The sequence below is a fragment of the Terrapene carolina genome, unplaced genomic scaffold (assembly GCF_002925995.2).
Source record: "Terrapene carolina triunguis isolate 2854851 unplaced genomic scaffold, T_m_triunguis-2.0 Scaffold66, whole genome shotgun sequence".
NCBI classification, from domain to species: domain Eukaryota; kingdom Metazoa; phylum Chordata; order Testudines; family Emydidae; genus Terrapene; species Terrapene triunguis.
In genome coordinates, this window is record NW_020664417.1 from 15,268,655 (window position 1) to 15,328,394 (window position 59,740).

At 42.2% G+C, this 59,740-nt stretch overlaps 2 protein-coding genes across 2 annotated transcripts in view; one reads left to right on the forward strand and one right to left on the reverse strand.

Annotated features, from left to right (window-relative positions):
- Window positions 1–369: 369 nt before the first annotated feature.
- SETD7 (SET domain containing 7, histone lysine methyltransferase) lies at window positions 370–26,105 on the reverse strand. Its single transcript, XM_024198545.2, has 8 exons — window positions 25,976–26,105; window positions 18,423–18,552; window positions 11,620–11,821; window positions 8,895–9,084; window positions 7,220–7,301; window positions 5,876–5,993; window positions 5,535–5,692; window positions 370–1,464 (listed from the first exon to the last, which is right to left on the reverse strand). Exons 1-8 carry the CDS (start codon window positions 26,013–26,015, stop codon window positions 1,284–1,286), a joined length of 1,101 nt encoding a protein of 366 aa, XP_024054313.1. The 5' UTR covers window positions 26,016–26,105; the 3' UTR covers window positions 370–1,283.
- Window positions 26,106–59,311: 33,206 nt separating this feature from the next.
- Window positions 59,312–59,740, forward strand: part of MGST2 (microsomal glutathione S-transferase 2) — a 19,879-nt gene continuing 19,450 nt past the window's right edge. The window contains exon 1 of the mRNA XM_026647835.2: window positions 59,312–59,398. Coding sequence (XP_026503620.1) covers window positions 59,341–59,398 — 58 coding nt within the window. The 5' untranslated portion in view covers window positions 59,312–59,340. The remainder of the gene's footprint in view (window positions 59,399–59,740) is intronic.

The window sequence follows — 59,740 nt, forward strand, 5'->3', positions numbered from 1 at the left end:
GGGAGGGGTTGGATAAGGGGCAGGGGCCGGGCCACGCTTGGCTGTTTGGGGAGGCACAGCCTCCCCTAACTGGCCCTCCATACAATTTCTGAAACCCGATGTGGCCCTCAGGCCAAAAAGTTTGCCCGCCCCTGCTCTATACTAATCCAGGACTACCTTCTGCCTGCAGTTGCATACACTTCTACTGACTTCAAAAGAGAAATATGCTTTCAAAGGCAGGATTCAGCCTTAAGAATTAGTAACTCTGATAAGTGAGACAGAAAGAAATCCCCCAGACACCATCCAATGCTCCCCCCCCCGAACATAGGTGCTGGAAGTAAGGGTGCTGGGGGTGCTCCAGCACCCCCTGGCTTGAAGTGGTTTCTGTCAGATAGATGGTTTAGTTTGGTTTAATGGCTCTCAGCACCCCCACTATACAAAACAATTCCAGCACCCCTGTTCCTGAATGTCAATCTTAAAAATAATGAAGATAAACCCCACTTTCTCCTCTTTGAACATCTTCATGCAAATACATGTTAATTCATGTGCAATAATCATAATTAAACAAACTGTGTGTCCCAGCCCCAAAGGCCAAACAAGTTTTTGTTTTGGACATGAACATCACTAAAACTATTTATATAAACGCCACAGAGATCTATACAGGGCACTCTCTCTCAAGTACACAAACCTTTTTCACTTGTTAGAAAGGTTTTCTCCTGCAAGAGAGGATTTGTAGAAAGAACAACGCTCAGATAAGAGGATGAGGGAATTAAAAACCCAGCCTCCTATACACCAATAAATTAATTGCTCTATTGCAAGATTAAGATCAAAGGTTTAAAAAGGCAAATTACACTACTATTCGAGAATATCAAAATATTATCATCATCATCACAAATGGCATGTATGTAAAATGCAGCTGCACAGTAATGCCTAGGCCGTAGAAATAGTAACACTGAAGTCTGCTGACTAAAAGTGAATGATCTTTTCATTTTCTGTCTAATCTTTTGGCATCTTTGCCTATGATGCAGAATTAGATAAAAGCTACTAAAAATATCACGCTGCCTTGTATAGAATATTTAATAATTCTTTCAGATAAGACTGGTGCAACACTAGCTAATTTTAAATCTGCTATGAATAATGCAGTCAAACCTAGTTAGTATGCAAGAAACTTATTTCTAACACTGAATGAGAGGTTATGATGCAACAGCATGAACAAATCCCTGGTTGTCCAGTTTTTAGTATAAAGGTAGTGCATAGATCCAAGTTTCTATTTCAGTTCGCTGAACTGAGCATTTGCCTGCATTTCACTTCTGCTGGGCAGCCTGGAAGGCTTTCAGTTCCACCTGGTACCATTCTGGTGCTTCTGGCCCATTCTGCCCGATGGGATTATGATCATATCCATAAGCCACTGTTAGTTCTTCATCCTTCTCCACAGCCCTGATGGTGCGTATACACTTGATTGGCCCAAAACGAGGATGAACAAACCTAAACAATGAGGAGTATGCATTGTAAATTTTAGCCCTTTAGTAAACTATATTTTTTTTTACTAAACCTTCAAATGTAAATTCACGATCCCCTGCCACACAGACTCTTTTTTAAAACCCCTCTAATTAATATTTAAGCCATCAAATCAGACTTGTGTCTCAAAGAGTTGTTTGGCACTTAGCAATATTTATGAAACTTTGATTTACATGAATCTTAAGAATTTGTTCAAGGAGTTATTGCTTTGAACTTCAAGACTTACTCTGGTGTAAGATTTAAAAAAGGCTTCAAATACTGTGTCATGTTACATCAAAAAAACAACTCTGAAACTATGACTTGGGTATTCTCAATATTTCCTGTAAGATGTTTATGGTATCAAAAAAGTAGTCACTGATTTGTGCAGGACTTACAACTACCTTCATAATAGGACAACAATGAATATTATTTGCAACAGGGGAAGTCAATCATCCATGTTTATCTAGTACAGTTTATTTACTAAATGTTTTACAAGAGCACACTTCTGCTCATCTTCCCCAGGGACTTGCTGTAAGCAAGGCAGTTTTTTATCTGCAAGTGTCCGACCCAGCTGTAGGTAACAAAAGAGTACTATAACTTTGGGAAAAAAAAAAAAGTTTTTTCATTTTTTGTGGATTTTGTTAAACTTCAGTTTGACAGCACTTTGTATAGAAGATTTCACTGTTTCCCACGAACAGTTGACATTACCCCAAACTATTTTAACTCTGTCAATTTTTTTTTAAAAGTGCCCCCCCCTTTAATATAATGCAGAAGTTTGAAAAGAACCAAAGGTCTTGGGCTCAAAATCAGGCAAAAGAGAGCCAAGCAAGCAGCACTATTGCTTATTCATTGTTCAAGTGAAAACAAATATTGATTGGATGTGCAGAATTCACTCAAGAGAAATGAAAGAGTACAATCATGAGTTTTTTAATTTGCCCTTCCTATATGTACTCCTTTTTGTCTAGGTAGGTTGAGTCGATGAATTCAAAATATTACTAAATTAACACAGTCTAAGGGTGATCATCTAGTCCAGGGGTTCTCAACAAATTTTTTGGTGGCTTCAGACTGCGGCCACCAACTCTTTGGTGGCCGCTGTTATAATTTTAACTAAAATTCCTAATTAAGTTTAAGAAAGACAAATAAATATGCACATATACATGTCCAAATGATTGCAATTTATTTATGTTGGGATTTTTTGCAGACTAATAAAAATAATGTACACTTGTCTCTATTCTTTACTAGACCTAAACAGAACAGAAACACAAATAAGGTGCTTTGCACTGTGTCTTTTTTGTTGTTGTTTATTTTGCTTTTTTGGTTGCTTTTTTAAAGACTTGCTAGCTAGTAAGTCTGCTGCTGTGAAAAGTGATATTAACAAACATACAAATATCACTTTTCACAGCAGCAGATTTACTCAGCCCTGGCATGCCCAGGAACAAATCAAGCCCTGTATAGGGAAGTGGGTAGGGAGGCAGTGGGGGCTAGAGGCAATGGGGAGAATGGATGGGGGGCTGAGGGAGGCAGTGGGGGTCAGAGGGGAATGGATGGGGGTGAGCCCAGAGCCGGAGCCTCCTGCCCACCATCCCAGGGAAGGTGAGGAACTCACTAGAAACCTGCTCCTCCAGCATGTGTCTCTCGGGGGCGGGGAGGGGAAGGACCCAACCCCTGCTGGTGGCCTCAGGGGAGGAGTCACTGCTTTGCCCCCCGCCCCCATCACTGCCCAGGAGGCTGTGGCCACAAGAAAAGCTCCTGGCGGCCACATTTGAGAAATGCTGATCTAGTCTGACCTCCTGTTCAACAGAGGCCATAGAACCTCCCCAAAATAATTCCTATTTGAGCTAGAATGTATCTTATAGAAAAAAATCCAATATTTATTTAAAGATTGCCAGTGATGGAGAAACCCCCCACTTAAGTTGTTCCACTGGTTAATTACCCCCATTGTTAACATTTTGTGCCTTATTTCCAGTCTGAACTTGCCTAGCTTCAACTTCCAGCCATCGGCTCATTTATACCTTTGTCTGCTAGGCTAATGAGCCCTCTTATCAAATTTCTGTTCCCCAGACTGTGATCAAGTCACCTCTTAACCTTCTCTTTGTTAAGCTAAATCAACTGAGCTCCTTGAGTCTAATCACTATCTGGCATCTTTTCTAATCCTTTGATCATTCTCAGTGCTCTTCTCTGAATCCTCGCCAATTTAACAACATAATTACATATATTTTCAGCCAAACGCACAAAGGTCTTACACTCAACATTTCTCTATTTGTCTTTAATGATTTTTGCACACCACTTCTGATTGCTGCACATGATACATGTTCCAAAACGTCAGAGAATCTTCTAGGAATAAATGGCCAGAACCCTATTGATGTTGAGGAAAAAATGGGAGATACATGAAGCCCCTGCTAGCTCTTCAGCACAGTAAAGCCTCAAGTGCCTCTGCAATGGTCTATAGATTAAAAAAAAAAAAAAAAAAAAAAAAAAAAAAACACACCACTTTTGATGGCACCCATTAACACCTGCTAGCACAGGTGAGGGCAAGCCATTTTAAGCCGGCCCTTGAGCTCCTGCTGGGGAGCGGGGTCTGGGGCTGCTCCACATGGCTCCCCGAAGCTGCAGAATGGCCCGCCTCCAGCTCCGATGTGCTCCAATGGGCACTGCAGGGGCGGTGCCTGCAGACGAGGCAGTATGCAGAGCTGCCTGGCCACACCTCTGCGTAGGAGCTGGAGAAGGGACATGCCACTGCTTCTGGGAGCCACTTGAGGTAAATGCCACCCGGAGCCTGCACCCCTGAGCCTCTCCCGACACCCCAACCTCCTCCTCCAGCCCTGATCCCCCTCCCGCCCTCTGAACCCCTCGATCCCAGCCTGGAGTACCCTCCTACACCCTGAACTCCTCATCCCCAGTCCCACCCCAGAGCCCTCACTCCTCCCCGCACCCCACTCCTCTGCCCACCCTGGATCCCCCTCCCTCGCCCCCAAACACAGCCCTCACCGTCTCCCACACCCCAACCCCAATTTTGTGAGCATTCATGGCCCACCATTCAATTTCTATTCCCAGATGTGGCCCTCAGGCCAAAAAGTTTGCCCACCCCGTGCTAGCATAACAATACTCCTATTTTATCTCTGCCTATTCTCGCAATAGCATTTAAAATGTTGGAACCCTGAATAACTTATCTCAGATAGAAAGGGGGGGGGGGGAGAGAAGAGAGTGGAGGAATGTGGGGGAAGAATGGGGGACCTTGTTGTGGGTGGAGGGGAGAGTATGGGTCACCCAGAACCCCTGCCATGTGGGAGGAAGGAGGACCCTGGAATGGATGGCACAAAACCTCTGGTGAGGGAGACTAGGGACCCTGACATGGGAGAAAAAGGGAATGGGGGCCATAGAGAGTCACTGGTACTGTATTTGGAGGAGGAAGTTGCGAGGAATCCCTGGAAACAGAGGGGGAATGGGAGGGTGACACACAGGGAGCTTGTGGGGGGGAAGTGGAAGGATACAAGGAGCCCTGGTATGTGAAATAAGTTTGGTCTGTACAAGCTACAAAACATATGCCCCCCCCCCCCACCATATTGTTTTAAAATATGTACCTCCTTACACATGTTTGTAGATGTCAAACAGGTTTTCAGCTGCTGGAGAGTACTAGAAAAATTCTTATTTTTGAGGCTTCATGTTCCAAAATGATGCACTGTAAAGCATACAGTGTCAAATGCTAGGAGTGAGGCAGACATGGCCCTATCCTTGGACAGCTAAGATTTACGTTTCAGCCAAGGATGCTGTATTTTGTGTATTTGAGCATCAATGGTCAGACACAAACGCATAACAAACATGCAATATCATTCTAAGCCTGAACCTGCCCTCAAAGTTTAGAGCTGTTGAGCACCTGCAATGCCCACTTGGTGTAAGTCTCAGCTCCAGTACACAGAGACTGCATGTGAACCTGAAGGAAGACTCTTGGATCCAGAGAGTACATCCGGCCATCTCAAAACATTGTACAAGCACAGTGCACTTCAGTGCAGCAGTCTCACCTCTGCAACGTTTGGTCTGAAAGACAGGCTAATACTTACGGGTCATAGATGCAATTAGGAGTGAAGGAGTGGTTGGCCTTATGCCCCAGCGAGGCACAATACTTGGCAGCATGGTTGTAAGGCTCCGGCACATCTATGACTGTTTCATCATCCAGGGCTATTGTGTTTTCATTGAGGGCCCAGTCTCTGCTGTCCACCTGATTTGCAAGGTAAAAACCGAGCATGTCTGGTCACCTTTTATTTGTTTTCAAAAGTTCCAGTGAGCACACTCAGATCAACTCACAGGGAAAAAAAAAAAAAAAAAAACTCTTACAAGAAAACAGTTTTAAAAAAAAAAGCAATGAAAATTCAGACTGGTTCCCTTCCGCCCCCAGCCTTACCTCCGGGTGTGTAATTCGCACTCCATTGTAAAAGGACATAACCGTGCGCGATCCTGCTGCTATTTTAGAAAATAATCCTTCGCCAGCACTGGAAATGAGAGATGCATCAACATATACCCTAGAAAATAAAAAGAAAGGGTAGCAATTGGATATTTTCTCATTATCACATTTGCAATTCTCTACACAGTATTACTACAGCTACTGGTGCAGAGGTTAGTAGTTCATGCCCTTTAGAAAATGCAAAGGCAAAAGAACCCAAAACCTAATAACATTTTATTAGTAGAGAAACAAAAGGACTTTTCTTAGGACATAATCCTTAGGAAAAAGAAATTACTTACAATTACATTTTATTGTTCAGATGATGACCATTTTCCAATCTCCCCCTAATGATGGTTAAACATGCAGGGACCTCCAATCCTCACTCCATGACTAGTCCCATTGAAATTCAATGGGACTTCTCATGTGTAAAAGGACTACTCACTTGAGAAAGCATTCTCAGGATCAGGCCCTAGAACTCCACGTTTCTAAACAACAGTCACTAAGAACCTTTTGCTACATCACACATTTAGACATTTGTAATGCCAGAAGAGGAGGATTACCATCAGGTATACGGCAAAACCTTGTCAAATGAATGGGATTAAGGCAGTGAAGACACAAACAGTTCTACATGCTGTACATTGAGAAATATAAAAAGGTGATGTTAGTGACTGACTGGAATCCAGCATTCTGTAGAGAAACATGGCATGTCAACAGTCGAGGTTTGAAATGGACATACTCTTTCCCCAGGGCTTTCTAGTTTATTACATAATAAACCCAATCCTGCTCACTTTATTCTGCTCAACAAGACTACTCAGATGAGCAGAATTTGACCCAACCTGAATCACTATGCTTGACATACGCATCAATTTGAGATTGATTCTGTGTTCTGAAAAAGGGAACAGTGTATTTGTGCCAGATCCTATAAGATGCTGAGCACCCTCAACTCCCCTTGAACTGTATCTTGTAGGTAGGGCCCTTAATGAAGAGTTCTGGACTTCACGGAACGTGACTTTGCAGCTATATTTTTTTAAAGTCACTTTCAAGATGTTACCCAGAAGTATATTATGTCCATGTTCTGTCTACTAGATTGCCAGTTTTTCCATGTAAATCCAAAAGAAACTTCAATTCAATTAAGTCTATGCTCCACATCAGTCAAGTTAAAGGCCCAACCTGGCAAACCCATAGACACCTGACTAGTCCTGCAATTGTTCCTGTGAGTAAGGGTTTGCAGGATCAGGTCCCTAAATGCACAGCAGACCAAGAAGTTTACTGAAAGATTTTAAAGGGGAAAAAGAAAAGTTCTACCTCTCTGACTCGTAAGGATCAGGAAGAAGTGCATTTGTAGAAATGCAAGATGAAGTAGATTTATCAAAACTGTATACTGGGCCTAAAAATAAATCAATACAGGAATTAAATTAATGGACAATATTAAAAGCATTTCTCTCTTTTGTTAGAGGGACACGCATTCAAGACATTCAAAAGCAAATTAAGTCTGAAAGATAATGAGATGAACAAAAGAAGAAACATACTTAAAAAGGATATTATATAGAGCTGCACTGAAAACAAAATACCTGAATCCTCAGCCAGTTACTCCTTCTTGATTTTTCTCTTCCCAGGCAACTGAAAATAGCATATTTTATATACAAGAGCTTAAAAAAAAAAAAAAGAAGAGCATCTCTCTTTGATTATTAAAATTAGGGCCCAGTTTTTTCAAAAATGACTAATGATTTGTGTGCTCAACTTGGACACCTTACATGGGCCTGACTTTGAGGAAGTGCTGAGCATCCACCCTCTGACAATTAAGCCCTTTTAAAGTCTAAATCCTTGCACACTTGTATAATCAACTGTCTGATGCTTATTTTGGGGCAAAATTAAGATGCAGGTGGAAAAGTCAGGGAAAAGCTGAGTATTTGAAAGTTTGATAAAAAGCTGTTGTCCATGGTAACCAAGTTCTAAAAATGGATCTCTTCTTTCAGCTTTTCCACACAGAGTGTAGTTGTATCCTATTTACAAAGCACAAATTGTACCCTCTCAGCTGGAGTTTCTTCTTTTTAATTGTGCTATGCAAAGATTTATCTACAATGTTTAAAAATAAAAGGTCACTGCCGTCCTCTGGCCTGTTTTTCCTTAACGTTTAGGTTCCTATTTCCAGACTGTTTAAGTACATAAATCTTTGGGGCACAAAAGTAACAGTGCTAGGATAGTTCATATTTCTACTAATGATCCTGTCTTGTCCACAATTGGAAAAGTGTCTACAGCAATTAAAGAAACACCCCAAAACACTAAGGGGTCAATTCACCATAGCCCTATACCCTATGTAATCGTTTACCGCAGTACTGAATTGGTGTAAGATACTATCACTCTTACGTTTAGCATTTTATGTCCACAAACTGGTGTAAATGACTACACAAGTTGCAGGGCAATATTGAATCAGATTCTTTCTTATCAAATCAAACTCATTAATCCTGATGTCTATGTCCCACGTTCTCTATTAATGCAATATCTAATGGCACCCAACAGAGCTAGTACTGATTTGTACAAACAAACCCAATAGATAGCAATACAGTTAGGATTGAATCATGACCCTTCCTTGCTTTGTGTTTGTTTGCTCATTTCAACAATATGTCTGTCAACACGAATGGGAAAAAAAGTGAATTTAAAGGAGTGAATAGGATGGGGAAGATTCCACAGAGTGTTCCTCAGCCTTCCCCTCCCACTATAACCTCCCACAGCATTTCTGCATTTTTCAGAACACACACCCACCCCTACCTAACTTATAAAAGTCCTCATGAATGTTCTGTAATAGAAACAATCTGGTGTTCTCCCTAATAATCAATTCCTCCTCACCAGTCAGACCTTACACACCCTCAAGGGGAATATTCAGAGTATGGGAACTGAGGTGAAGAAAGAGGCTGAGACACACAGACCAAAGATGATATATTTTTTGTCAGTGTACAAGCTGCACATCAACTGAACTTACTGCCTGGTACCAATTCAAAGTGTGGCTTTCCCTCCTCTACAGATGTAAGAGTTGCCAGTTTTGCTTCTATCATTTCTCCATCTATGAACCTTCCATAATATGCAGTCTTCTCATCAGGATACACATAGGCTATTTTTTCCCCCGTCATCTCCCCTTCTTCATTCACTTCTCCTACAAGGCTGCCTCCATCCTGAAAGAGTGTCCAAAAGAAAAAAGTTTTTAATTATAATATGTAATAAAGAGCTGGCTATAAAAGTAAAGTGTTGGAGAAGTTCCTTGACGTAATTTACTGATAGGGTTAAAACTAGTTAGTAAGGAATCTATATAGCCTTGATTAAAATAAGACACTTTTATTTCAAACCAAGTGTGTCCACACACAGAGGCACACTGAAACAACAAAAGGTGTGAATTAAAACTCATTTAATTATTTCAGTGCCAGGAGTAATTCCAATCAATAGAATTACACCAGAAAAAAACAAAACAAAAAAACCCGTGTAAGATCTAAATTAGGCCTTCTGTCCAGTAGGTAAGTAGAAACCACAAGGACTCCCCTTCCACTTGAAACAAACATTGAGATTTCAAACAAGTAGGGGTAGCAGAGCTAGGCAGTGGCCCAGGGCACTAAAAACCTAATGCCTCCCGCCTTGTCACATTTTGCAAAAATGGTTCAGTGCGGGAGGAACGGGGGGGGGGGGGGGGGGGGGGGAGAGGAGGAGGAAGTGCTGCTTTGTATTCAGTACAGCTGCTTTATATATTGTTATGTGATGGTACATCAGAGGACTGGAGCTTATAAAGCATTATGGATGTATATTGGAGGTGTGGGAAGTAATTAGGAGTGGAGCTGGAAGGAATGAACAGAGTAAGAACTACAATGGAGATAGTGACAGAAGAAACTAGAGGAAAGGCAATGAATTTGGGGAGAGAGAAAAGGGGACAATGGGGAAAAAGAAAAACATCAAGAAAACTGGAGAGGTAGGGAGAGAGTGGAATACCAAAACCCCAGAGAGTATGCCTTGTCAGTTGCAGACTTTGAATCACCATTTCCAGCATTCAGGTGGAAAGAAGTGTCAGGAGCAATAAATAAGATCAACTCACCTGAACAAAAGGAAAGAAAAACTGAAAAAAACAAGAGACTAAAGAGTTACGTGTAATTATTTCATTTACTACCAATGCTTCCAAACTGCACTTATTTTTCAAAGTTTTCAAGGGAAAAGACCTCCTAGCCACCGCACCTCCTCCATCTCCTGTTGACAGCTCCCAGCAATGTAAGCCCCTTCCCTTTTCAACTCTTCTTTTTTCCGCCCCAACCCCGTCATTTCAGTGTGAGATACTGCTGCTGTGCCAGTGTCAGTCCAGAGCTGCCTACAAGAGTTTACCTACTGAATACCATGGAGCTTAAACGGGTTATAACTCCCAACTGATGGGTATATTTTGCTCCTTCCATCCCCAAAATTACAGCTCATTGATTTTGGGGGAGGCTTCTCCTAGGCTTGGCTTAATCCCTGCTGGCAGCAGGAATGCCATATAGACACACACACTGGATTATGTACCATACCATACTGCCCAACTACAATGGTGAGAGAGCTTCTAAGGCCTAGTCTTCGAGACAAAACTTACTAACTATCTTTAAACATGGCTTAACAATGTTACACGTTTTCTGTCCATACAGGTACGAATAAACCATATTACAGCATGTTTTGACAACAGCTATGTTTAAACAGTTATTTTTGGAGCAAAAATGGCATCTTAAAGATCACTTTTCATCCTATATTCCATCCTGACAATGCTAGCCAGGCTGTTAGAAATGAACTTTCCAGAACTTACAGCAGAGTTCTATCATTAGGAAGTTGAAGGAAAAGTATGTGACCGTCACAGCCACGTGTATTTAATTTTTTGTTTTCACTTGCACTCTGTTCTTTATCACTGATAATTGCTATTGGTATTTCCCTGGCAGCCTCAATTGTAGTTTTAGCTACTACTGTCCAGTCTGTGAATTAGGTAAGCTAGGTTTTTAATTCCTCTAAGAAATACCCAATGGTCACAGCGTTTGAGGGGATCTAAATAACTAAATATGCATACAGATGTAACACAGAAGGAGACTGCCCTTTGCCTAGAGAGAATTCAACCTATTGGGTAGATAATTGTGTACAGAAGTCTTCCACTCCAACACTGCCTTTCATTTTTCACCCCCGAAGTTTTTAGGGCCTTTGGTGGCATTCTACAGACAAATGTGCCATACATGGAAACTTCAGGCCCTACTCAGTACTTACTTAGGCAAAATTTCTACTGACTTGAGTGGCCTCAGCAGGGAGTGCTGAATAGGGCTATTCATGAGTTTAAAAAAAAAAAAAAATAGATTAGATAGAGAGATAGATAGATAGAGAAGGAACACTACTGTACTGTCTATAATTTAGCACATTTTAAAATATTCCCTAGAAGACAAAGATTCCCAAAGAAAAGTCCCAGCATTTACTTAAGAGACAGAAACAGGAAACCCTGGCTCTTTTCTGGAACTAGGTACTTTTTACCCCTAAAGGAGCTGTCATAGGGAATAAACCTTATTCTCTAAGCCAGGTTCATGGAGCCAGGTCTAGCAAAATGTCTTGCAGCAGCTAGAAATAATCTTCCTCCCTAGGCCACATAGCAGTAACATACAGCCATAGCCTATATGGCTCCTGTGCCCTTCTTTTATTCTCCAACAAAGAAAGCAGGAGATCAAGCTTACCGGGTAATATATCCAACACATGCCATGTCGAATATTATCTTTGTACTGCCCTTTGAATATTAGTCGTCCATCAATGTCATATTCCTGGGCAGGTCCATTAAGTTCTCCATCCACATGCGTGCCATGAAGAACCCCTCCATCCTCGTATGTGTAGAGTCCCTGGCCTTGGAGAGCATCATCGACATAATACCCTTCCAGTGTGCTGGTAAGAAAGAGAAAGACAATTGGTGCAGATGTCCCCCCTCTTTTAAACAGAGCTCTTGAGAACTGAACAATATACTCAGTACAACCCTCACCCTCTGCTTAAAATCTGGGCAGCATATTGTATATCATTTTAAAACCCCAAATAAAAAACATTGGAAAAAAAAAAAAAAAAAGCTCATCTCCACTGAATTCTCTAGCTAAATAACACTTATGTTGTACTTTCATTGTACAAGCAGTTTAAAGATGTTAATCATTCCGTTGTATTGATTCCGCATGCTTGAGCCACACTGCTACATTTTATAGATGGGGACACTGAGGAAGAGAGGTGGAGTGATTTATCCAAGGCCAAAGAGGGAATTATTGTTAGAGCAGATTGCTTTTGGATTAGGATTCTCTCCCTTCTAACCCTATGCTCAGACCTTCAGATCCCATCTTTTCAGTGTCATGCAACTCTAAGGCTATGTCTACACTACCCCCTGGATCGATGCTCTGGGAATTGATGCATCAATCAAAGGGTTGATTTAGCTGGTCTAGTGAAGACCCACTAAATTGACTGCAGATTGCTCTCCAGTCGACCCCGTACTCTACCCCAAATGAGAAGAGTAAGGTACGTCCACGGGAGAGGTGTCTCCCATCGACCCAACGTAGTGTGGACCCTGCGGTAAGTCGACCTAAGCTACGTCAACTCCAGCTACGTTATTCACGTAGCTGGAGTTGCGTAGCTTAGGTCGACATACCGCAGCAGTGTAGACATAGTGTAGACCAAGACTTGCGCTACCAACTTACGTCAGTAAAATTACGGGGCTCAGGGTGTGGATACTCCACGCACCTGAGCAACGTAGTTATACCGACCTAACCCCCAGTGTAGACAGCGCTATGTCGACGGGAGAGCTTCTCCCATCAACATAGTTACTGCCTCTCGGGGAGGTGGAGTACCTATACCGATAGGAGAAGCTCTCCTGTCAGCATAGGCTAGCAGCTGCACTGCTGCAGCACTGTAAGTGTAGACAAGCCTAACATACTACCAGTCTGGTGTTAGGTCATGTCAACAGCATATTTAATAGCTCCCTGCACCAGATTTTCCAGAATCACTGTCATTTTGTTTTTAAATTAGGGCTGTCAACTGATTAAAAAAATTAATTGAGATTACTCACATTGTTAAACAATAATAGAATACTATTTATTAAAATATATTTTTGGATGTTTTCTACATTTCAAATATATTGATTTCAATTAGAATACAAAGTGTACAGTGCTCACTTTATATTTATTTTTTATTACAAATATTTGAACTGTAAAAAACAATAGTATTTTTTAATTCACCTAATACAAGTACTGTAGTGCAATCTCTATCATGAAAGTTGAATTTACATATGTAGAATTAAGTACAAAAAATAATTTCATTCAAAACCAAAAAAATATAAAACTTTAGAGCCTACAAGTCCACTCAGTCCTATTTCTCGTTCAACAAATCGCTCAAACAAGTTTGTTTACATTTGCAGGAGATAATGCTGCCCACTTCTTGTTTACAATGTCACACGAAAAGTGAGAACAGGTGTTCACGTGGCACTGTTGTAGCCGGCGTTGCAAGATAGTTTACATGCTAGATGCGCTAAAGATTTGTATGTCCATTCATGCTTCAACCACCATTCCAAAGGACATGCATCCATGCTGATGATGGGTTCTGCTCGATAATAATCCAAAGCAGTGCGGACCGAAGCATGTTCATTTTCATTATCTAAGTCAAATGCCAACAACAGAAGGTTGTTCTATAGTTTCCGCATCAGAGTGCGCAACAGAGGTTCTATAGTTTCCGTATTAGAGTGTTGCTCTTTTAAGACTTCTGAAAGCATGCTCCACACCTCATCCCTTTCAGATTTTGGAAGGCACTTCTGATTCTTAAATCTTGGGTTGAGTGCTGTAGCTATCTTTAGAAATCTCACATTGGTATCTTTGCATTTTGTCAAATCTACAGCAAAAGCGTTCTTAAAATGAACAATATGTGCTGGGTCATCATCTGAGACTGCTATAACATAAAATAGATGGCAGAATTCAGATAAAACAGAGCAGGAGACATACAATTCTCCCCCTAGGAGTTCAGTCACAAATTTAATTAACACATTTTTTTTTAACAAACATCATCAGCATGGAAGCATGTCCTCTGGAATGGTGGCCGAAGCATGAAGGGGTATACGAACGTTTAGCATATCTGGCACATAAGTGCCTTGCAATGCTGGCTACAAAAGTCTCATGCAAATGCCTTTCTCACTTTCTGGTGACATTGTAAATAAGAAGTGGGCAGCAGCATCTCCATAAATGTAAAGAAACTTCTTTGTCTTAGTGATTGGTTGAACGAGAGTAGGACTGAGTGGACTTGAAGGTGCTAAAGTTTTGCATTGTTTTGTTTTTGAGTGGAGTTATGTAACAAACACACACAAACACACAACATTTGTAAGTTGTACTTTCACAATAAAGAGACTGCATTGGAGGTGAATTGAAAAATACTGTTTCTTTTGTTTATCATTTTTACAGTGCAAATATTTGTAATAAAAATTAATAATATAAAGTGAGCAGTGTACACTTTCTCTTATGTGTTGGAATTGAAATCAATATATTTGAAAATGTAGAAAAACATCCAAAATACTTAATAAATGTCAATTGGTATTCTATTGTTTAACAATGCGATTGAAACCACGATTAATCACAATTAATTTTTTTAATCGTGATTAATTTTTTTTGAGTTAATCACATGAGTTAACAGATTAATTGACAGCCCTATTTTTTATATATATATTATATATACAGCTATTATAAAGGAATGTATGTTGTCAAGCAAAACTCATACAGCATTTCGCTAGCGAGTCACTGATTTCACATCACTTTTCTCTTGCAATACCTTTAAAAGTGTAGCAATAATACTCGGGGCTAGAATATGCTGTAATTTGTTTCCCTTTTTAGAAAACAATGCTGAGAGAAACTAACACTTAGGGATTTAAAAAAATTCCTTATAATGTCCCTTTCCTTGCAAGCTAAAATTTTTAAAGAGTGTCTACTTTGCCTCAATATATTTAATTAACACATTAACTGTTAAATTATGTAGACAATATCATTAGACATTAAGTAGTTATCTTAAAATGCAATGACATCTATGGTAAAAGCACAACTGTCCATCTGGGAATATAAGACTCCATGTGTTTCAGAAGACTTCAAATATTTGCTTTATTGTTGTTGGACATGGGCTTCATCAAAGTAACTCTTGAGTTTCTAAAGTTTCCCTTCTTTACTTCTACAGTGTTTTGTCCCCCTGCAAGAAAGATACTTTTGCTGATACAATGCAAAAGCAGGGTGCCCATAACTCAGTATTTCAGATTGCACTAGGACTTCAGCTTTATCCGCAACAGGAAATGAACCTGTTCATTCCAAATGTCAGTTGAGGGAAGGCTAAGGAAAAGCCGTTGTGGACAACCATGGTTTGGCTACTAAAATAAGCTATTTTTCAATAAGGACAGGACATTCAATACAAGCACAGGGGACCAGCTGTTGTCAACCACAGGCCATTTTCCTAGTGTATAAGGTGTTAGTTTCCCCTGCTTGTTTCTAGCACCAGTAAAAATCAGCTTCAGAAATCTTCCTGGTACTGAACATGCAAAGAATGCCTGAATTTTAAGAATGTAAGCTCCTCAGGGGAGGAGTCACCTTCACATTGTGTCAAGCACGTTTTCAGCAGTTCTTATTATAATAAATTAAAATGTTAAAGCCCCAGGTCACTGACATTACAACAGCTCTATAAATCTTAGAAAGATTTGGGGGAGGTTGTTTGTCTCCCCCGCCCCTCATTTTCTCCAACTCAAGTCTCTGGGATTTCTCTTTACAACTTAAAAATGCCAACCTCCCTCCCTTCCTTTCTAGGCTCAGTGATGCCTCAAGCTTTTCCACTTCTAGTAATTCCCATACAAATAGGCTTCAAACTTCCCCTTTTGTAACACTGCTCTCAGAACTTGGTAGAGAAGTGCCAGTTTAGAAAATGTTTCTAGTTCCATGGAGAAGAGCAGTTGTTCGAGGACACCCAACGCTTTTCCGCTCAGAGTGATTATGCCATAGATTTCTCAAAATGCTCTCAGACAAAGGTTAGCGTGAAAGTAAAAGTACCCAATACAGAATGTGGAGCACGCTGGAGTTGAAATTTCATTCTTTGCAAAATAACATGGTCAATTTTCTACAAAATGAAAATTTGATCCAATCTCTCTCACTTCTTTAAATAATCAACAGAGAGAGGACAGCAATGCTGACAATGAGAGGAAAGGTTTACTTCTGCTAAAAAAAACAACACCCTTTGTAATGTTGCATATGGGCCCTATCCAGGGTTTGGTACAACCACCTACTCCTGAACAGTATAGCTACAGTGCAGTTGTCAGCCTTCACTGGCAGGACTGCAATAGAAACTGGCCATGGAGGAAACGTGTCTGAGCTAAGCCAAAAACCATTAACTTGTGCTAAAGCACACAAGAGTATTAGGGGTGGGGAGTTTTGGGAGCCATGACAGGAAGAGAGAGCTCTGATGAATACAGGGAGCAGGAAAATGACAGTTTTGATGAAGCCAGGGGAGCAGAAAATCTGGTGTAATTCCTTGTTTAAGAAAAAAATCCTTAAAGAAACAAATCAAAATGATCAAAAAATCAAAACAACAAAAATTCCTGTCCCTCCCCACCCCTCCACGTATTTAAACCATGAACTTTTGGGTGCAGCATCCTTTTTCGTTAGCTTTCCCAAAGCTATGCAGCAAACTGCAATATCATCAGTTAGGCTGTCCAAAAGTAACTGGCAGCATTTGAGTCAACTCTACTTTATTTAAGCTCAAACCTGTATGGGCCCTATCCACAGTACAGAAAACTGTTTAAAAAATATACTCAGACTATTTTGTTTAATTTTGGTTTGGTAGTTACTGAACATGTACAATAACGGTTTTGTTTTTCAAAGCATTTGATGCTCATGAAAGGTGCTGGGTTGACAGCTCTGAAGAATTACAGAAGAGACAGGGCATAAACACAGGGAAGCTCAGGCTGCCAATGCAACCCTGCCTGCACCCTGCCATTTGGAGGGACCACTTCTCAGAGTAAAAAACAGTTGCTCAATTTCCATATCTAGACAATCTTTGGCCTCTCTGCTGAGACTTCCAACAAGTATTATGTTTACACTGAAGCTTCCGCTGAGAAATCAAACCTCATTTTACATATGCCAGCTGTTAGTAATATTTTTCAGTCACTCCCAACAGGTCTTGAAATGGCCAATTGCTAGCAACAAATAAGGTTTCTCTAGTGAGCATGCCGGCCCATGAAATCCATTTCTGCAGAACTTATTCTTTAGAAAAATCATTTAGAAAAATAAGGTTACAGGCCCTTATGGCTGGGAAAATAAACTTCCCAGTCTCAACTGCATGCAAAACAATGCCATGCTGCATTCCTGAGTTAGCTGACAGGCAGCTCCAATACCTCTGGCTGCTGCTCAGAACTTTGCCAAGCATAAGCAGAATGGAATTGACAAGAATTTGGGGGTCAGTTTCACCACCACTATTCATAGCACCACACAGCTGCAAAAATCAAGAATGATGTCATTTTGTATATCAGCTGCTCCTTCTGAGGAAATTGCTGAGCATCAGCAAAGAGAGGTACTAGTCGGATTTGTGAGGAAAGGGGCAGGAGGAAAGAAATGGCTAGGAACAGTAAAGTAATGGAAACCTTCCACTTTTTACAGATGAGGAAACTAGCCTGATTTTCACAGCATAACTCCCACTGAAGACAGCGGCAATTGTAAGTGCATTTCTGAAAAGAGAGTCAGGTCAAACGATTTTTACAAGATCAAAGAGCTGGGAATGGAAGCCGTATTTAATTCAGTCCAGTGTTTTAACCACTAGACCATACAGTGTCCACTAAACAAGTTTCAGGACTAATTAGATTGTAAGCTCTTCTGTGCAGAGCCCAGGTCTTTCTATATCTTTGTATGGGCCCAGCAATATGGGGCCACAATCCCAAATGGAGCCTCTGGGCACTACCATAATACAAAGAAGCCAGCTGAACCAGCCTGGAAAATAGTTGTCAGCAAGTTTTTAAACCACCATGTATGGAGTTAAAATCATAAGACTTTCTTGAAGTCTTGAATAAATTTAAAGCTTTAATATTAAAACAGGGCCATAGTGACTTGACTTTCATATTAAGGAGCAGTCCCTGGGGTCACTCCATTATTTTCAGAGTTCACAAACAGATGGAGACACTGGCTGTTACTCTAGCCAGCACACAATGAAGAAACTATCCAACTAAAGCTCTCATGGGAAAGCAGCTGGCGGAACTAGGAGCACATATACCCTCCCCCCCCCCACACACACACACAATTAGTTACATACTGGTGTAAACAGGAGAAAAACAAATGGAAGACGAGCAAAGAGCCAGTTCTGAAGAAGTGAGGTTCTTACCCACGAAAGCTTATGCTCCCAATACTTCTGTTAGTCTCAAAGGTGCCACAGGACCCTCTGTTGCTTTTTACAGATTCAGACTAACACGGCTACCCCTCTGATACTTGACACCATGCAAAGAGCCAGTGTTTACCTTCCATCAAAAAAGAAGAACTTGCCACGGCCGTTCTTTTCTCCATGCACGAAGTTTCCTTCAAATCTGTCTGTGGACGAATAGGTGACTGTACAGAACCCATGTGGCAACCCATCATCATCCAGAAGCCCTGAAGCAAAAACAAAAACAAACAAACAAAATAGCAAAGATATTAGAACAGGTGTGCAATCACATATAATCTCCCTTCTATATGTTGTTGCTCCCCAAAACATTTATTTTAACAGAACTACTAGTTAAAATTTTATTTAAAAAAAAAAATGGACCAGAGCTATTCAGGACTATTTGTAGCCAGTTTCTTCATGGCAACAACATATTACAAAAATCTTTGGGGGGGGGGGGGAAGAAGCCAAGATAGAGTACTTGATGGAATAAGACGACACACTTCTCAACTAAGTACTGCCCACACTGTATTGTGTTCAAGTAACTTAACAAAAAGAGCCACTACCTAGAAATATTTCTCCTGCATGACACTGGAATGGATTCAAGACCTAATTCATACAACTGTGTATTTTTTTTTTTTAAAAACATGTACATCTTGAAGAATATGCTTAATACGTACTAGCCCAAAGACAAATCCTACTAGCCAGGGTAGCCAGCCACATTTCTCTCAGCTTGGATAATTAAAGTGCACAGAGTCAGCGTTAGCTTGTAAGCTCTGCAGCAGTGACTGTCTTTTTGTTGTGTGTTTGTACAGTACCTAGCACAACGGGGTCCTAGTCCATGAGTAGGCTCCTAGGCACTGTGGCAATATAAATAAGAATACTACTTTCAGGATGTTAGTGCTGCAGTATTTGGGTTTCAAAAATTGCAGAGGAATGTTTATTCAAAAACAATTGTTTCCACTAGCATTTAAAAACATAAGGTCAGATTCATTCAGCTGCAGGTACCATGGAGAGGCAGTTTTCACCTCCTAGTCAGGGGCTGCAGGGACTGATGTGGAATCTGATGTAGGCTATTACTCACTTTTGTGCTGCCCTAAGTCATGGCCCCTATGGGGTTTGGCATGGACAGAGAATATCCAGGCTCCAATTCTTTTGGGGCCATACCCCACCCCCACCTCCTTGTGACTGCCTGCACCCCATTTCCACACCATCCTCAGCACAACCTGGAATGCCACAAGCCAGGATCTGCTGGGGAAGTAGTGCAGATGTGGCTCTGTGCCTGGCATAGGAGCCTTCTGCAGCAGGAATACTCACAAGTGGTGCATATGCAGTGTTGCCAACTCTCATGATTTTGTCATGAGTCTCATGATAATTATTGTTTTCTTAAAGCGCCAGGTCCTGGAGTCAAGGGGATATGTGATGATTTCAGCCTTCGTTCTTAAAAAAAAACGTAAGTTTCTAGCAGGGCCGCCCACAGGGGGGGGCAAGTGGGACAATTTGCCCCAGGCCCCGCATGGGCCCCCACGAGAGTTTTTTGGGGCCCCTGGAACGGGGTCCTTCACTAGCTCCGGGGGCCCCAGAAAACTCTCATGGGACCCGGCCCCCAGAGCTTCTGCCACTCCAGGTCTTCGGCGGCGGGGGGTCCTTCGGCTCCGGGACCCGCTGCCAAAGTGCCCTGAAGACCCGCGGCGGGGGGTCCTTCTGCCTCGGGACCCGCCGCCGAAGCGCTGGGTCTTCGGCGGCCAAAGACCCCAGGCCCCCTGAATCCTATGGATGGCCCTGGTTTCTAGTCCTTGTGGCTCTGGAGAAAGTTTCAAAATGTGACTCAGTGTACCCTAAAAGCTCAAAAAAGCAGAAGGCATATAAAAAGACCACATCTATTATTTTTACATAATCTCATGATTTTTGCTGAACATGACTCATGATTTTTGAACATTTGGGGATGGCAATACTGACTATGCCAGTCCTATGGACCTTTCACCCCAGACTAGCTCACACAAAGGGGCCATAAGGTAACAAATAATCACGCCCATTGGGAAAAACACATCTATTGGTCTCAGGATTTAGGAAAGAATTTAAAAAATATTTTATTTAAACAAAAAAAAATAAAATTACCTTTTAAGTCAAACCCAAATGGATAGTGTTCCTTGGTACTCTAACATTGGTTTATTTCAGTATTTAACAAACTCCACAATTGCTACAGGGAGAGTGACACAGAGGACTGTCTGTGCCAATTGACAAAAGGCTCACTGTTCTTTCCAAGCAACTCCTGCCGCCGATCTGACAAACTCACTACACCTAATTCAATGTTCGATAGTATTTATCCATAAAAGGTAGCATGTGAGATCTGTACTGAAAGCTTGTAACTTACCAATATTCAATCATTGCAAGATGCATGTACAAGTAATATTTAAAGGAGTGATGTAGCTACATTGAAAATAATGCCCTTATGGAGTGAAAGTGAGTCACTAGGGAATCATATGGCTAGGTACTGGCCCATTCAAGTGGGAGGGAGTTGTCAGACCTCCCTGGCTAGCCAATTATGTAATGTATTGCTCAACTGTCCACCTCTGCACTAAGCCAGGACAGTCCATGGAAAACCAAAGACAAACAACAAAACCACTTTGAAGTAAAAAGGAATGGTAGGCCAGTGAGGGGATTGCCTTGTCTGTGAATAAAGACATGAGATTGATTCAGTATACCACAGGATGGAGAAAGACATTCCACCTCCATTGACTGAGGAGGCACCTTGATGAAAGACTGGGTCCTAGCTCCTTGGGGCTAGCAATGCTTCAAAAGACTGACTTGTGGGGCAAGAATCTACTTTACTAGATAGGAAAGGTTATATTAATAAGTTTAGGCCCTAGTTCACATTTTATTGTATGTAACAATTTGTTTCCACCACTCACACTTATTTTTACATAAATCTCTCTTCTTTCTTAAATAAGTTTCCTTTTTGTTTTACTATAATTGAATTCAAGTGTCTGTGTGATACAGCAGTGGGTTAAGGTCAGACTGTAAACTGGGGTACACTGCTCCTTTGGGAATGAAGGATCTGGTATTTCTGTAAGTATCCAGTGATCAGGGGCTGGATACCACAGGAGGACACTGAAGGGATTCAGGGGCTGAGGTGTAAATAATGTCAAGCTGCAGGGAAAAGGCAGGGCTGGCATAGGCCAGAGGAGAGCTCTTGAGCTGCTGATAGGCTGGCTGTGTTAGCTCTGTAACACCTAGCTGGCACAGGCAAAACTCCATCGTGCTGGAGGCAGGTGGCAACAAGCTGACTCACAGATCTGGGTTCTCCAAGAAGCGCCAGAGAGAGAGTATGGAGTCTAAGTTGGAAAGGAGATGCCCAGGAGAGAATTGCTGTGGGTAGAAGTCCAATTAAGTATGAGCAAGTTTGAAAAAAGCTGAAGTTGACTAAATAGCAGGTTATGTCATCTTCAAGCTGACAGTAGTGAGAAAAGGGGAGTGTGTGAACGGTGAAAAATAAGTTACATTATAAAAATATTTTGATTTTTAATAATCTAAGGTATTACTAGTAAGTAGGAGGGAATGTTTTTAAAACAGGCAAGCATGCTTCTCTCCAAACAAGTGGAAGAAAGGCAAGCTCCTGGCCCATTGGGTGTGGGGGTGAGTATATGGGGGGGGGGGGGGGGATGAATAAGGGTTTGTCTACATGGGAAATTGTTTACTAGTTACACCAGTATAGTTAAAGTGCTATAGTTACACCAGTATAACAGTGTGGACACCCTGATTCCAGAATAAGAGTGGCTTTTTCCTGTTTACAAACTAAACCGGGGGAAAAAACAAAAAAACAAAAAACCACACCTCTTATACCAGAGTAAAAGTGGTCACAAGATGAGCTATATTAGTGTAACTATATGGGTTTAAATTCACAACTTAGTTTACGTTGATTTAACTTTCCCATATAGACAAACTGTAAGAAAGTACAACTAATTCCTGACAGAAGAGCAAGATTGTTACAAAGTACTGAGGAGAAAATATTTACACTTTTCAGGTTAAGCCAAACTGTGCACACTGTACTGCAACAAAATATTTGTTCAGTTTGGTGAAGATGCTACTGGAGTGCAAAAACAAATAAAACTGTCAATGTATGTTTATACAGATTATAAATGCCAGAATTTTTGTGCAGTAGGAGGCATATTCTCCCAATGATTTTAATAGAGACCTGCAGTCTAGTGGCCTCTGTACAAAGTGAGAGCCATGAACTTGAGTTCTAACTTCAGACATGCCATAGAGGGTCCAATTCTTCTCTAACATTACTTTTACATCAGAAGATGCGAGAGGGGAAAAAAAATTAAATCCAGCCTGCCTTAACCCAAGGCAAATCAATTTTAAGCTTAGTTACACTGGTGCAACTTTTCTAATATACACCAGGCCTTATGATTCAGTCCAATTCCTACTGAAGTCAACCACAAAAGTCTCACTGATTACAGTGGGACCAAAATGGAACACTATTTCTCCTCCTCCTCAATTGCCCCTACCCATTTGTAAAAGTGAGAGAGAGTTTTTGCTTCCTTCCCTTATTTGGACATTATCAAGATTCTTGTATCTTCTCTAGATAGTAAACCCTTCAGAGCAGTGAAGCATGTAGCACAATAGACCTCCAGTCTTAATTGAGGCCTTTGTACAAGGCTACAATACAAATAATAATAATAGGGTCAATAAGAGACTAAAACATATGAAGGCCAGCCTGGTGGTCTAGTAGTAGTGGTCTGTATGGTCAGGCAGCAGCAGACCTGGGTATGATCTCATTCCTAGTTCTAGGCCTCAGGTAAGGGCAAAAAGGAAGTCCCTAATGTCACTCAAAAGCAATCCCTCTGCCAACCAATAGTTACCTTCAAAACTCACCTGAGCACACAGAGAAATAAGCCATTTTATGAAACCATAATGTGCAGCTATGATATCAGGAACAGTATCATGATGCCTAGCGCAACTAAAAATAGCCTCCTTACAAATATTTTTTGGCAAGGATATAATACCAAGTCCGTACACAGGTACACGTATAAGCAGAGACGGTCTACACATCACATCCAAAGTATCCATCACTTTAAGAAACCCCTCTATTCCCCCTTGCAATTTAAAGTTCCTATATAATCTATGAGTTTTGCATAGCCCCCATTGCTAAAATATCCAATCACTTATATCTATGTAATAAGACCAGATTCTAGTAGCAGCTGTACAGCAAACACTATTACACATCTACTGCCATGCTGGCAAGACAAACTCAGTAACCTTTTCAATAAGTGACAATGCACACCAGGTCCTTTCTGCCTGCCACAAGATACAAGTAACCTGCCACTGACTGATGCGAGTTAGTTGTATCCTGCCACACACAAATTCCAACACTGTGCTCTTAACCATGATATCTGAGTAGTAAAAGCTGTGACCAGGAATGGGCTCTTTGTTTTCAGCTGGCAAATTTTACTTAAGAGCTTCACAAGGCAAATCCTGACTATATTCCTAAATGCCTAAAAGGGGATGCATGTTGCTGACAGAGATGCCATTTGTGCTAATATAGGAAATTCTGGAATAGCTTTGACATCACAACCTTCTCCTTTTTAAGGTCTGTATCTCAGTCTCAAAACCCTTCTCTGGTCTTAAAATGTGCCCACCAGGTGGTTAGCTTTAGGGAGGCACTGGGGTCCAAGGATAGGGCACTGGACTAGGAGTCAGGAGACCTGGAGTCTATTCCAGCTGTGCTACTGATCTGCTGTGTGACCCTGGGCTTTTCACTGTCTGCCCCAGTTCCACCTTCCACCCTTTGTCTCACTTGTCTCTTTTCACAGTAAGCTCTTCAGGGTAGGGACCATCTCTCCCTATGTATAGTTGTTATTTAGAGACTAGCGCAATGGGGCCCACTGTCATCCGGGCCCTGTGGATGCTCCTGTAATACAAAGAGTATCTCTATTATTTAGTTTAATATATATTAGTTAGTTCTCTCCTGCATCTTCAAGGCAAAATATTGTCAATTTTTATATTGCAGAGAGTGTGTGTATGTGTGTGTGGTGGGGAGGAGAAGGATAGTAATATATTACATTTACATAGTGCCTTTCATGCTGAAGGACCTCAAATAACTTACGAATCACTAGAAATATGGCACACTACTGCTAAAACACAGTCGCCTCTGAAGCAGAAGCAGGCAACTAACTGGTGCACACCATACGACTCAAAAATGGGGAAGATGAGAGTGGAAATGTTGGCTGTGATGGTCTTTAATATGCACATGGAGCTGTTGTTTTATACACTCTCCTCCAAAAACGTGGGCCTGATTCTCTGTTGTCTTGCACTTTGTCTTGTCATTTACACCAATGCAAAATGTGTGCAAATCAGGGTAAGACACTACCCAGAATGCAAGTAACCACACTAGGCACAAGGCTGCAGAGAAGCAAATCCAATTACTTTAAATTAAACACAAACTAGATGCCACATACACTTATTTCTTGTTTCAGGTCAAATGGTGTCAAAACAGAATAACTCCACTGAAGTCCATGCAGATTGACTGGATGTAAACTGTTGTAATACAACAGAGGGTCCTGTGGCACCTTTAAGACTAACAGAAGTTAGTCTTACTTTACTTCTGTTAGTCTTAAAGGTGCCACAGGACCCTCTGTTGCTTTTTACAGATTCAGACTAACACGGCTACCCCTCTGTTGTAATACAGTACCAGACAGAATCTGGTCCTTAATTTGCCATGTAAACTAGGTCCATTCTGGAAAGTCTCCAAGATCTTAACATTTTATAATTATATTTAAATTGAAATGTGTGTACTACCATTGTGATAGTCCATACTATAGAACACAAGGTACTAGAGGCCCAGTCCTTCAAACACTTAAACACGGAAGTAACTGTACTCACTTAGCCCCACTGAGTAGTTACTCGGGTGCTTAACTATTTGAAGGATCAGACCCTAAAGATTTAAAGGGCAGTATTTATTTATGAACAGCAGCGATATATTTAGCTGAATAATAAGTGGCTCCTCTACCCCCCCCCTCAAATAAAAGTATAAATAGGCTAGCAACAAACTAGGCACTAGCCGTTCTTCTCCATGGCTCTGCTAAGTTTTCCAAGGCATCAGATACCAGCTGAAGCCTTCTACCCCACTAGAGCTCTTGCCTCGCTATAAAAAGCTGCTTCGAGCACTTGTTTTAAAAAGTGGTGAAAACAAAAAGCAGCTCCTTACAAAGGAAACACCGCTCCGCAGCTCTTCACGCATGCGGGGGTCCGATGCGGCTCGGCTTGCTGAAGCCGGTAGTGAGACGCGGAGCTGGGCGAGCGCACCGGGCCGGAGGACGGGGCCGCGGGACCCGGGCGGGGAGGAGGCGCGTAGCCCAGGCGTGCCACGTGCTGGCCCCCGCACGCCAAGGCCAGGCTGCAGGAAGGGGGGGGGGCGCTCGCACTGCGCAGACCGGCTCTGCACCCTCCCCCCCCAAACTTCCCCCAGCCCCCACCCCAGGGGATCTGTAAGGCCCAGGGGGCTGCAGCAGGTTCCGGGCCCCGGCTACTACGTGCGCCGCTCGCAGGCTGGGGCGGGCAGAGCCGTGCCTGGGGCGGCCGCTCGGCAGCGCGGGGCTGACAGCGAGTCGCGGTGACCCGGTCTGCCCCCGCCGGACGGGGCTCGGTTACCTTCCACGGTCTCCTCCAGCGTGTCCTCATCGCTGTCCATGGCCGGGGCCGCTGGGTGCCCTGGCGGGGTGTCCGCGCTCTCCCCGCGGCGGGCGGCTCGCCCTGTCTTCCCCTAGAGCCCGCGGAGCAACCGGCTCCGCGCACCCCGGCCGCGGCGTCTGTGCGGGCGCCCGGCTCGGTCCGCTTTGTTATAGAGCAGCTGATCCGCTGACATCACCCAGGCAGGGCCGGGGCCGCTGCCTGACTGACAGCTCCCTGCAGCGCCCGGCCCGCCAGGCAGGCACACCCGCGCCGCGCGCACAGCCCGGCCCACCCGCGACCCCCGCAGCCCGGAGACAGGGCGAAACCCACCCGCACAATGCACGGAGGCAGGCCCCCACCCCCGTCCCCCAGCCAGCGGGGCAGCCAGCAGAATCAGCAACCCCTTATGTTCCACAATGGTAAGTCAAGGCCTCAAATATCAGCAGATTGATTAAAAATCATGAGATTAAAAAAAATCCATTTTAGATTTTTTTTTGTCTTCCAACATTTGAAGCTTTAGGAGACATGGGGCTCACATTTGTGAGTTTCATCAGCAGCCTTATTGTCCAAGGATGGAAACTTACAGAAAAAATGAAAGCTGAGATTCTCATGAATTAACACGATTCCTGTACTCTGGGGCTTAAGAAAAACACCAAATATCACAAATCATGAAAACTGGCAAGATACTGAGTCAGGCACAAACACAGAGAAAATGGCAGATACCCAGTGGTGGACTGGCATGCACACATGGGCAAACTCCCCAAAAGAACACACAAGGCAAGGCTGATTGTCCCAAAGAAAAGGTGTGAATCTGCATTGGGTTCTTTTTGAGGGATGTCCCCAAGTTACTATGAATCCTACATGACAGCAAAGGAATAAAGCAGAACCTGTCTTGCTTTGTAGCCTTTGACCTGCTAGAAAACCTTAACCTGGTAATGCTAAAGAAGAGTTTTCTAGCTCAGGGCTTCTCCAAATTTTTCATTCAATAGATCGCTTCCTAAAGAAATCCTCTTATGGATGCAGGTTTCAGAGTACTAGCTGTGTTAGTCTGTATCAGCAAAAACAACGAGGAGTCCTTGTGACTAGAACCCACTTCATCAGATGCATAGAAGGGAAAATACAGTAGCAGGTATAAATACACAGCACATGAAAAGATGAGAGTTGCCATACCAAGTGAGAGGTCAATCTAACAAGACAATTCAATTAACAGTAGGATACCAAAGGAGGAAACATCACTTTGGTAAGGGTGGTGAGAGTGGCCCATTTCAAACAGTTGACAAGAAGGTGTGAGTAACAGTAGGGGGAAATTAGGTTTTGTAATGACCCATCCACTCTCAGTCTGTATTCAGGCCTAATTTGATGGTGTCCAGTTTGCAAATTAATTCCAGTTCTGCAGTTTCACATTGGAGTCTGTTTTTGAAGTTTTTTTGTTTAAGAATTGCCACTTTTAGGTCTGAAAGCCACTAGCAGTCACCTACAGCCCCCAACTAAAACTTTTCCAGCGCATCATCAAGGATCTACAACCTATCCTGAAAGACGATCCCTCACTCTCACAGACCTTGGGAGACAGACCAGTCCTCACTTACAGACAGCCCCACAACCTGAAGCAAATACTCACCAGCAACTACACACCACACAACAAAAACACCAACCCAGGAACCAAACTCTGCAACAAACCCTGGTGCCAACTCTGTTCGCATATCTATTTAAGGGACACCATCATAGGACCTAACCACATCAGCCACACCATCAGAGGCTCGTTCACCTGCACATCTACCAATGTGATATGTGCCATCATGTGCCAGCAATGCCCCTCTGCCATGTACATTAGCCAAACCGGACAGTCTCTACGCAAAAGAATAAATGGACCCAAATCTGACATCAGGAATTATAACATTCAAAAACCAGTAGGAGAACACTTCAATCTCCCTGGTCACTCAATAACAGACCTAAAAGTGGCAATTCTTAAACAAAAAAACTTGAAAAACAGACTCCAACATGAAACTGCAGAACTGGAATTAATTTGCAAACTGGACACCATCAAATTAGGCCTGAATACAGACTGAGAGTGGATGGGTCATTACAAAACCTAATTTCCCCCATACTAATTTCCCCCTACTGTTACTCACACCTTCTTGTCAACTGTTTGAAATGGGCCACTCTCATTACCACTCCAAAAGTGATTTTTCCTCCCTTGGTATCCTACTGTTAATTGAATTGTCTCATTAGACTGACCTCCCACTTGGTATGGCAACTCCCATCTTTTCATGTGCTGTGTATTTATACCTGCTATAGTATTTTCCACTCCGTGCATCTGATGAAGTGGGTTCTAGCCCACGAAAGCTTATGCCCAAATAAATTTGTTAGTCTCTAAGGTGTCACAAGGACTCCTCATTTTCTCTTATGGATGCATCTCCCTACCCAGCACCTATCCCCCACTCCTTGGTTCTTAGAATCTTGTGTTCTGCAGGCCATCAGGAAGATCTCTGGTGGCCCACAGACGAGTTTGGTTTGGTCTTTTTCACTGGTTCTCTGTTAGGGGAACAGACAAAACAGCTATGGATGATATTCTGGACAGAACTGTAACTACTACAATATTTTAATACTATTTCTCTTACATTTACTTAGTCTCTAATCATTGTTAGAGGTGTTAAATTTAACAGCATGGCAATATAGAGAACACTGTGTTTAAGGGTCAATGTATTGTTTTAGGAAGGGATGTGGAGGCTTCTCGCAGAAAGTTAGTATTGCCTATGCAATAACTCCTCTTCCACAGCAAGAAAAAAAACCCTCAAAGCATGGAACAATGCCAGTCTTATTTGTAAATTCTTGTCATCAGTATCTAGGAGTTGCTTTCTTCTGGACACAGAGTACAAGCTCTTTCCTAGACTTTCAAACATTTAGTAAATAATACAAACTTCAAAACACCACAGTGAAGTAGTTATTATTACCATTTTGTAGACGGCAGCACTGAAGCAAACAGTTAAGGTCAACATTTAAACGTGGGTGCATAAAGGTAGGCATTTATATCCATATATGGTAATTACATAAAGGAGGCCTAATTTTCAGGGTACCCTGAGTTCCTACTCACTGACTTCAATGTGTGTTCAGCACCACAGAAATTCAGGGCACTTTTAATTAGATATCTAACGTTAGTCAACTAATTTTGAAAACTTGGTCTATACCTCCTGCCACCCAGCCTTGTGTTTTGACCAGCCTTTACCTAGCCTGTGTTATGTCAGCTTATGCTACAGGTCACTTTTTGAATATGTACTCATGGTTTGGCTGTTTTCCTACTTTAATCAAGATTAGAAGCCCCCCCCCCCCCGCAAAAAAAAGGGGTGGGGATTTCCTTCAAATCGTTGCATCTGAGTGGTGGAGTATGCCTCCTCTCCAGGTCCTCAGTATCTCCAGGGATTCCCTGCATAGAGGCCCTATGCCTCCACACCAGGTCTGGAACTGACTGCTGCTTTCCCTGATTCCATGTTAGCAGAGTTCCAAGACTTCTTTAGCAGGGGCTTTCCCAACAGAGAGGGAACATTAGGCTTAGCCTGTATTAACTCCTGAGTGGACATCCTATGGTTCTGAGCATTAACAATGCACATCTTTCCTCCCTGGCCCCTCCCCACACAAAAATCCCTGAACCCCCTGAGTGCCCAAGTCTACTTGAGCTGTTTAATGGTGGAGCCAGAAATGGAACTCAGCAATTCCTACCTTGCAGAGCTCAATCCTCTGTTTGCTTTGAGGCAGTGAAAGAGGAGAGCAGATAGTACATTGTGTCACAAATACGATGGTGATAGATGCTATAGAAAAACCTGAATGCCTTAGAGATTGTTCCTGCCAAGACCTTGAATTCATCTCTAGTAAAACATATTCTTTCCTATGGTCTCATGTCATGTATTATTTTATTTGCCTGGCTGTAGCAAAGCTTTTGATCTTGGGGTTCAAAACACAGAGAAACACTACAAATTATTTTATGGAATAAAGTGTGAGGAATGTGTACCTCTAGAGAAGTTGTATTTGATCTGTTAGCCTATCATCTTTCAAGACTCTCAAAAAAGATAACATATTAGAGTTATAAATGTATGGAGAGATTACACCACCAAAAATATTATCTGGTATTTTAAAAACAAGTTTACCCATCCAGCTGCTTAAGTTACAAGCTTTATGGCAGTCATGCTTATGACACATGGTTTATGGAAAACTGCTACTTTGCCAGTTAGAGCTATTACTTCATTTCCCGGCTGGAGGTATGTTCCTATTATGACAAGTTCTCATAAAAAATAAACTGAATAATAGGGAAACAAGGAAACATTTAAACTTTTTTTTCAGTTCTCTAAATGTAGTGCAGCACTTCCACTATAATTAGTATGTGATTATATATAGAGAGAGTGAGAGAATATGTGGTGATGTGGTATAAAAGTTTTATTGACTTAATTTTAGGAGGACTAAACTGCCAACTTGCTCCTATGTATGAGATGACCTCCTAGGATTGGTCCACCAAAACACTGATCGCTCTTCACTCAAATCCCTCTTTCAAGAAAAAAAATATTTTAGGTATCTCCTTACATCATAAAAGAAGCAAGAAAGGGCACAAATCCATTTTTCTCCTTTGCAGGTCACCTTTAAGGTGTTCCCTCTCTCTGCAAAATTCCCATTCCCTCCTAACCAGTGACAGAGATGTCAAGCTTGGATCACTGAGTGATAGTACTGCAGGTAAAGTATCAGTCCAGTCCAGTGTACAATTTGTTAGAGAGGAATCCCAGCAAAAAAAACCCCCTCTTTCAGACTCCATCTGGGACATTAGAAACCTCTGTGGCCAGCCCTGTGCACAAGGATGTAGGGGGATAGGGATGTGCTGTAAGCTTTGGCCAGTGTCAGAGCCAGCAAAAGAAGAAAGCCAAGATTCAAAAGTGGTCTTTTAAAAAATGTCCTTGCTGCTCTTTGCACGGCTGAGAATGAGGATTAATTTCAGTCACCCAGTGAAAGGGAATCATCACCCATTGCCACCAGCTTACAGGAAGATTTCCCAAGAGGTACTTCTATGGATTTGTCATTTCTCTATTGGAAGGCATTTGTGCTCAATAGAATGCTTTGCTTTCAAAAGCCTTATATTATTTGTTGTGCACAATGGTGTTATTCTGCATCACATTGCAAGGTCTGACATTTCATGTTACTGTGAGGCTTTGATTTCAGTTACATAAAGTTTGAGATGAGCCCAAACTGACATAACACGTGAGGCTGGGCTGATATCTAAAAAGACTAGCTCGGCATAAGAGTTCGTCTCTCCTTTTTTCTGAAACATTTTGAAAAATTGTTTATAAAAAGCTAAAAGGGTGCTGGCTATTGAGTTTCAGGTTTCTATTCTCCCACCTGTGTGTGTAGGGTTTCACGTGGTAACACCCAATAGAAGCTTAATTTACTTAATTGGTGCCAAGCACCATCATTTCTGGGATCTTACACTATTTTAAATAATAAATACATATACACTGCTTGCAAGAGGCAGCAGGAATCGGGGCCTATTCCTTATCTGTAATTATGCTTCTTTGAAGGTATCGTCATAGATTCCCACTGCTGAGTTTCCATTTGCTAGTACAGAGAAAATGTCCTAGCTCTGAGTTTTGAGGCAGCAGTTGTTGAGCACAGCTCTGCTTCATCATACACACTGAGCATCCGTCAATAGCTTACCTGTCTAGAACCTTCCCAGTTATTTCCTCCACGTGAGCCAGCTGGGAAACAAACCAGGAAATGCACATACTTTCCAAATGAAAAACAAAACAGCTCCTCCTTGAGGCTGTACAGAAACATATCCATAAAGGTGCCTTAAAAACCAGAACTACCAAATAGTGCAGGGAGGCGGCTGGGTAAACAGTACTCCTGTGACATCATATCACTTTAAAAATCAATCTTTCATACAGCATTGACACTCTTGGGCCACAATCTTGCATTGTGGTTCACATAGATGGGCTGCAGCTTACACACAGAGCCCCACTGAAGCCACTGTGCAGCTGTCCACGAGGGTGGATCACAATCCACGATCAGGGTCTTAAGACTACAGTTTGAAGAGTATCTCAGAATAGAAATGGATACCCAATACTGTCACAAACAACACAATGGCAGCTCATTAGAAAGCGGTAGTGAATAACATGAAAAGTTTAATATCTATATCAGTATCTTTACATGCTCACCTCCTTCATCTCCCTCCTCAAAACCCAACCTCTGGCACAAGTTGTTAAAGAAATCAGGCAATTAATGATAGCTCGATTGAGGAACAGATGGGGGTAGTTGGCACTTGCTTTATCTATTGATAGCAATAAAATATTGCAAGTGTTTTATACACACACAGTCTATATTTGATTGTATCTCTCTAACCCCACCCTTCACACATCAGTTAATTTAAGTTCTTTGGGGGAAGAGATCATGTCTTTAGCACAATGAGACACTGATCCTGACTGGAGCCTCTGGGGGGGCTACCGTAATAAATATTGAACAATAATAATAATTTCTCCAAATAGAGAAGTAGTATGTGTGGTGCAGAGGGGAGAAGATGTTGAATGGCTACTGCACAATGAGCTGAGGGAGCACGGCCTACAGCACCAGTAGACCTTGAAAGATCCTGCTGCTCTAGGATCACTTTCCCTGGAGTGCTGAAATGGACCCAGGCAGACTAAGAAAGAAACAGAAATGTACTGGGGCTGGCTCTGGATAGAGCCAATACAGCATTGCTGGTGTTTCTGTGAAATACAGCAAGTTGTTGGCAGAGCTGGAATGGCAGCAGCTAATGTTTGGTGTCCAGCCCCATGAGGCAGCACCTTCACTGATTGCATTCCAAAAAGAACTGACTGGGAGGATCCTAGAGAGCTCAAGTACTGGAAGTTGTCAGCACCCAACCTTGAAAATGTTGGCCACGCATCCACAGGTTGACATGGTCTCCTATCCCTTCTCTAAAGTAGACTGACTTCCAAAGTGTGGTGTCTTCACACTGGCACCAACCTACTTTCAGTACATGTCTCCAAAGGGTTGTGTAGCTGGCACCAGCCTCCATTCCCTGCTCATGCTAGGGGTTGGCTGACTCCAGGAACAGCTTCTGGTGTTCACTAATCACTCAGAGCTACACAGTCTGACACAGGTCTTCTTCATTCAGTGTCTGACTTCTAACTGATCAGCATTACATGCCAGGCAAGTTGGCTCCCTGGCATTTTTTCTCTCCTTCAATGCACATAAGTCCTCTTTTGCTGCCTGGGTCACGCCCTTTCTGCAAATCCCTGGGCTGCTTTGACATTGCATTAGCTCAAACCTAACATTAATGCAGGCCTCGAATTTGCAGAAAACTAAAGCTACTATTGTGGTATAACAGCACTTGCTACCTTGTTTCAAGCATGGTGGAAAGAACTTGCTTCATTTTGTTAATTATACTTAACAAATTTTCAAAAGGACATTGCCAATGAAGTAGTGTATGGATTTTGCATCTATCCGTGTGCTGTAAGGAGTGTGTTCTCATCTTGGTGCTCAGAGATTTACACACATAATTCCTGTTCATGTTAATGAGTTAATCCATTTGGTAACACACACTGCCAAACTAAGCCCTCCATTCAGGGTGCCTATGTCACGTCAGTGACAAGGAACAGATGTTTACAGACATACTCCTGAACCAATACAGGGCATGCCTTAAATATTCAAAAGGTTGGGACAGATCTTGATTAAAAAAACAGTTGTTTAACCTCTTTTGCTTTGATTTAGACTGGAAGTGTCATGACAGAGAGCAGGAAGGATGTGCTCATAATTAAGGTACAGAATTGTGTGTCAGATGACCTGGATTTATTCCTTGCTGTGTGACATGTCCTTTGGAGTCTTGTGCAGGTCTCTTCAAAAGAGCTCAGCATTGGCCTAACTCTCTTCTTACTAGTATCACTGATTTCAGTTTGAGCAGAAGTAGGCCTGTGCTGACCACTTTTGAAAATCCCACTCCTGCAGTTTCCATTGAAATCTATGCACCCAAACTCACGAGTGCTCAGCGCCTCTGAAAATCAACATACGATTGCTCCATGCCTCAATTTTCCCATCTGTAAAATGCAGATGATATCCCAATTCCTCGCAGGCTACTGTGAAACTAAATTAATGTTTATAAGCACTGAGATCCTTGAATCCATAAATCTTAAGTATTACGAGTAGTTTGGGAATTCCTATTTATGTCTGGGAACAAAGCAGAAGTGCAGAGATACACAATTATTTTAAAATTGATCAGATTTTGTCTATATCAAAAAGATTAATTTCAGTGTTTATTCCATAGTAGTTAGCCCATTCCAATACCCGCCTCTCCGTCATTGGCCAAACCAAAACCCTGTGTCCATGCACTCCCAAACTTTGGGGAAGCGCACAGCCAGATCCAAACTTTGGAACTAAGCTTGACTACACTTCAGGGGAAACTGACAGTATGAGTGTTGCTTATAGAGTCAACCGAGTCATTCTTCACAATATTCCTGGAAAGACTGTGATCAACTGTAATTGCTTATTATGCAGAAAGAGTCACCCATTTCCAAAAGATTACTTTTCATTGCAGTCTGGTGAGATAATCCTCACCTCTTATAACCAGCTCAGTTTTAAGGCGGATTTCCTCCTATCTCAAAGAGACTAAAAGAAACATGGAGGTTGAGAACTGTATATTTCTAAAGTCTAAAATAATTTTGCAAACTTTCTACCTGGCTACAGAAAAGATGCATAAGGTATACAACACAAACATAATAGACTTGAATGCCCTACACCCCAGTTCAGGGAGTGTTATATGCACTCGCTGTGGGGGAAGCTGTACTTTGTGGCAGATTCAATGCCTTGTCCTGTCAAGGGAAGGCTCTTAGACAGTCAGCATTTGGATACCTTGGTGATGGGTACAACATAAGAACCTAGATAAATAAGAACCCTAACTAGAGGTTGCTTGAGAAATACACTGAATCAGTTCATCTCCTTAGTGTTCTGTCCACACTCTCTCCCAGCCAGGGCTACCCTGTGAATACACAGAAGGTGCTCTTCACAGCACCTAACATGAGTAGCTGGCGGGCACCCTGGGTATGTTTGCTGAGGTAGAGGAGGAGGATGCCTTTCCACAGGCAATCCAAACAACTATTCCAGCTAGGGTGACCAGAGGTTCCAATTTTATATGGACAGTCCCGATATTCAGGCTTTGTCTTGTATAGATTCCTATTACCCCACACCCCTAGTCCTGATTTTTCACACTTGCTATCTGGTCACCCTAATTCCAACCCTTGGGATGGAGTAGCTTCTGCAGCCCTTGACCTTTCTATGCGGATGTCAAAAGTTGGTAGATCCACATATTCACACATGCTCCCCTCAGCCCCATCTGAGCACCACAGAACTGAGAGTGGTGCAAAACTTTTGTGCGTGCTTCTGAAATCGTACACCCTTTGTACAACTATCACACTGCAGGGGAAGAGGCGGAAGTTGTTGCAGCCTGCACACAGAATTCGACTGTTTAGCTGCAGTGAGTATTTGTGCCTTACAGTAGTAAGCAGAGTTACTAATTACAGCAGGTCTCCATGCACATGCAGCTTATATAATCATCATACTAGTGCCACAAGCCCCTCCATAATCAAGGCCCTGCCACAATTTTCATTACATTTCATTTCTCATAGGTTAATAACTAAACACATTCTTCCCATAGTGAAATGTAGCAGAGAAAAATCTCAGGAGGAGTGAATTGTGAAGTTTTTCCTTCAAAATTATTAATACTAATTTTCTGTAGGGAGTTAAAAAAGCAAAGCACAGTCTCACTGGGCTTGTATAACTACAAACTGACATTCAGGAAAAGAAATTTCACAGACAGTTGCCTATACCTTTCTGGCAATTCAGTTTAAAAAAAACCAACTATATCATTCACAAACAGGTCACTCAGCATGTTGTCATCACCCGTATCCATAACATTATGATGGTCCCATAGCATAAGATAGTTGGGAATGGATAAGCTATAACATTTTACAATCTGTACTGAGTATGCAGTTTTGAAAATTAGGTAAATAAGCATTTCCTAGGCAGACCGTTTCCATTCCAAATACCAACCAAGCAAACTTATCACTGTCACCTTTGGATTTACTTTCTTTCCCTCTTTTTGTCTATTTAGTACCCTCACTTGTGAGACATCTCACTATAGGCACCAATCCTGCATTTGGATCTCTGAAGGTGAACCCGTACACTCAGATGTAGTCCTCACTGGTTCGGCAACATCCAGCTGCCGTTATGGTCCTTTGGAGCCAGCTATTGTACTGCTGAGCCAGGACTGGAGGAGTCCAAAGAGGGCTTAAAGCCACCTTTATGCACAAGGACACTCTCTCTTCCCCCCAAGTTGCTCTGTGTGCTTCTCATCCGCATCCTCATCAAGGATCAGGACTAAAGTGTTTAAAGAATCAGGCTAAGAAGCATTGGAGATTCCCAAGTTGTGCTTTCTCCAGGGGATGCATATTTTGCACCACTAGAGAAATAATGTAGTCACCATGGAGAGACAACAGAAATGATCATGTGTGTTAAATCTTAATACAGTAGAACCTCAGAATTATGAACTGACTAGTCAGCCACACACCTCATTTAGAACCAGAAGTATGCAATCAGGCATCAGCAGAGACCAAAAAAAACCCCAAAACAAAATACAGTACAGTACTGTGTTAAATGTAAACTACTACAAAAATAAAGGAAAGTTTAAAAAAACATTTGACAAGGTAAGGAAACTGTTTCTGTACTTGTGTAATTTAAATGAAGATGGTTAAAAGCAGCATTTTTCTTCTGCATAGTAAAGTTTCAAAGCTGTATTAAGTCAATGTTCAGTTGTAAACTTTTGAAAAAACAACCAGACGTTTTGTTTAGAGTTACAAACAACCTCCATTCCCGAGATGTTCATAACACTGAGGTTCTACTGTAACTGAATTTAATTTACCCAAAATATCAGTATTTGCCTGAAACGGTTAAACGTGTGTTATGTCCCTGGTGTTACACCACTGTATACAATAATAGCACTAGGCCTGACCTGCAATGGCAGCTAATTAGTTCCTGTCACCAGAGGGCATCAGAGGACAAGCTGATTTTTAGATAGGAACATATGGCTTCTGCTTTTAGTTACACCATAGCTTCCTTTTAGTTACACCAGTAGACTTGTGTCTCCTCTCCCATTGTGTAATGTCATCGACTTCACCTACCAAAGTGAGAGGGGAATAAGGCCCAGTGCTCAAGGATGCTCCTTAAGTGAGTTGGTCATTTGGAGCCAGATCCTTCCATTAGGATGGAGCTGGTTGCTCCCTGCACTGTGCCAGCTCTGCTCTATGGGCTGAAGCCATTACCCCACCTCCTACCTGCCCTCCCTACCTTCTTTTTCCACACCCTGCTTCCTAAAAGCACATAGACCACAGGGACTGTCTGCTATTGTGTGTCACTCCTGTGCAGCTATGCAAGGGAGGGGGAATCTCCTTGCTTGCTCCTCTACAGGGACTACACACAACCAGGCACAAAGGCTTCAGCATAATTCAGGAACATAATTAAACCGTGCTTCAGTCATGCCTACATTGCAAGCCAAAGCGTTGGGAATTATTTTTGTGGTATGCAGGCTCACCAACAACATACTAATAATATTTAGCACTTCTTACCACATGTTCTGAAAGAGCAATACAAAATGGTTAAGTCTCATCACACATACAGGGAAACTGAGACCCAGGGAGTTTTACTTACCCCAGCCACATAGCGAACAGGTAGCCGAGCTGGGAAAATACATCCCCATATGACTTCCCCTCTGTTTGCTTTTGTAGTGTAGGTGAAACCTGTAGGGTACAGTGAGATTAGAGGGCTCTTAAAGTTTCATATGGATTCTCACCACCACTTGGAGTGAGTCGTGGGATTTATTTCTACATTAAATGCAGGCTCAGTTGCTCAGTGTGAGAGGATGTTTTTTTAAGTCTTACTTGACTGAGGTGTACATTTTAAAGTTAGTTTTATTTCCCACATTAATTTTGAGAACAGATCTAGCATAAGAAATCTGCAGTTTGTCTGGTGGTGCAATAACAAAGGCAGACATGTGTCAGTTAAGCAGAGAAAGATACTGTCCATGAAAATAAAACCACCAATCATTTTTATGCATTCCGAACACATTACATTTAAACAGAATGGGGCAGGCCAAGCGACTCTTCATTTTTATCACTCTTGCTTCTTCTTAAAAATAAGTTTTCATTTAACCTTCAAAATTATGACCAATCACAGAAACTACAAATCTCAAATAATAATAAAAAATAATAATAGTAATAGTAAAAAATAAAGCATTTGTTAAAAGAATTAAAAAAAACCCTGACAATTAACCATTTTTTTTAATAAAAAAAACCTAACAATTTGCTTTGCATGCTTATCTCAGAACAAGATCGCCACATATGAGAATTTTAAAACAATTTTTGTTTTAAACTAACTTTGAAAACAATTGTTTTCTAAGGTGCTTGTGAGTATGTATTAGCTCTTTAGGCTCCAACATTGGACACCAAAAATGATGGAATAAGAAGTCAGTAAAGTACAGGTAGGAGTGAGTGAGGAACAGTGAAACATAAGAGTTCCATTTAAATATAGCACATGAAGGTGAGCAACTGAATATTGACAAATGTACAAAATGTACAAGTGCTTATATACAAATGCTAGAAGTATAAATACTAAGATGGGTGAACTAGAATGCCTGGCTTTAAATGAGGATATTGATACAGTAGGCTTTGGGGAAACTTGGTGGAATGCTGATGATCAGTGGGACATAGTAATACTAGAGTACAAAATGTATAGGAATGACAGAGTAGGTCGTGCTGGTGGGGGAGTGGTGCTATATGTGAAAGAAAGCATAGTGTCAACTAAAGTAAAAATCTTAAAATGAATCAAATTGTACCATAAGATCTTTATGGATAGAAATTCCATGCTTGAACAATAAGAGGCTAGTAGTAGGACTATTCTACTGACCACCTGGCCAGGATGGGAACAGCGATTGTGAAATGCTCAGGGAGATTAGAGAGGCTACAAAAGCAGAAAACACAATAATAATGCGGGATTTCAATTATCCTCATATTGACAGGGTATGTGTCACCTCAGGATGGGATGCACAGCTTACATTTCTAGACAGCATTAATGACTGCTTCTTGTAGCAGCTAGTCCTGGAATCAACAAGGGGAGAGGCAATTCTTGATTTAGTCCTAAGTGGCGCACAAGATCTGGTCCAAGAGGTGAATATAGCTGAACCACTCAGTAATAGCGACCATAAATTAAATTTAACATCTTTGTAGGGTGGAAAATGCCAAAGAAACTTACCACAGTTGCAGTTAACTTCAAAAAGGGGAACTATACAAAAATGAGGAAGCTAGTTCAAAATTAAAAGGAACAGTCACAAGGGTGAAATGCCTGCAAACTGCATGGAGACTATTTTAAAACACCATAGAGGCTTAAACTAAATGTATACCCCAAATTAAAAAAAAAAACAGTAAGAGGACCAAGAAAATGCCACCATGGCTTAACAGCAGAGTAAAAGAGGTGGTTAGAGGCAAAAAGGCATCCTTTAAAAATTGGAAATCAGATTTTATTGAGGAAAATGAAAAGTAGCATAAACTTTGGCAAGTCGCATATAAAAGCAGAATAACAAGCCTTGTAGATGGGGTGGGAGGAAGCGGTAGATATGGTATAGCTTGACTTTAGTAAAGCTTTTGATACAGTCTCACATGACCTTCTCAGAAACAAACTAGGGAAATGCAACCTAGATGGAGCTACTATAAGGTGAGTGCATAACTGGTTGGAAAACCATTCCCAGAGAGTGGTTATCAGTGGTTCTCAGTCATGTTGGAAGGGCATAACAAGTGGGGTCCCACAGGGCTCAGTGCTGGATCCAGTTCTGTTCAATATCTTCATCAGTGATTTAGATAATGGCATAGAGAGTACACTTATAAAGTTTGTGGAGAATACAAAGCTGAGAGGGGTTGCATGTGCTTTGGAGTATAGGATTAAAATTCAAAATGATCTAGACAAACTGGAGAAATGGTCTGAAGTAAATAGGATGAAATTCAATAGGGACAAATGCAAAGTACTCTACTTAGGAAGGAACAATCAGTTGCACATATTCAAAATGGTAAATGACTGCCTAGGAAGGCGTACTGCAGAAAGGGATCTGGGGGGTCATAGTGGACCACAAGCTCAATATGTGTCAACAGTGTAACACTGTTGCAAAAATGCGAACATCATTCTGGGATGTATTAGCAGGAGTGTTGTAAGCAAAACATGAGAAGTAATTCTTCCGCTCTACTCTGCGCTGATGAGGCCTCAACTGGAGTATTGTGTCCAGTTCTGGGTGCCACATTTCAGGAAAGAGGTGGACAAATTGGAGAAAGTCCAGAGAAGAGCGACAAAAATTAAAAGTCTAGATTAAAGGTCTAGAAAACATGACCTATGGAGGGAAGATTGAAAAAATTGGGTTTGTTTAATCTGAAAAAGAGAAGACTGAGAGGGGACATAACAGTTTTCAAGTACATAAAAGGTTGTTACAAGGAGTAGGGAGAAGAATTGTTCTTCTTAATCTCTGAGGATAGTACAAGAAGCAATGGGCTTAAATTGCAGCAAGGAAGATTTAGGTTGGACATTAGGAAAAGCTTCCTAACTGTCTGTGGTTAAGCACTGGAATAAATTGCCTAGGGAGGTTGTGGAATCTCCATCATTGGAGATTTTTAAGAGCAGGTTAGACAAACACCTGTCAGGGATGGTCTAGATAATACTTAGTCCTGCCATGAGTGCAGGGGACTGGATTAGATGACCTCTCGTGGTCCCTTCCAGTCCTATGATTCTATAAGACAGGCCAAGAAAGAATTAAGAGCAACTAGCTAAAGACATAAGTAACAACAACATTTTTTTTAAGTACACCAGAAGCAGGAAGTCTGCCAAACAGTCAGAGGGGCCACTGGACAACTGAGGTGCTAAAGGAGCACTCAGGCAAGACAAGGCTATTGCAGAGAAGCAAAATGAATTCTTTGCATCAGTTTTCACTGCAGAGGATGTGGGGGACATCCCCATGCCCGAGTCATTCTTGTTAGTTGACAAATCTGAGGAACTGTTCCAAATTGAGGTGTCAATAGAGAAGGTTTTGGAACAAACCGATACATTAAACCGTAATAAGGTCACCAGGACTAGATGGCAATCATCCAAGAGTTCAAAGGAACTCAAATATAAAATTGCAGAGCTACTAACTGTGGTATGTAACCTATCACTTAAAATCAGCCTCTGTAAGATGACTGGCAGATAGCTAATGTAACACTGATTTAAAAAAAAAAAAGCTTGCCAGGATCACCTCTGGTGCGTAACTTCAGTACCAGGCAAATTGGTTAAAACTATAGTCAAGTATGGTAAAGAACATAATTATCAGACACATAGATGAACACTATGTGTTAAGGAAGATACAATGCAGCTTTTGTAAAGGGAAATCATGCCTTACCAATGTACTAGAATTCTTTGAGGGTACCAGAGAGCAAGCATGTGGACGAGGATGATCCACTCAACATAGTGTACTTGGACTGTAGGAAAACCTTTGACAAAGTCCCTCAAAGGTTCTTAAGCAAAGTAAGCAGTCATGGGATAAGAGGAAAGGTCCTGTCATGGTTCAGTAACTGGTTAAAAGATAAGAAACAAAGGGTAGGTATAAATAGTCAGTTTTCACAACAGAGAGAGAGGTAAATAGTGCAATTCATAATGCTCTGGAAAAAGGGGTGAAACAGTAAGGTGGCAAAATTTGCAGATGACACAAAATTACTCAAGATAGTTAAGTCCAAAACTGACTGTGAAGAGTTACAAAGGGATCTCAGTAAATTGAGTGTCTACGCAACAAATGGCCAATGAAATTCAATGTTGAGAAGTGCAAAGTAATGTACATTGGAAAAAAAATCCCAATCATACATACAAATTGATGGGGTCTAAATTAGCTATTACCACTCAAAAGAGAAATCTTGGAGTCATTGTGGATAGTTCTCTGAAAACATCCCTTCAATGTGCAGCAGTAGTCAAAAACCTAATAGGACATTAGGAACCATTAGGAAAGGGATAAATAATAAAACATCATAATGCCACTATATAAACGCATGGTATACCCACATCTTGAATAGTAGTGCAGTTCTGGTCACCCCATCTCAAAAAAGATATATTGGAGAAGGTACAGAGAATGGCAACAAGAATGATTAGGGGAATGGAATAATACCACAAGAGATTAAAAAGACTGGGACTGTTCAATTTAGAAAAGAGACAACTAAAGGGGGAATATGATAGAGGTCTATAAAATCATGAATGGTGAATAGGGAAGTGTTATTTACTCCTTCACATAACAGACGAACTAGAGGTCACTTACTGAAATTAACAGGCAGTAGTTTTAAAATAAACAAAACACAGTCAACCTGTGGAACTTGTTGCCATGGGATGTTGTGAAGGCCAAAACTATAACTGGATTAAAAAAAAGAATTCGCTAAAATCATGGAGGATAGGTTCAGCAATGGTCAGGGATGCAACCCCATGCTCCGGGTGTCTCTAAACCTCCAACGGCCAGTTACTGGGACTGGACGACCAGGGATGGATCACTCAAAATTGCCCTGTTCTGTTAATTCCTTCTGAAGCAACTAGCACTGGCCACTCTCAGAAGATAGGATACTGGGCTAGATGGACCATTGGTCTGACACAGTAAGGCTATTCTTATGTTATGTACGAATTGAACCAATGGCACCTGATGTTTATGCCTATGCGCTATCCTATTGCACGCTGCCTCCCATGTGTTGAATAGGGAGATATTTTAATGAGATAGGGCTGTTAACATAATCTCTCCCACATCCATTATCATGTGCATAATTCCTACCATCAGGAAACCTAAGCACAAGTTGAAAACTGAAGCAGCTTAAAAGTTGAAGTGCCACTTTCTTCAGTCATGCTCGATGGGTATAATCTAAACTGCAATTTGCTTAATATTTATTTATTGTTATCTTTCCTCCAGTCATTTTTCTCCTAGCTGAATGGGGAAAATATTTTTAAAGGGGAACTGCCCTTTAAAATCATAGGCCAAATTTAGCTCTGGAGGTATTCTACCAATGTCAATGCAGCATACCTTTCCAAATTCCCCAGTGTGTAGGGACAGCTCATTCTCTGACACTCTGCATCCATTCTTCTCCAAGTGCTGGGGAGGGGAACTCTAGAGTCAGGGAGGGCCATAGCCCCACCTTCTTCCTCACTCCCTTTGGGGGCCTGGGTGCTCTCAGAGATACAGGAAGGGAGCAGCCCGTGATACAGAAGCTGCAATGGCACCTACACATGCCACACAAGTCTCCTTGTGCCCTTTCCACCTTCCTGACCACCTGCATAAGTGCCAGGCACACACTTGCCCTTAATAAGTAATTTTTAAAAGCAGCAAACAGATGTAAGCATGTGTGCCTGTGATGGGGCAGGCTGCTCCTTAAGGGCAGTATTGCCAACTGGTCAGTCCACCTTGCCACCTGGCATGGCTCTTTAAGCACTGAAAGGTCAGATTATAGATGTAAGGATCTGGGAGATATTGGGAAAGAGGAAGTGGTCCCAGGAGTAAGTAGGGGTTGGGACGAAACCCTGGTACGGTTTCTTTAAGGGCAAGGAGCATTGCGGAGAGGGTAGAACAAGGCACTCCTCTCTCCAAACCAATGGGAATGAACTGGGAGAAAGGGAACCACATAATGCTGCTTCCCTCATAGCAGGGCAGATGCAGGATCTCAGAGCATGGAAGAGTTGTGAGCAATGAGCTGGCAGGCAAAGTGGCAAAAAAATATGTTTAAAATGGGCAAATCGATGTAGAGCGCCCTTCAAGAAAACTGGAGTTTAGAAATCTAATTAAAATTGAGTTGAGAGAGGAATGGCAGGATTTATACCCAAAAGAAAGGAAGGGGAAAATATTCCATGAAATATGCCCAAGAGTCAAAAAATGCTGATATACTCCAAGGTCCTGAGAGACAGAGTGAAGGGGCTCCGTTAATTTTAACTGGTCATTGTGGCTTAAATAGTAATTTGTTTTAAATAAACAAAGATGGATTAAGTGGGATGCACAAGGTCCAGGAAACCGTTGATCATCTCCTTGGGGAGGGCAAAGAGTGTACCATCGAAAGGAGGTATTTATATGAAAAACGTAGAGGCCTTAAAGTATCAAAATTTTCGCTGAAACACCTAGTAAGAGCATCAGGAAAAATGGGGTCCTATAAAAATAACATTGCAATTCTTTATGAACACTGGGAAAGGCAAAAGACTTCAATTCTTGAATTATATATGTGTCCAGTGCTTGGCAGTCAGACTCAGCAAGTGAGTCTGCTTCGCCGTAAAACACAAAAAGAACAAGAACGGGGCAGAAGCTAAAAGTGGTAAGAAGGCTCCAGAGTTGGCAGGAAGCAGACACCAGCAGGAGAAACCCTCTGAGTCTGAGGACTAAGCAGAGCTAGCTGAGGGGTAATAACTGCTTGAACTATCCAGGTCCAGGAGAACTAAGGAGATGCTTACCATAAGGAGAAGTCAGAGACTGAGAGGTAAATTACAACCCAGCCCTGAACTCCAGGAGGAGAACTGGGGACTCCTGGTAAGGAAAGGGACAATAATTGCTTGAACTTGTTCCAGGAGGAAGGCTGGGGCTCCTGCCATAAGGAGAGCTAAAGACTGAAAGAGAACCCTGAGGGGACTGGGACCCCAGCTTAGGGTATATCTACACTGTAATAAAAAACCCACAGCATCGCGTCTCAGAGCCAACAAGTCCAAAAGGAGGGTATTATTAAGTCAAGTGTCAAGAGTGCCTGAAATGGATTTATTGGTTTCCTAAGAAGGGAAACTGAGGCAGGAAGGTTGTGCAGTGCCACACTAATTCAGCAGGGGGCACTACAGTGCAGTCACAACCTATGACAGAGCCCCATTAAAATATTAGGCTGTGCCCAATTAAAATTTAGTTGGTTAGAAATAATGTCCAAGGCACTAAGCATTTGTGTACAGCTCCCACTAGCATTCATGGGAGTTACTGCTCATAAAAAGGGCAGAACAATTTTTCTGTATCAGAAAAATGCCAGCTTACAATATTTGTATGCAAGACCTTGACCACCAAGGGTTAAACAAACACAGTAGCACACCAGTTTAAGGATACATTTTTGCACTGGGAACAAACAGATGTTGAAGAACCTGAGCCTGATGCTTCCTTGCCTCTTGTGTAGTCATTTACACCAGTGCAAAGTGAGTGTGCAGTGTTATCATTCTGATCTGGTAGTAGTTTGCATTCACTCTGCACTAAACGAGATGTAACGCAGTGGAGAATCAGGCCCTTGAAATCCAAGGAAATGAAGTGTATAATGTAATCTAGGAATAGGCAATAATAGGACATTTCCATTTGATATCACTGCAACAGTTAACGTGCAGATTCCCTCAAGTATTCCCCCATTCATCAGGTAAAGAACTAATGGACTTTGAGCTAATAGGGCTTTTTGTCAGTGGGGTGAGAGAGCACCGTGGAATAGGAGGAAATTATTTCTTCAGCCCATTGTTATCATGCACAGCAAGGAGATGTGCTTAAACACGTCAGAGGCCAGTATCTCAATGGAACATATTTATAGCATTGTTTTTGGAGACGAAAATAGTTCTGACACTGAGAGAGGGAACAAAAAGTGTTACCTAAAAATAAATGTCCCAAGTTGATGTTACCTGCAGTGCTGGGTTTACAGTGGCGCCATGGAGCCGGGCCCATGCTCAGAAGGGGCCCCAGCCTGCTCTGCTTGCACTGTGCCCTGAGATCCCGCCAGCCCGCTGGCTCCCCCCCGCCCGCCCACCCACCACTTGCTCCTCTCGGCCTGCCCGTCGGCAAGCCGGTGCCTCCTCTCCACCCCTTGGCCTCACCCGCCGGCTTCTCTCTGCCTCCTGGCCGGATCCCAGTGCACCTCTGGCTCCGGGCAGTCTCTGCTTCCCACCACCTGGCTCCCTGGAGCTGAGCCGCCTGGGTCTGATACAGAAGCCTGGTCAGTCTCGGCCAGGTAGGGGTGGGGAACAGTGTGTGGGGCTTGGTTGGGCCCTTCCAGGCAAGTGGGTCCTGAGGGAGCCTGGGTGGGGCAAGCCCTGGCCTGACTGATCGCGCCACTCTTGAGGGGCCAGAGTGATTCCCCGCCCTAGGACACTGGTGGCTCAGCTGGGCAGTTGCCTCCCAGCAGGGCCAGTGAGTGGGGCCAGGAGGCAGGATGTGGGGGAGTGGGTCTCCGGAGTGCCTGGGGCGGTGCGGGGCTGTGAAAGGGCAGGGAAGATCTCTGTGTGTTGGGGCACTAGGGAGTGGGGGGTTCTGTGTGGGGTGCTGGGAGTTGTGGCAGAGTCTGGGGGGGAGCTTTGGCCATAGGGAATCGGGGTGTATGTGTTTCGGCGTTGGGTGGGGGGCTGTATGGCATGACATGGGCCCACCCCCGAGGGGAAGGGACATGCTGGCAGCACAGGGACGGGAGGGCCATTGTACGTCTGGCAACTGCCGGTTTGTAAATAGTGCTCTCACACAGGGCTGGGTGGAGCGGGGACACCCCTGCCATGCCATGTCCCATTGCCCCTGGTTGGCCCCTCGCTCCAGGGACTGAACCCCCTGCACCATGCTCCATTTTCCCCATGGGGGCCCACAAATATGTTTGGTGCTAGGCCCACAAAAGGTTAATCTGGCCCTGGTTACTGTTTCATTTCCTTTTTAAGAGTTGGATAAATGAAATACATGAAGAAACATTTGGGTTGTGCAGGCAGTACTGAGGCCCTTTTGGAGCTGGAACAGTTTTCACTTTCACACTCTACTAATTTATCAGCAGTTATCCATTTTCTGCAAAACAATCTCTCTGTTAGTAAGAAAAAAGGTAATTAAATATGCACAGGGAAATTAGCCAATCTAGGCAAAAACATGGTTGGGAGTCATTGGGATAGATGCACATTTTCCTTCACATACATTGTTCTCTCACAAACTGGCATGACTCTCATTGGCTTCAATATGTTTCACCTGCTTATGCTGGGGCTGAGTGTGGTCAGTATTAGTAACTTCTCTCTTTTTACCCAGAGGATAAAACATGTTTTCAAATAAAACAGTGCCAGATCCTCAGTTGGTGAATATTCATGTTGTTTCATTGACGTAGCTGAGGGTGTGGGCCATCAATTCTGCCGAGTTATACAGCTGTAGCTTCCATTGACTTCAAGGGGAATAGCACTCATGTCGTTGAGGGCAGAATTGAGCACAAGTAGTTAGATTACTATAAGCTAATAATAATATAACATCTATAACTCTAATTCCATCTAAAAATTTCAAGGAACTGGCAGATCTTGCACTCCCATCATAAGACCATTTGTCTCTCTAAAGGGCCTGAAGTTAAAATACTTCTAAGCATGGCACAGCTCATTTAAAAAGGAGTGCGCCCAGGAGAGAAGTCCTTCCTATCATAGCTCATTAGCATGATTTGGATTTCTATATGGATAAGCTAAACTAAAAACCCAGATCTGAACACCAAAGCTTGATCCAGGTTTAAATCGGAGTTCATCCCTCGGACCTTTTTTCAATAATGGGCTGAATTCACAAACCTATTCTGAATACCCCAAAGTTTGAGGAAAATTGGATTCATATCTGGTTTTGGATCCCTAGTTTGAGACTATTCAGATCTGAGTGTGACATTGCACTCCATATGTTTTATGGAAATATGCTTATGTGTGTGAGTACGATATAACTGGAATATGCTTTATGCAAAAGGTCTCTTGTAGGATATCATTACAAAGCTTAAAATCTATGGAGTGTGTTCATCCTATTTGTATGCACGTGTCATTCTTGTCTCTGAAGCTAGAAATATGAAGTATAACTGAGGTCCTATTTGTGGCACCTAACAAATTTATTAGAGCATAATAATGCATATGCATCCGAAGAAGTGGGCTGTAGCCCACGAAAGCTTATGCTCTAATAAATTTGTTAGTCTCTAAGGTGCCACAAGTACTCCTGTTCTTTTTGCGGATACAGACTAACACGGCTGCTACTCTGAAACCTGAGGTCCTATTGTAATTATGCAAAATGTGGGCCATTAATGGTGGTTTAGAATCTTGATGGCTCCCATTGACTAGGACAATTGGTTGTAAATGGTTTATTTACCTGCAAGCCTTCCTGTGTTCCTGTAAACCAGCCTAGGAAGAATGGAGGTTGTGGTCTCACAAGACATGTGAACATGTCACCTGATACTGGAATCCTTCTAAATGGAAAAGCACCAGGTTTAAGATGGAGGGGGGTGGACTCAGAGAGACAAAAGATTCCCACCTTGTGCCAAAGCTATAAAAGGGGGTGGAAAGGAACAAAGAGGCTGCAGTCATGAGAAAGCCCCTGTTTTCCACTTAAGATGTCCGTTGGAACTAACAAGGACTGTACCAGGGAAAGGATTGGGCCCAGACTAGGAAGGATTCTAGTCTGTGAAAGAAGCTTATTGGAACATCTCTGAGGGTGAGATTTACCTGTATTCAGTTTCTTAATGTATTAGGCTTAATATTGCGTGTTTTTGTTTGGTAACTTACTTTGTTCTGTCTGTTATTACTTGAAACCACTTAAATCCAATTTTTTAATACTTAATACAATCAGTTTGGTTTATTAATTAACCAAGAGTAAGTGATTAATACCTGGGGGAGCAAACAGCAGTGCATATCTCTCTATCAGTGTTAGAGAGGGCAGACAATTTATGAGTTTACCCTGTATAAGCTTTATACAGAGTAAAACTGATTTATTTGGGGTTTGGATCCCATTGGAAGCTGGGTGTCTGGGTGCTGGAGATAGGTGACCTGCTGAGCAGTTTTTGGTTAAAGTCTGCAGGTTTGGGAGCATGGACCAGACCTGGGTCTGTGTTGCAGCAGGCTAGCATGTCTGGCTCAACAAGGCAGGGTTCTGGAGTCCCAAGCTGGCAGGGAAAATGGGCTCAGAGATAATCTCAGCACATCAGGTGACAGTCCCAAGGGGGTCTCTGTGACCGAACCCATCACACTGAGATTCTGGTTCTCTCCTGAAGAAGAAATTAAGGCCAGGAGATCTGAAGATTAGGTCAAGGGCTTGGTTTGAGCCTCTTTCTACATTTAACTCCAGAGATATATGAACTATACCCAGATACACCATCCAAAAGGTTGGTTTAGTAAAGAGGAGAAGCAATGAGTAGCCCCACATATAATCCTCACATTGGGGATGGCACAGTTGGTTAGAACCAAAGCTCAATGGAAAAATAAATATATACCAAGAGAAATATGCCTTCCTTTCTGTGCTCCAGTGCCGGGGCCACTCACCTCCTGCTACATTATTCACATAGCTGGAGTAGCATAATTTACGTCGATTTACTGCAGTAGTGTAGACATAGCCTCTGTCTAATTTGAAAATCCCAGCTTGTAACTCCCCCAAGGACCCACAAAAGTCTGTGACAGAGCCAGGTATCCTGACTTCCAGTCCAGTGCTTTAACTGTAAGTCCATCCTTCCTCCTTTCAATTGCTACTATTGCTAGGACCTCAGATGACATGTCTGTGAATGTACAATGGCTGTACCACCAGTAGTGACAGGATTCCTTATAGAAATCACTTTTCCAGATGCTGACGTGCTTTCAAACCAGACTGCCCACACTGAATAGTTGCTACTAATTTTTGCCTCTTCCCCCTCCCACTTTTTTTAAAAAAATCACCTTGCTCTTATATTCTTTTCCTCTTCTAACCAGCCAAGATGGGCCTGAATCATACCACCAGATCCAAACCCTTTCATATTTTGGGGAAGTTTGGATCTAAATCATTTTGGCTCAGTGCCATCTCAAATAATCTGTAACTGTCTCCATAGTTCTTGCTTCATTTCTGTCTTTGTTTCTTCTCCTCTCCCTTCTGCCTTTCTCTCTCTTCATATTTATTTCTTTTCTCCATCTCCACACACTCCCCTCCTCAGTCGATAGCTCCTTTACTCAACCCCACTTTCCCAGTCACTGACCCCTCTTGTTCACTGTCATTTTCCTCTGCTCTGACAGATGCTAACTCTTCCAACCTCTTCTACCTTTTAGAATTATTGTACTTTAAAATCCAGCAACCCATCCAGCATGTCAATTTCACAACATGGGAGCAGGTCTCCCATCCAGTGTTGTGTTGCTTAGCAACATATTTCTCTCTTCTCTGATCAGTCATTTCCCTACTGCGCTGCCTGCTGATGTAAGCACAACAAATGAAAGCAATATTACAGCAGCAATTGGTCTTGTCAGTATTTACTTATTATTATTGCTATGAAGGGGTTTATATGGATTTCTTCCTGCCCTGCCTTGCTTAATAGAGAGCGGATCTTCCTGGCCTTTGTAGTATGTTTTCATAATTAATGCGCATTTACCACATTTGGCCAACATTTTCAAAATACTTTCAAAAGTGGCCACTAAATTTGAGTGCCTCTGTGGTTCAGTCCCCAAACTGAGACACTCATAGCTTAACCAACCCCCAGTGCATCGATCGCCAGAGTGTCGATCTGGCGGTAGTGTAGATATAGCCTAAGGGAGTTAGATACCCAATTATCATTGAAAGTTAATGGAATTTGGGTAGACTCCATTAATTTTCTTCAAAAACCTTCAGTTTTTCAGATATCATTTCTAATCATTGTTGGAGCCTTAAAGTATCCAGATAATACCCTGGTGGTCAGACTCACAGATGTACAGGATGGGTAGTATGCCACTCAACCATCATGATACCAGCACTTAACATTAATGTCATGTATAGACACAACAAAGGTTACAGACTCAGACCATAAGTAATGCCACATTTGTAATGCAAGCAGTTTTGAAAAGCTGGCCACATGTAAGGGCCTGGTCCAACCCTAATGCTAAGACTCCCACTGATTTCAGTGGGCATTAGATTAGGCTCTACATGTGCACAACTGCCTTCCATCTCCCAGCCCCTTAGCATTCCTGATTGACTGGATTAAAAAACACCTACATGAGTAACAAACTGCTGGAAAGCTCCCTAGATTGGAACTAGTTCACTAATAATTCAGCTCTCTTCATAAAGTTAGAAGTTAAAAAAAGTGAATATTGTAATGCCATGAGACTATCGTGTGTCTGTGAAAAAGAGACGAGAGGTTTACAAACAGCGCAGTTCTTCATATCTCACGCCGAATCTTCTTTAATCCCCAACAATCCACAGGATCAGAGCAAGTAAGATGGGTTCAGGATCTGTCTGCAATTGCTCAATAGCAACAGGAAAATCTTTAAATCTTCTTTTGATCCAAAGGTAAATCATAAAGGATCTGGATCTCAAACAGCCATGAGGGCAATAAAGATTATCCACTGTAAACTAGAGAGGCTGTATAGCGAGAGAGAGGAAATATTAGGAACTCTTAGAAACATGAATAACTCTCAGCTCCCATAATTTATTAATGGATTACAGTATTATAAATTATTATTATTCACCTATGAAACACCGACTTGTTATAAAGGCAGTCAGATTAGATGATCATAATAGTCCCTTCTGACTTTAATCTATGAATAAATCATTGACTATACCAGCTAAAAAATGACCAAGTCAGTTTTATTTTTAACAAGTCATAAACGGTTTTATAATCAGTTATGATTTTCTGTCTCTAATCACCATGTAGTGCCCCCCAAATAAGAGGCCCACATTGCCCATCCTGACTCTGCCAGCTTTCAGATCAGTCATTAAACTTCTCACAATTAAGCTAAAGGAAAGATGGTCTATAGCTTTGTATTTTGCATTCACTCTTTTCACTCTGAAGAGCAGAGGGAACTCGGCAGACTCCACATTCCCCCCCCTTGAGTTAGCAATAACTTTGCAGAGAACAGCCAGACTCTTCAAGAAGCCTTCAGATTTGTAGTAGCTCTTGGAACACAAGAAGTGAGAGATCATTGGCTTGTACCAAATGACGTGCCACAGCAGATAGACTCTGTTTACACTGCATCCTCAGCTTTTGCATGGCTGAACAGATGTGCTTGTGCACCTTTCTGCTAGAAGGATTTGAAAATCTCTCCAAAGCCTCCCCAGTTATGGACACTCTCAGAGCAGAGACCAGACCTAACACTGAACAAAATGGGACATCCGGCAGCTTTCTGGCTTTTTTTAAGACACGATTTAGACTTCTCTCTGAACTGGTACAAGGAAAGCTTTGTAATGATTACTCTGAGATGAAACATAGGGTTGGGATAAGGCTTCAGAGATGCACATGGTCCTTCAATTTCCAAAATGAAAAAAGCATAATGATGTCCAGAAAGAGAAAGAAACCGAATGGACCTCTGGGTGTGTAGGTGTGGGAGGGAGAATTTATGTACATACAGTAACTCATAGGTGCCTAATTCCATCTGTGTTATAAATCTTTTATAAATGCAGATGGCCATATTATGAGCCAAATTCTTTCCCAACTTACATCCATGCAACCTAATGAAGTCAATATGTGGTTGCATTGGGTGTAAATGAGGGAAGAAGATCACTCCATAGTTTATCTAATGCCCTTTAAAATTTTTATATATTATATATATACACACACCCCTACCCCTCAATAAGAGAGTGTCTCATTCCACCAATGTCCAGTGGCTAGGATGGGTGAATAATGGAAGATAGTTTTTCTTTATTATTTGGTGAGAATTCTTGGGCACTGAACAACTAGAGCTTGAAATGGATCAGGTGCCCAACACCTATTCTCTCCCTGAGGTCCCATGTAAGTTCTCTCTATATAGTACCATGACAATCTACAGCGCATCCCTGCAGTATTGCCATCCCCAAATTTCAAAAATCCTGGATCAGCCCCCCCCCCCCCCCCCAATTATGAACTTCATGATTTTTAAGACATTATGCCTATATTTGCCTGATAGGTTTTGTGCCTTTAGGGTGCACTTGGATCACATTTTCCAAGCTTTTCTTTCTGCAATGATGAGAACTAGAAACTTTTCTTAAATGAAAGCTGTGATTCACTTCTAATCACTTGTCTCCAGGAGCTAGGGCTTAATGGGAAATCTCAAATAGCCCAAGAATCTCAATAACAATTGGCACCATTGTTTCTATCAGCACAATCAGGAACTGAGTTTGTTCAGCTTGCTCCCTCTGCTGTCTACTTCTGTAACACAGATACATCATAGTGGAAGTATTATTGTAAGTGACAGAGTGGAGTATTTTTGGTACTTACAATCTGGAATATATGTAATTTTCTCCCAGATAGAGTCATTTCAGAAAAATTAGTGGGCCAATTTCTTATGTCAGTCACACTGGTATAAATTCAGAACAATCCCAGAGTTTAGTAAATATTTATTACATGAGGGGCCTGATTCTCCTCCCTCTTGTGTGACCAATGGGTGAACACGAGTGTAAAATATTGCCAGTGGTGTTTTACACTCACTTTTCTTGGGTGTAAATGCCTACATTAGAGCACAAGGTTGTGGAGAATCAGGCCTCAGGTGTAATTTTGCTCTGATTTATAACCTGTGCTACCCCAACAGGTACTTCAGAGCAGTGGTACTCATACCCCTGGGAGTACACAGAGATCTTCCAAAGGGTACATCAACTCATCTAGCTATTTGCCTAATTTTACACAAGACTACATAAAAAGCACTAGCAAAGTCAGTACAAACTAAAATTTCATACCAACAATGACTTGTTTATACTGCTCTATAGACTATACACTGAAATGTAAGTACAATATTTATATTCCAATTGATTTATTTTATAGTTATATGGTAAAAATTAGAAAATAAGCAATCTTTCAGTAACAGTGTGCTATGACACTTGTGTATTTTTATGTCTGATTTTTAAGCAAGTAGTTTTTAAGCTAGGTGAAACTTGGGGTTACGCAAGACAAATCAGACTCCTGAAAGGGGTACAGCAGTCTGGAAAGGTTGAGAGCCACTACCTCAGGGTTGTAGGTTGTGTCAGTTTCAGATCTGAATCTTAGGCTCTAAGGAATATCAAACAGGGTAAAAATTGTCCTTTGGTTTTAAAATGGTCATACTGTTGCACTTACAACTATATTAACAGAAACATTAACAAGATAAACACAGGACCACATTTTAATCTCCCGTATAAATTAGAACTAAATTTAATCAGGCTTCAATTGTTAAATTCAACAAGATTAGAGGGATCTTGGACCAGCAATAAGGAGGGCATTCACAGTCAAACCAGTTCCTTAATGCTCAGTTATTAAATAAAATTACTAATATTTACTTTGCTCAAGCGCAGAGTAAAAAGCAGCCATGCAAACAAAATCGGTATTCCAGCCTTAAGGAACAAAGCATAAAGAACTGCATGGAAAAAACAAAACAAATCTGATTGTCTAAAATATATTGCTATAAGAATAGGATAATCCATTGTCTCCAGAACTTTAGTGTACAGTCCAAAACACTGGACTACAAGAAGAGATTTTCTTTAATAGCAGCTGCACAGTTTCAGTTATTATTGGGCTTTTAGAACATTTATACCCTCCCAGTACACTTTAGAAACTGCCTTATCCAAAGCTCAACTCTTTTCTGCTTTTCTAGAGGCAAAACCTACCAGCTTTGACAGTATACCACCAGTAAAACAAACAGATTATTTGATCCTACATGGGTTATACTTAAAACGCTTTTGGCTTCATTACACCAACCATCTGCTCTCTTATGGCAGGAGTTCAGTACCCCGCTGGGATTTGCCTTCTCAGTGGGGTCAGCAGGGAGTTTCTATATAGATGGAACAGACAGAATCTCTTCAGTAAGAATCATGTAGGGAGATGCAGGGGATGGAGTGAGAAGGGGAGAAGCATAAAAGAATAATTAGTTTGTGATAAATCACTTCTCCAATGCACAGGGGACTGAACTGGGCATCATGAACTGTGGATTCCATACTCATTCTAATACTGACCTGCTGGCTGAGCTTGTCAAGTCACTTGACTGATCCGTGCCTCAGTTTCCCCATCTGTAAATTGGAGATATAATACTTGTCTTCCCTTGTAAAGTGCTTTGCAATCTCTAAATACAAATTGCTGTATAAGAGCTAAGTATTATTTCCATAGACTATCTAAAATTGCTAAGCTAGTGTAAAATGCAAGTTTCTCATAGTGTACTGCATTTCCAATACCTGTTTTTTTTTTTAAAAAAAAGCTTCCTCAGTTATTGTTTGAACACTGCTGCAAATGTCTGGAAGACAAAGCAAATTGATATGCTTTTTTACGGCCTTTGATACATCAGCTACTCCTGGGAAAATTCTGCACCACTGCGCATGTGCAGAATTCGTGTCCCCCTGCAGATTTGTTTTTTTTCCTCCACCGAATACAGATTCTGCTGGCGAGGTGCTGCAGTTACACCTTTCATCCAGAAGGGGCTGCTGTGACACCAGAAGAGAGGGCAGCCAGCAGACAGAGGGAAAGGAAAGAGGCTGCATTCTTCACAACAGGGCCAGGTGAGCAGGCACAGGACAGACAGAGCGGGGCACAGGGGACTGCTGTGGGGAGGTGTCAGAGACCGGGATTCAGAAGGGCTAATGGGGTGACAGCATTGAACCAGGGACTGAATGGGAGGGGGGGCTGCAGGGTCACATGGAGAGGGGACAAGGCAATGCAGGGACAGACATGGATGGGGTAGGAGAGTGCAGGGGCACACAGGGACAGGGGGTGTGCAGATGTGCCTGACGGAGGCTAGGGTCAGTCCCCCCCTCCCTTTACTCCTTAACACCTTCCCCCCCCAAAAAGACAAACACACACCATTCCATACTTTTCCCAACAACTCTCCTGGTACGCTGGCAGGCTCCTTCCCTGAGCTCCTCCATTAGCCCTGATTCCCATCAAAAACCAAAAGAAAAAAATATTTCCTGATTTTTTTTTTTTAAGATGTGTATTGTTACAGATATACTTGCTGATTAAATTATTTTGGTAATTTATTTCAAAATACCTATTTAAACTGGCATGATTATATTGTGCTATTTTGAAAAATATGCAGAATTTTAAAATATTGCACACAGAACTTTTAATTTTTTGGCACAGAATTCCCCCAGCAGTAATCAGCTACAATAGCCCAAAAACATCACAGCACATTTCGCTGTACAAGATATCTATTCTTGCTTTTTGACTCTGGAACTAACTGGATCATGTATTTACTGTGGCGGAGAGAAACGTCAGTTCCACAGGATCTGTGCCATGCCCCAGCCTTTAAGCAGTCCCTTGCAAGGATCCCCTCAGTGTGCTAGACTCCCTCGGGGTCACTGCTACAAGGGTAGGCCATACAGCTTCCAACACTGAGCCTTGGGCTCCTGCACTCGTTTCTCACTGTGTGCTTTGCCCAGTGAGTCCTACTGCGGTAGACTCCCGTTCAGAGACTTATCAATGCACTCCCGCAAGTATCTGCAGCAATTCCATGCCACCTTTTCCAAACAGTAGGGTTTATTAGAGACAAGGGGTAGGTGAGGTAAGATCTTTTATGGACCAACTTCTATTGCTGAGAGAGAGAGAGAGAGAAAAGCTTTTGAGCCACACCGAGCTCTTCAGGGCAACTGGAATATCGGATCAGCAAGTCCTTAGGTTAGAGAAGCAAAGGTTAATAGGTAATCCATGTTGGCTAAAATGAGGGCTCCCACAAGCCATGCTGCTGGAGGAACCATCTTGGTTTCCTTTCTCGGTCTCACTTTGTTCTTTTTGTCTTAGCTCCAGGTAAGAGACCTGTGCCTCACTGTCTCTCTCTGTGTGCATCTGTCAGCCTGCACTGTAACAGAACATCTGTGGCTGGCCCAGGTCACCTGACTCTGCCTCCCAGGGCTCAGGCCGCCAGCCTGAGCTCAAATGTCTACACTGCAATTTTACAACCCTGAAGCCTGAGCCCTGCCCATGAATCAGCTGACCGGGCCTACCACTGGTGTTCTATTTCAGTGTAGACATACTTTGAGACAATTCCCAATCACCACCTCCTCCATCCATTGTTCTCTGGCTGTAAAACCATGTTAAGTTCACATGTTCTGCCTGCTGGAAGCCTCCCATGGATGTGTGTCAATTGTTCAATCTTTGAGGTTTCCATGGTCTCTGCAGGGTCTTCCATTTCTATGGGTTGGTTCCAGCCAATCTTTAAACAAATCATTAATATCACCCTAGACAGCTATGTAACAAGATACCTGCTTTGCGCCAGGAGCAGCATTTTAAACCCTTCTGCACCCATTGGTTAGCAATGCCAGAGTGAAAGGTACAATCATATAGATAGTTCATAAACATATTAGACAATTCCCACTTCTGTCACAACATACACAAGAATACGTGCAAGTGGCAAAAACAAATTCCACACCATGCACATTGAGGGCAAACAGACACAGAAGCTTTGACATTTAGTAAATGTACAACCAAGAATAGACCCAACCTAAGAGCTTGGCTTTGCATACAATTCAGCTTCCCATCCCCAGGTTAAGTGGTGGTAAGAGAGTAAATCCAGTTCAAACATGTAATTATGAGTTATGGGAAAGGAAAATAGAAATCTATGGGCATGATGCAAAGTCCAATGAAGTCAAGAGAAAGACAGCCACTGACTTAAATGGGCTGTGGATCAGGCTCTGTGTGGGGAATTTACACATTCCATGGATTTCAGATTCCCCCATACATTTTATCCCTGCCTTTTTACCCCACAATTGTTTTAATTTTTAAGTCAAATGGAGCTACTGTACACTGAACTTACATCAGCTGAAGTTTCTAGCCCTTCTGGTTATAAAAAAACCTTCCAGATACATCAGTACTTAACAGTAGCCAGACAACCTCAAACGGCAGCTCTAACAGTTGAGTGAACTCCCCCAACTTAAGAGGATGTTAACTCTGAACCCTACTAAACTAGCCTCTGGGAACACAATGGAGCTGTGCTGCCATGAAGCCAGTCCCACGGTAATAACGCCAATTTAACATTGTTGGAAGTTTGACATCGTTGGTTATGCAAGCTATTATCATGGCCCCAATTCAATAATAAATTCCTTTATTAAATCTGAAGGCCAAATGGTATTTGTACCTTGCACTAAACAAGTCTAAAAGCCTAACTAATAAGCAATTACACCCACACAGTAACACACATTCATAATCATTCTCATGAAAGGATCAGTTCCAGGGATAACCCTCTCCTGGCTTGCTCCAGTATGACCAGATAGGTTCTGAGAATACCCCTCACAAGCCGTATACACTAACAAATAAGTGATGTCATAATGACCGTTACAATCTTAGCAAAAACCAGGTTTTGGCCAGATTGGAGTTGACCCCTTTCCTGGTCTTGGCTAAAACAAAATATGGCAATTGGGTCTTGCTTCAACATTGGGGCATCACAATCCTCCTTTCCTGTTCAAACTAGGTAGAACCAGTCTTAAGAAAAAAGTCCTAATTATTATCAGCCACATTTTGAGTTCAGCATTTTTACAATTTATCTTGCCAATTGCATTGTTACCTTATATTTTCAAAGCCCTTCCCATGGCTGCTAAAACATCTTTATTTCACTTAAAGGAAAATGTTTTGTTATTTAAGAAGCTATGCTAATTTAACCCTTTATGTACCCATCTAATCCTACTAATGTAAGCATTAGTAACTATTTAATTGTGGATTTGCTTACCAGAACTGTCCAGCTCATGTGCTTAGTGCTTATCCACTGAGCCATTCTTTTGAAAGAACATCTCCCTGAAAGAAAGCTGCAGGATTTCAAAATGTAACTGCTTTAAAATCAAATATTTGATTTAACATTAACATTATTTTATTTTTGTCCTCAGCTAGAACCTCCTCCCTTTAAAGGAGGAATCTTGGTTTACCGGGGGGGGGGGGGGGGGGGGGGGGGGGGGAGACCAGCCTGCCTAATTAGTCTGCATTTAGCGGAGTTGTTCATCAAGAGCCAAAAACGAATCCTAGGGCTGTTACAATGCCCTCCCTCCCCACAAGTCCCCCACTTCCTAGGGAGGTTGTTTTTGCTCTCCGTCCACCAGCTTCTCCTAGAAGTCCGAAGTACACAATTTTCAATTTTTCACTAAAAGGATACAGCATTTTTTACCCAGCTTCACTTCTTGGTTACTTGATGTAAATCAGCTGACTCCTAAATGCAGCCCTTGTTAGTAGAGCACCACCTGACTATTCAAGTATGAAAACAATTTTCAGGTCAAGGAAACAAGAACTGGCTAAGCAGCCACTGCTCATTTAAAAGGGAAAAAAAAGTTGCTCTGTTTTCTTCCTAAGGTGTGTCTTGGAAAAGCATTTTCACTCCCTCCCCCAACCTGCTTCTTTGTCTGTAGTTCTCTCACACACACACACACACACACACACACTCTCTCTCTCTCTCTCTGACACAGTGCCCTGGCTGCACTGGAGACGGAAGCTGCTGGGAACATGGCTGGTGATTTAATTTTGCTCGCTGCAGTATCCCTTCTTTCAGCCTGCCAGCAAAGTAAGGCCTGTGGGGTTTTGTGGCTGGGGCTGAGGGATGGTTTCCCTAGATCCTAGAACACTGGAGATAATTTATACTAAGCTAGTTTTCTTGTCACTTGTGCATCTGAGAATTCATAAAAAAGTTGCCCCCAACTGGAGCATTAGGTACCCCTTCTCTGTCCTCTGAAGAGGATGTGGTACAGAGAGATGGATTATCTTGCAGTGGGGGCAGGGCCGGCTCCAGGCACCAGGCACCCAAGCTGCTTGGGGCGGCACCTGGAGGGGGGCAGCGGCGCGGTGCTCTGGCCGCCGGGGGGGGAGAGCCGAGTCCCCCCCGGCGCTCTGGCCGCCCTCCCCCCAG

What these genes read in the sequence shown, in the direction of transcription:
- SETD7 (XM_024198545.2), bottom strand. Translation starts at nt 26,015, where the DNA reads ATGGACAGCGATGAGGACACGCTGGAGGAGACCGTGGAAG. An exon ending in TTCTTCTTTTTTGATGGAAG is followed by an intron (nt 11,822 to 18,422) that starts GTAAACACTGGC and finishes CTTTCTTACCAG; the next exon opens with CACACTGGAAGGGTATTATG. An exon ending in GATCCTTACGAGTCAGAGAG is followed by an intron (nt 5,994 to 7,219) that starts GTAGAACTTTTC and finishes TTTATTTTCTAG; the next exon opens with GGTATATGTTGATGCATCTC.